We start from the raw sequence: 72,089 nt of genomic DNA on the forward strand, positions 1-72,089 counted from the left end.
TAGCCCGATGTCGTAGTTTGTAACTCTTAACGCTTAGGTTGCTTTGGGAAATGGGTTGGAGTTAAGGGTGAAACTGGCTTCACGTAGATCAATCGTTTTTCTATGGCGACGTTCGTTTACCTGTGGGTGCCAGCATAAATCGATTGGCTGTGCTTCATAAGACGTCACAGCTGAACGTGCTTCGCGCCTTTGGTGCTGTTTCTGCAACAGTAAACGTAATTGTGATTTAAATTCGCCATCAGGATCATTATACTGGTATAGCGGTGTACCGAAGTGAGCACATCGTGTGTCCATGTGTTCGTGTGCATATTGTCGGGAATGGTGTAATAGCGAATTGGTGCCCTGGTCCTCTTTAGTAAATAAATTAATATCTTATGATTGGAAGTTTGAATTGTCAGTGGCTGTATCCTCGAATGGGGTCAAAGAACTGTGAAATTATTGTCCTCTTGAGAACAATCGAAGTAGATTAAAACTTTAACTGTTTTTTTTAAATCGTAGTATGTGCGTATTTTTGATATATGGCTAGATGCGTCAACTTGCTAACAGCCGAAGGGATGGTGCCAATCCAGCTAGGGCCCATACTGCCTAGTATGGTGATCTAAAATTCAGATCAAATCTGTAGCCCGTTTTTATATTGCAGTTAAACTGTTTTAGATTTAAGTGCTACTTTTAGATGGATATCTGTGATTTACTAGTGGTTTTACTGTACGTCAACAGGGTTTTTGTTTCCAATTTATTTGATATACAATGTAATTATTAGTTGTTCTCGTCACGAGATGGCTCAGTTGTATGACCATGGAAAGCCTTGATATTTGCTTGTCGGTATACTGGACAGCGTTGATCTTCCATTCATTCATTTGTTTGCCAGATGAAAACTAGACAACAATGCATAGAATAACTAGACTATAACTGCGTGTCTTATTCACAGTTCTGCAAGCAACCGTAGGGATTCTCTGATTGTTGGACTGATTGTTTTCCCCAGAATGCCATCGTGTCCTCAGTTCCCTTCGCCTCGAGGTTTATTGGGGTCATCTTCTGGGGTTTCGTGTCTGACAAGATGTCCGAACGGAATATAAGCACAACGGTCAACAGGAAAACCGTCCAATCAGTTGGTAGGCCACTTCCGGTCTTGACGTTCAATATGTTAAAGAAAGTATAACGACTTTGAGTCTTGTACTGAGGTGGACATTGACCTTTATGATCCCCACTCTCACTGTCATGTACCGTGGAGTGTTTGGATCATATGCCTCCGGGGAACGCCCATCGGTGACTTTTCTTCTGTCTTCAGGATTTCTATCGTGTGCTTTGATCACCGTGGGCATTGGTTACATCGGCGAAGATAAGAAAATAGCAGGCGTGATCCTGTTTGTTGTCACTATGTTCTTCCAGTCTTGTACCTTTGCCGCATCCTCCATTGTCCCACTTGATATGGCACCCAGGTAGGTATTCAGTCGACAACCCTGCCAGTTTGTTCGCCTCTATTTCCTCTAATTACCACCGCGCCCACTCACACACGCGCGATCACAATGCTGTCTTGCGATGACCATGTTATAACAGGTAGAGTTTAATGCAGAAACTAATAAATTAATCATATGTCAAATATTACGTGAGAAGCAATTGACGCCATATCGCACGTTATGATGTCATGAAGTGCATACATCACGTAGCTTGTCCCCGACAACATCCTATGACATTAACGACAAGTCAGTTATACGCATCTGTTTCAAAATGTTTTATGACATTTGAAAACTACCTACATGTTACAAACTCATGTAGATATCTCATTTCAATTACAGATTGGCCAGCGTTATAACGGGTATGTTTGTCGGGGTGGGAGCCTTTGTGTCGATCTTTGCTCCCATAACTGTCTCCAGTATGACTCCTGATGTAAGTATCGTTATCTGAAACCACAAGCTCCCATCACCACGTTCCGGTCATGTCAGTATCATAAAATGCAACGTCCTTTGGTCCTTGTTACAATAGATGAGAAAACCTAAAATGCATTCTTTCTATTTATTAACGTAGATGAGGAAAGCCCCAAAACATTCTTAGTACTTATAGAACCAGATGAAAATCCCAAAATGAATCATCTGTCCTAATAGAAGTACATATGCATCATTTGTCTTATTCATGTTCATGAGAAAACCAAAAACATTGTCCAGCTGAAAGTAAAAAGAAACCCCAAATCATTCCTGGTCTGTTTGAAAGTAGAACAGAAACCCAAACAGCATCGTTTGTCTTCTTCAAGTTCATGAGAACATCCAAAATTCTGTCTTTGTCCTGGTGAAAGTAGATGAGAAAACCCAAAATCCTTCTTTGGTCTAACGAAAGTAGATGATGAAGCCAAAATGCATCATTTGTCCTTATAGAAGTAGTTTGAGAAACTCAAAATGCATCATTTGTCCTTATAGAAGTAGTTTGAGAAACTCAAAATGCATCATTTGTCCTTATAGAAGTAGTTTGAGAAACTCAAAATGCATCATTTGTCCTTATAGAAGTAGTTTGAGAAACTCAAAATGCATCATTTGGCCTATAGAAGTGGTTTGAGAAACTCAAAATGCATCATTTGTCCTTATAGAAGTAGTTTGAGAAACTCAAAATGCATCATTTGTCCTTATAGAAGTAGTTTGTGAAACTCAAAATGCATAATTTGTCTTCTTCAGGTTCACTGGAAACCCAAAATTCATTATTTCTCCTGGTAAAGTAGATGAGAAAACCCCAAATGCATTCTTTATGGGAAAACCCATAATGCATAAACGAAAATCGATCACATTGTGTGATCATGTTAACATGTAATACAATGGTTCAACTTGAAATCATGATCATTTTCATGATGTATGTTTTATTGCATACAGGGGACTCTGGAACAGTGGCGATCGGTGTTTTTCATGATAATTGGGTGCTACATTGTCGGAGTGATAGTATTTGACGTATTTGGAAGTGCTGAGCTGCAACCCTGGGGGAAAAGTCTTGCTGTTGACATAATAAAGCCACCAGAGGGCGTACCAGACAAAGGGAACCCGGATGGCACGACAAAGGAAAGCGTCGGTCAAGAAAACAAAAAAGGGCCGACGAGAATTCTCATTGAGCGACAAGTTAGCATCATTTCTACCCATTCTTTGAGAAGCATGCATTCCAACGCCTCTGCTATTCTTGCTCCTGCTGTTGTGAAGTCGTCGTATTTCCTGGAAGATAACAATGATGAAGACGATGACGCCTTTGTCAATGATGTTAAACACAAAATCACAGACATCAAGGACGGGAGTGTTAATTACGGGTTTACTGATTACGTCAACACTGAGGAGGAGACAACCCATCTTTAAGGTCCCCTTAATTATTGCTCGTTTTTTAGGTGATGTGGGTATGTTATGCCTGGGTGGTTGGGGGTGATCTTTACATGGCTGAGTCCCTAAATTAGAAGGATATAAGGAAGTGAGCCATTTCCATCATTAGAACAGATGAACGACAAACTCAGATTGAATGACGAATATGTTTAAACTTAGTTTTGATGGGACATAAGGATAAGCAAATATTGTTGGATGGATAAATATCAAACAAATATGATACATATATATATAAATACAGAATTAAATAATTTTCATTATTTACAAAACACAAATCAAGTTGTATTCCTCAGTCACCAAGATGATATGATACAATGTCCACATACTCCATGAATTCCAGACTGCCAGTGATCGGACTATCACAATCTGTTGTCAACAATATACACTTTCTATTTCTTCGCCGTTATGTTGATGGTCATGGGCTGGACTGGCCTCGCTTCAGTCTTTGACATAGGTCATTTTCACAAAGCCAACATTAATCATTTGGATGGCAGGATATGGTGTTCAGTTAGCAAGCAATGCTTAAAGATGGCTGTCCGTCCTTTGGCCATCAATAGCAATGTGGCTTCACTGTACCTTCCCCAGAGGCCCTCATCTACAAAGGCCGTTTCCATTTCCTGCTGCTCTCATCCTTCAGTAGTCTAACAAGTTGATACCTTGATTTAAGAGGGGTCTGTTAGATCTCTGGGCGAGTTGTCCGAAATAGGTGTCACCCTGTCACCAATTCCAGGATGCGTAGTCTTTCTCCTTGGAGACTGGACGTAGTGGAAGAAGCAGCCACGGTTTTGAACTCCATCGTAGTCAATGGGCGCCAATTACCCGTAGTGACCTTTGTCACAGAGAAACATCTGTTATCGTGGATTTTAATCCTGTTTCATCCCCATATATATCCTGCCATCCAGCTGGGTAACTGTTCAAAGCGACATTATACCATTTCACTTACTCTATCATTACAGCACATATTGTAGCATAATCCATATGTTACTGCGTCAGGGTGAGCGTAGTAGGCAGTCACGGTTGCATACATAATGTTTGTCAGTTTAATCAATACAGAATGATCTTGTCCCGTGATGGCCTGACACTCTGTCGTTTGTGTCCTTGTCTAATGATGGCCTGACACTCTCTTCTTTGTGCCTCTTCTATACTCTGTCTCTTGCCCACTTATATACTGAAAAGCAAAAGAAACGCGAGAAAGAAAACAAATCGGAAAAAATGAAATTTCATAAAAGAAAGCGGTCATGTTTATGTCATCTATAATTATCCTTTCCTGTTTAGTATACTAGTCTGATGATCTAAACACTCTTGTTTGTGGACCATAGTCAGAATAATTGCCCCCTCTTTTCCACTTTTACTAGTCTGATGACCTAAACACCAGTAGTTTATACAGTTTAATGACGACTTCAACGTCTTGTCAGGTGTGCTCGGTAGATTAGTTATGAAATCATTGTATCCTCTGTGCATGTTTGCTTTGGTTCTTGTTGTAGTGGTACATATTGGACACATCGTATGTTTTACTATCAAAGGTATACATCGTCTATTTTTTCTAAGCAATATTACATTCATCCAAACAGTTGACATATAACAGAGTGAGTGAGTTTGGTTTTCCGTCGCTTTTAGCAATATTCCAGCAATATCACGTCGAGGAACACCAGATAAGGGGTTTCACACATTGTGCGCTTATTGGGGAATCGAACCCAAGCCTTTGGCGAATGCTTTAGCCACTAGGCTACCCAACTACTCGGTGAAACAATAAGTGACAGCAAGCACTGTGGTTGTCCTTTTACAAGGGGAGACGGCAGATAAATAATGTCATTGGTGCTTACTTCTGACTGAATGTATTTATACATGTAGATAAAAACTTCCGTAAATTTGTGCTTGTACGTTTCTGAGTAAATGTGTGTAGGGTGTACGGATGAACAATGGATGGAATTTTGTTTAATTTATATTTTACTGTCAAAATTTGTTTAATTTACATGAATATTTCGTAGGCTTCTAGAAATAGTTTCCACATGTATATTTGGACCTGATAGACGCAAAAGTCGGTTCGACGCAATAGAAAATGAGACACCAGGTCAACAAAATGGTGTTCAGTTTTAGCATTTCCTAATCAATAATACTGATTTTATATTTACATCTATGAATATGTCCCAACATATTTCAAATAAAAGATGAAAATGTTAGTTATGAATTTGTTATTCTTCGGATTTGCGATCTGCATTTCCGGTACAGAACTCCATGACCTTGTGCTTAGGAGCTGTGCTTAAGTCATTATTAGTGTCAACATCACCATGCCTTGATCATGCAGTGAGTTAATCCACGCTTGTAATTTAGCAAGAGTCAAGTATTTGATAATTTACCGGATTCTTGGTGATTTTGTCCTATAGTGGTCATTTTGGTGTGGGAGTTTGTCCACAGAATAATTGTCCTGCGGGATTTTGTTTGGTTGGGATTTTGTCCGTTCCTTGATAATATGCAGATCGTAAATCACTCTTTGAGGCAGCAAGATATCTTTTTCTTTACAGTATTAGGGGTCTATTTTTCTGTGCTGACCCTCTTCCGCCCGGAGTTTTTTGTCTATTCTCTCCTCTGGAAGTCCCATTTTCAGCAGCCATGTTTCACCCCTGGCTGACAAGCTACAAAAGTTGTCCCGGTATGGGCACTTTATGACTCACGCCTCATAGTTAACCGTTTGACACATCGTGAATGAGTCGGAATTGGTTTAATCGACTCCTGTGTAGAGTAAACAAGAGAGCAGAATAACAAAGAATGTTGGTAATGATTATTTTATTCGCAATACATTTGCACAGTATTTCTAATGTTCAATAACACCAGCCAGCACATTACCACAAGCAGATCTATAAATACTGGAGCTGTGGCGATATATCGTAGTACCGATAACCGTGATACTTTATCGGATGATAAACATATCGCCATTCTTTTTCGTATCGTGATACGTATTGTTGACCTTACAATTGCTAATTTTCACTAGATATTGACGAGTATGTCCAAATTTCCACAGTTACTGGATGTAAAAATTCTACAATTGTAAAGAACCTATCTAGCAATGTCCATCAAATGGTATCGTTTCAAGATATCGTGACACGTATTGTATCGTGATTTTCTGTAACGTCACACCTCTTATAAATACTCTTTCTAAATAAAACATCCATCTACTCAGAAATTATTATTCCAACCTTTATATTTTTTCCCATTGAAACTAATTGCCCCAGTAGCAAATTAGGTACCACCTTACTAACGAAACTTAATTGATCTTAACTGGTCACACTAGTTGTCCCAATTTTGGCAGTGAGATATAATACCCGCAAGGTCCAGTGCACAACAGACTGCAAAAATGGGAAATCACCGAATTTTCAAACTTACGAAAACGTTTTCTTTTCTCGTTTCCGAAGCGCCGCCTCTGCAAGTTGAAAACCAGTGGAAGGACACAAGCCCTGTCCTAGCACACCCACAAAAAACAAAACAATACCTTTCAATACCCCTCCCCCCCCAACACACACACACACACGCACACGCACACACGAACACACATACATACATACATACATACATACATACATACATACATGCATGCATGCATGCATGCATGCATACATACATACATACATACATACATACATACATACACACATATACATACATACATGCATGCATGCATGCATACATACATACATACATACATACATACATACATACATACATACATACATACATACATACATACATACATACATACATATACATACATACATACATGCATGCATGCATGCATACATACATACACACACACATACACACACACATACATACATACATACATACATACATACATACATACATACATACATACATACATACATACATACATACATACAACGAACACGTCGACGAGGTCATCATCACAAAAAAATGATCGCGCTGACACACCTGCAGTGTGTGTTATTGTGAAAATATCTTCAAATAAAATACACCGTTATACATTTTCCGTGCTGAGGTCAATAAAAGTGTCTGGGAAGTAGAGTCCGTCACGGGTAGTGTTATTATGAGAGAGAAAAACCCCAGAATGTTTTCAGGCCTAATTAACGAGGCAAGTTCGTGCTAAATCCATGGTCACACAAAATACTGTACATTACATGTTTGGTAAGTATCTCAGCAAAGGCTCCCTTTATAGTTCCAATAGTTCAAAGAAAAACGGACTTTCTTGTTCCCATAGATTTTTTCGAACCTCATTGTTTCAAAGACGCCAATACGTCAAGTTTGCACAGTAATGTGTTTCATCACGAATGAGAAGATGGTTTATAACAGGAGGTGCTATCGTTCACCTCACCATACCAGAGAAGATGAAGTGTCTCGTCGTGTTTGCTGTCGTGCTGACGTCGGCATTTGTCCACGGACAGGAGGTGAATGAGGATGGTAAATAGGTTATTTATTTCATATTATGATATGTAATGTTTTGATTGTCGATGCATTGTGACAAATGCTATGGAGTGAGTGAGTGAGTGAGTGAGTATGCTTTTACGCCATTTGTAAGCAATATTCCATCAACATCACGTCGGGGGTCACCTGAAATGGGCCTCACCCTGTACAAATGTTGGAGATCGAACCCGGATGTTCGGCGTGACGGTGGAACGCCCTAAACACGAAGCTACACCGCCACCCCGACAAAACTTAGGGGATTGCATGTTATTCTAATTTCTCAGTAACGCCATTGGCAAATTAAAACGAAAACCGTCAGCAGTTGGGATCAACAGCTTTTCATATATTGCATTTTCAACAGTTTTAAACTGACACGCATCCTTTAATTCCACATCTGTGATATTCTAATTGTTTTTATTGTCCTTTTTCCACCGATTCGTATATTCTGATTTCATGTGTCCTGAATAGAGCCGTGACGATTTATCTTAGTATCGATAATCGTGAAACATTATCGGACGATAAACATATCGATATTTTTTCTTATCGTGATACTTGTCGTTGACCTTAACATTGTTAATTTTTAAAAGAATAAAGAAAGAAAATATCTAAAGACAGCATGTCGTGACGTCCATCGAATAGAATCGTATCGTTTCAAGATATCGCGATACGTATCGTATCGTGAATTTTCTGTATCGTCACACATCTAGTCATGAATGTATTACTTGTTTTAGTAACAATATGGCTGAAATACTGCCAATGTGACAACAAATCCTAACTCACTCATTCACTTTCTAATACGGAAGAGCAGTTCGTACATTTTAACACTAATATATGGGTCATTTTATCGGTAAGTGTTCAGATAATTATTATTATTATTTCAAATAATTGTATCAGTGTATTTACGATTCGTTGGTCAGTGCTGTGTGTCTTTGAAACCATGCAAAGTAGTTTGCTCTTTATATCCGCTTAATCATTACTCGACTAATTTCACACCCAGTTCCTTCTAATCGGGGACACCAATGAAGGCCAGTCGCCATAATCGAGGCAATTGACGCAGAGTTGTGTCCCTTGAGCTCTGTAGCGGCCTACGATGGGGGTCGAATCCCAGTTACGTGTCTAGGTGTGTCAACACAATTCCTGTGTGTGCGGTTTTCACCAAAATGACAAATGTTTAAGACTTGCATTATTCCGGGGTTTCGCCCCACATACAGCTGACATAGTGGAATGGAAGTACAGTGCTTAAAGGTCACATGTAACGTAACGACACAACTTTGCAGATTCTGAAAGCTTTCGGTTTGTACTTACCGAAACACATCATCAAAAATGCGAATTCAACCTATTAAATAGAAAGAAACCGCGAGGAAAAATAGCCCCAGAAATCGGAGTTCAAAAGATTCACTAATGTTCCCCCAGAGTTGGGGGGTGGGGGTGGGGTGGGTTGTGTGGTGGGGGTGGGGGTGGGGTCGGAAGTGGTTTCAAGAGCTGCGCTCATGGACAGTGAATAGGTTCGCGGAGCTTGAAACATTATGTCTGTCCAGAGTATGAGGTCTTGAGCAGAAGACTACATTTGGTTGTATACACAACTAAATAATCTACTCGTTACATAGAAAAAAACCCCAGAACAAACATGTTGATTGTGATAAGCAGACTGTCGCAGAGGAAACTTAATGTCTGGTTTATTGACACTTATGTGTTTGCGTGTCTGTCTGCTAATGACAATATGCAACGCACAACTGCAATCACTGAACACATGCTACACCACTTGGGCTTATACGCCATAAACAAGGACTGAGCGTATCGGCAAATGAATCAAAGGCCAATGAAAAAGCTGCGGTACATTGAGTGCACACCCACCGGCTCTGACTGGGTCCGGTATCGTGGCTGCTTCGTTTCGAGGGAAGTAAACCCAAGTACTAAATATTGCACTTTTGATTTGAGATTATACACTTATAGTTTGTTTATTTGTTGTTTTTTCTTTATCAGCAGTTATGCATTTTTATATATCATGAAAAGGTGATAATTGTGTTTTAATTATGTTTGATTTTTTTTGTTGCATGTGACCTTTAATACAGCGTTAACCACATCTAATCTAAGAGATGATACGGTCCGATCCACAAAGCGCTGGTAGCGATACGACATTGTTAATCTATGGCAAACTGAAGACTTTCGACAGGCCGTGACGTCAATAACTCCTCGGAACCCTGGTTTGCATGTTTCAGCACAACTGTTTCCGGAGTCAGAAGACGATGATCTTGAACTGAAGAATCTGGAGGAAAGAGTTTCGGCCCTCGAGGACAACAGTGAGTGAAATTCGCCTGTGTTGAATGTTACGCACTGCTGCGAGTAAACACTCCAGAGGAGTCCCCGGTTGAGAATATAGTGAGTGAGTATGGAGTAAGTGAGGAATCGAACCCGGGTCTTCTGCGCGACGAGCGGACACTTTAACCACTCGGCTACCGCACGACCACGGTTGAGAATACCTTTCAGAACGGTATTCCAATATAGCACAGGGGTAAATATATAACACCACTGACGTAACCATGGCACACTGTTACAAACTTGGAACATTGTTTCACAGTGAACAGTACTGTCTGACAAGCTCCTGTTATGTATACAGTGTTGTTCCAGTCAAAATTCGGGTTAGAATTGCTTGTCGTAAGAGGCAACTAATGAGATCGGATGGTCAGGCTTGCTGACATACTTGAACACATGTCATCGTATCCCGTTTACGTAGATCGATGCTCATGCTGTTGATCACTCGATTATTTACAGGTCGCCGCCATATAGCTGAAATATTGCTGAGTAAAACTAAACTCACTCATTCACTTCTACATTATAGTGAGTGAGTATTGTTTTGCGCCATAGGTATCCACCCCTGTGTAGCACTGTGAGAAATGGACTTCATTGCAACCATCACGGAAGTTAGAACTACAATATTAACTGTGGTGATCTACCTTCAGTTTCTGGGGATCTATAGCCTTTGTGGAAATATCAAGTACTGTCCAAATAGTGTTATTAGTTTTTACTTCGAACTGTGATTGTCTAGTTGTTGTACTGTCCTTTGACGACATGTTGTATGATGTTTACAGATTCTTTAAAAACGTCAGAAATATACGTCATAATAACAATGCCGACGTGACGTTAAATATTAACTCACTCACTCACTCGCTCACAAATCTTGAGGATGCTACGTGTTCTCACAGAGAATTTAAGAACGAGAATTAAAAACAATACAGTAGCTTCCATTTCCTACATTTGTGTATAGAATTATCCATTTCAGGTTATAACTATTGGAATTTAATCAGAGAATATTGACGAAATGAGTATGGTGTTACTGTGCTTCCAGCAAATATCGCTGTCACAACATTGATTACACAATAGTGTCGTTTCCTGCTCACTGGCTTCCGTCGTATTGCGCAACTTAGTACAATAACCAGTCCTGAATTTTGAGACCAACCCATTCAGCTGGATATATATTAATCAGTATTATTTGATACATCTAATCTCGTGCATATTGTAACACCACGGTCCTTCTGATCCATGCAGACACGACATGTAGCGTGCTCTGTTGTGTGTGTGTGTGTAGATAGATACTCATAACTGGTATTGCGTACTACAGTCACAGAGAAGGAGATGCTGAGCGTGGAGATTCCATCCTTGGCGATGGAGGTCGAGAAGATGAACAAGGAGCTGAAAAGAATGGATGCTTACATTGACAAACTTTACAAGTACACCAAAGGAATCAAGAAGGAAATACATACAGGTGATGAATTACATTTTACCTTTGATATTTGACTGAGTATGATTTAACGCCGCTCTTAGCAGTATTCAAGCAATGTCACAGAAACACCAGAAATGGATGTCTCAGATTGTTCCCATGTAGGGAATCGATCCCGGGTGGTCTGACTGACGACATAATACTTTGACCACTTAGCTGCCGCACTGCTCCTTGTGGCACGTAGAATGGTTGAGAGTGAGTGTGGGTTTACGCAGCTTTTAGCAATATTCCAGCAATATCACGAAGAGGGACACCAGAAATCGGCTTCACACACTGTTCACGAGTAGGGAATCGAACCCGAGTCTTCGGCATGACAAGATAGTGCTTTAACCACTAGACCACCCCACTGCCCGTGATACTTAAAAGAGACATGAAGCGTTAAAGACTGTTTTGACAACGGATGCCAGGAACAACCTAATATTTGCGTCTATCATATGAAGCCGTGAAGATACGGGTTAGAACTGATCGTGAGTAAGCTACGCTTTTCGTAAGAGGCAACTAACAGGATGGGGTGGTCCGGCTCGCCGACATGGTTCACATATTTCATCGCATCCCAATTCCGCAGATCGATGCTCATGCAGCTCATCACGGGATTGTCTGGTCCAGAAATGTTTCAGACCGCCACAATACAAATAGAACAGTGCTGTGAATGGCGTATAACTAAACTCACTCACTCAGTCTCTCATAGAATGGCTGCGTTAGCAATGTAATAAGCCAATCCGACATCACGAAATTATTCACCTGTGTTCAATGGCTGCGATGATACAAAATAGAGGTGTATTTTCGATGGCAAGATTTTTGCTTTTTTCACTTTTGCCTTTGCAATATTTCGATGACAGTTAATGACTTGGTTACCGCATCCAAATTGGGTACACGTTTTTTCTCGGCTACGTTTGCGGCAGGATCGGTCATCGGGGGTCTCGCTCTCTGATTTGTTTGATGCCATGAACAGGCCCCGATTACGTTCCCTTAGCGTTCTAAACAAGTCATTTGGCTTTATTTCAGACAAGATAGACATATTATTGTTCAATTCAGTCAGTTTCCAAAGCTACTTTCCAGCAGCTTTTGTATAAAAAAAATATCAGATGAGGAGAGATTATTTCTACTATGTATTCCCTTATGCTGAACATAATAAGTAAGAATAAAATATATGAATTTCTAATCTAGCATACACAGTGAATACACGGTGTGTTTTAGAAAAGCTGTCAAATGGAATATATGTTATATGTGGGATAATACGTTCTCATTGGCAGCAGCGGTGGCTGAGGGTCACTGGGTGCTGGCGATTAGGAACCTGAATCTGAGGGTTTGGGTTCGAATCCCGGATGGTACTCAACCTAACAGTAGTACTAGGATCCCCATCTTACTGAGAAAGCGTAATCCAAAAATCACCAAGTTATACTACATTGATGATACGATATTGACACGCTCTTGAAGATCTTCAGCAACCCATGCTTGTCATAAAAGGCGACTATGTCGTAAGAGGCGACTAATGGGATCGGATGGTCAACCTAGCTGACTTGGTTAACACGTGTCATCGGTTCTCATTCGCGCAGATCATTGCTCATGCTGTTGATCACTGGATTGTCTGGCCCACACGTTACTACATTTGCAGTGCGAGTATATAACTGTCACGATACAGAAACAGTTAACTCATAATCTCTATTTTTCGTTGTTGTTTTTTTTATCAAATGTTTGTATTGATTTCAGGCAACGAAGGCTTCTCAAAATCTTTGAAAGAGAATGAGGAGCGACTTGCCAAGCTTCCTGACCGGATCGAAGATCTGAAGAAAGACCTAGAAAAAAAGCGTAAATATGACCTTCTTTATCAACAAAGTCTAACTAAATACACTGTTAACGGCTTGGTTTCATATACACTCTTTGAAGGGTATTTAGTGGTGATTCACATAAGTTAGAGAAGTTATGGATCTTAAATTTCTTTATTATGAGGAACACGTCGTTTCAAAGTGTATGCGTATCAGGGAAAATGTTTGTAAGTTTATTGTAAGAGGCGACTAACGGGATCGAGTGGTCAGGATCGCTAGTTTAGTTGACACGTCCTCGTGTCCCAATTGTGTAGATCGACCTTCGTAATGTTGATCAAGGGATTGTCTTGTCCAGACACGATTATTTACAGATTGCCGCCATATGGCTGGAATTTTGCTGAGCGGACGTTAACAACAGGTGAACAAACAACTTAATGCAGCAACTGTTCCGACTGATTTCAGAGGACAAGTACTCGCCGGATGAGACAGAGAAATACCTCCGTAGCTTATGGAGCAACTGGAAGGATGGAAAATTCGGAGAATACGTAGAGCAGCCCAAAAATGAGAACCAGGTGTCATCTCCGACGAAACATGGTAAACAGTCCTCTCCTGTTTCCTTGGGGATAAAAACCCGAAACACAGTTCGATCTTAAAGCTGGTCTGATCTGACTGATTTTATCCCTCAGACCGTCCTCATTGTTTTATGCTGTTTTGCCGATACATCTTTTATGTGTTCTTTAGTACTCGTATGGTCTATGGAGAGGGTCCAGTAATTAAGATGTGCTTTTTTCCAGACTGCCATATATATCTTCAACTCATTCAAAGTAATAACACCCTATCCTGTGTAATACCTCTTGCCACATGATCTTAGAAAATAGAACTCTCATTTTGGATAGGAAATGTAAGCGTTCACAAATCTTGTGACCGCACCACCATCTTTCTCACCGCCCTTTCGCACAACACTTGAGATGCAAGTGTAAAACGAAGTGGTCCTCATACATGTGCATGGGGATTCATTCTTGACTTACAAATTTTTATTGTAGACCATTAATTGTGACAATCATCTTGCATTACACGGTTGTCAGTGATTGTTTCTAGCCTGTTTTTTTTCATATGGCAGTGCATGTAATGATGCTCTCTATCAGCATATGAACATCAGCTGACTCCGAGATATGTCCCAAGCTTTTCAATCGTGAATGAATGAATTTCACGTTTTTTAAAGAACATATTATACCTGAAAGAAAACTGCAGAAAATCAATCAAATACCACACAGTAAGCAGATTGTGTAGTTACAAAAATGGACACTTGCAAAAATAATTACAGACTAAAAGTGTAAAGGTAGAAGTGGTTTCAGCATTTGTGAAAACACTTTCACATTAGTCATCACTAGCTGACGCATCGCAATGCGATATGCAGATTCGCCTCCCATGGTCACGAGGTCAACCTCTTATCGTGGATTCGAATCACGTGCACCATAAGTATGATTCTAGATATAACAGCGCCCAGTATTTGCGGGTGGAACTGATTTAAATACTAGACTAGTAGTACACGCCTGACATCAACTTCTGTGAATGACATTTTAGAAGTTGGGAAGTTCAAAACTGACAAACTTTCTGGGTACCAACTTCTTTGTCACGGTGTGACGTTTCGATACAAATTCTTGTATCGTTGCCAAGCTGGAATGTAACCTACAGTCAGACTGTGTAATTAGTCATTTCGTGAAGTTTTGGTTAGTCAGGTCATAAAATGACTGAAATCTCTCATTTCATGCAATGACTGAAATTTGGCCCTGTGAGTTTCACTGTCTGACCTAAATGGTTGTTCGTTGGTGATACTTCATGTATGGCAAAACAAAATATACATTTTTTATTTCATATACAAATAATAAGATTACAATCATTATTTAGCTTATATACAGATGGGCAGGTCGTGGCACAAACAATTATTACTTGTTACAACAGTTTAAGCTATTATGGCAACGACTGTTATATCTCAGCTTTGCCCTAAGCACTTGCGCTTATTTGTCCTGAACAGCCACATTTGTCAAAACCCCGCCTACCACATATGGGTGACATGGAAACTACTTCTCGCAAGGAAACACGTGTGTCTTTGTTAATGTCTGTGGTTGTCAAAGACGCTCAGGGCAAATGTCAAACTGATTATAAATCTAATACTCATAGGCCCACAGAGTCTGCGATCGAGGCAACAAGCATGTCGCCATTGGTCCTTTCGACTGAACCCCGGCTCTAGGTATATCTAGGCTTACCGTGAACTATAGTCAAAGTTGTCATGTATGAAGCATCACCAACGAACCATTTCAGTCAGATATTGCAACTCCCAGGGCCGAATTCCAGTCATTTTATGAAGTGACTAGAGATTTCAGTCATGGTGTGTGTGTGTGTGTGTGTGTGTGTGTGTGTGTGTGTTATTGCCTACACACCTCAATGCCCACCTTATTGTGTTAATTGTCTCGTATATATATCCATGTATGTAAATTACAGCATATCACGTTCATTTACAAATTTATAACATTATAACAGTTTTTTTTAAAAAAAAAAAAGCCCAGTGAGTGGCTTTAGTTTACTTCTTATGAATATTCTCGCAATACCATGGCGGGTGACTATGGGGTTGGAACACATCCGTGCTCACAAAGTGACCACGTAAAAGTTACTATGAGTTTTAGTTGGTGACCTGAAGATGCAGAATACAAATTCAGAATTATATTTCAGCTTGGAAAGGATTTCACCATCACAAGAACCATCGTGACACTGGACATGGTCTTCGCGGTCATCATGGTGGCAACGATGGCGTATCCGCCTGGAAACAGAAGTGGTTAGCAAAGAAGAAACAACAATGGCAGCAGAGGCACCAAGGTGAGACTATTTTTACTCCCGATCATTCATCTTGAGTCTGTTCAGGCAGCAGAAGCTCCTAGGTGAGAATGACATTTCTCAGGGATATCGATCATTCATCTTGAGTCTGTTGGGGCAGCAGAAGCTCCTAGGTGAGAATGACATTTCTCAGGGATATCGATCATTCATCTTGGCTCTGTCCAGGCAGCAGAGCTCCTGGTGAGAATGACATTACTCAGGGATATCGATCATTCATCTTGAGTCTGTTCAGGCAGCAGAGCTCCTGGTGAGAATGACATTTCTCAGGGATATCGATCATTCATCTTGAGTCTGTTCAGGCAGCAGAGCTCCTAGGTGAGAATGACATTTCTCAGGGATATCGATCATTCATCTTGGCTCTGTCCAGGCAGCAGAGCTCCTGGTGAGAATGACATTACTCAGGGATATCGATCATTCATCTTGAGTCTGTTCAGGCAGCAGAAGCTCCTAGGTGAGAATGACATTACTCAGGGATATCGATCATTCATCTTGAGTCTGTTCAGGCAGCAGAAGCTCCTAGGTGAGAGTATTACAAGCGATCATTCAGACTGGTTCCTTTCAGGCAGCAGAAGCACCAAGGTGAGAATATTACACGCGATCATACTCACTGAATATTTTAGTTTATTAATTAGTTATATTGAATCAGAAGGGTTTGTTGTTGGTTTGAATCTGATTCGGCATGATTGTGGATTGGCTTCTAGGTGCTTTACCATTTCAAACGTTGCAAAAGATTGACAATGAGGCACAAAACACCCACCTTGGAACTCATTTTCCTTTTCATCCCGGACCCAGAATGTGACCTGTAAATGTTCATGATGAGGTGCAAGACAGTAATATTTTATCCCTGCAACATGATCCTAATTATTTCTCTGTGCCACATTCTCAGCCATGAGTTGTAGACTTTGTTGGCTCAAAGCCCTACGTAACAATATTCCAAGTAAACCAAGGTCTGCAGTGAGCGAACATGTACGGGTTTACGACACTTTGGCCAATGGGCAATTTTCCAGCAATATCATTGCGGGGATACAAACAATATAGGTAGGCATTACACATTGTATTTATTTTGGGAATCGAACCCAGGTCTTCACGACTGAACGCTTTAACCACTCAGCTACCCCACTCCGGATGGAGCAGAAATGCCTGTGAGAGATAGCATGAACATTGTCCCATGCCGTTATATATTCTTCAATGTTATTTAGGAGTTGGCGTGGAAACACAGGACAAATGTTATGGAGAACAACTTCTTTATTTATGTACCACCCGACGAAGGGTCAAGGAATAGCCCAGAAACCTCGTGGTAACAAATAAAGAAGTTGTTATCCATAAAGCATTGTATTGGAATGCATTCGATATGCACTAACCACACTCTCCCATCAGTGTGGAGTAACAATGAGCATTTTATGGTTTGGAAGTTTTCTGAAAGGGAAATAACTCTCGTTAAACTCTACTTTTGAACAGAAAAACATGAGGCAGAAGATATGGTGGTAGGAGAAAGCGAACCAACAACCGATGAGAGGACTGACAGTGCAGGTATGTAAAAAGGACAAATGCTTTTGTACCCTATATATTTGATCAGTAACGACCAGTATTCATTTTCATACGCCACGAAAACGATTTGCCTCGGAATGAACGTATTTTCAGTCTGGCGCCTTAAAACATTGCCAGTGTCATTCGACCTGTAACCAATTCAGTGAGTATGGTATACCAATCACTATAGTCAAAACAATAAACAAATTCAATATAGTTAATAAATGCAATACACCAATGCATTCAATATAGTCAAGGCATTCAAACCTGCCTGCCTGACCTGGCTGAGACATGTCATCGTATCCCAGGATGTTGATCACTGGATTGTCTGGTCCAGATTCGATTGCTTTCAGATCGCCGTCATACAGCTGACATATTGCTGAATGAGGCGTGAGGCAGCAGCGGCAGTAACAACAACAACAACAACAACAACAACAAATGAAACAAAATAAAATGAAACAACCACGAAACTGTTACCTACTTTTCATTTCAGATGAAGAACATACCGACCTGGTATTCCGTTAGCTGTCCAAAACAGACCAATGCAACGGTAGGTTACCTCAACAATAGCTTAAAGATTAATTCAAAATCACTTCCTGAAAATATATACCGTACCTACCGTAAAACATATTGCTTGTAAAAGACAAAAGAAAAAGAACACAAAGAAACAAACAATTCTGAACGGATCGTGAATGACACCAGATGCGAATGAGTGAGCGAGTCGGGTTTTATTGCTTTTGCAATATTACAGCAATATCACGACACCAGAAATGGACTTCACACATAGGGAATCGAATCCTGGCCTTCTGCATGACGAGCGAACGTTGTAACCGCAAGGCTACCTCGCCGCCTCGCCGTTAGAGTTGAACAGAACATGGTTACTCATTTTGGGAACATTACGGCCTGTTGTATCTCTAACGTTTGCCATATACTTACGAATGTCGTAGCTACGAATGCTTTGTGGATCGTGAACCAGGACCATGTTTCCCACAGCTGTCGCTGCAGTACGACTGTCGTAAGTCTGTGTTACAGGGCGTAGATCTTCGAAGCTCTTATAGCACTAAGATGCCACTCATTAACATTAACTTACATCTTAGCGCTAAGAGAGCTTCGAAAATCAAGACACAGTATAGGAGATACGACAGTCGCAGCTGCACGATGACTTTGTGAAACAAGGCCTAGATTTTCGAAGCTCTCTTAGCGCTAAGACAGTCGTAAGTTTATGTTAATGTATGCCACTTACGATTATCTTAGTGCTAAGAGAGCCTCAGAAATCTTGACCCAGGGCCCTGTGTATTAACTGCCGGAAGTTCGATCGGTGCTTCCCTTTGTATTTTTCTCCTGTCGGGATGTTGTGAGCACTATGAATCCGAATACCTCTAAATATATAATGAATCAAGTTTACACACTGCCTCGCCCTGTATTGTTTTGTCTCTGTTTCAGCACGTTGCATCAGTTGTGTCCCAGACTACATATAAATAAATAACGAAGCAAGTCTCGTTGTTGTATTCTTGGTATTCCTGCTCCTTTGTAGAGGAATCGTGATCACCTGGTTATGTAGACGCGTAGAGCCGTACTTCCACTTTGTGTGCAGGGATACCGATTTTCCAAATCACAAAAGGTGTGCTCAGACATTGCACTAAACAGGGGCATAACAATACAAGTAGAGTTACAAGTCTTACTATTGTGCCAACGGGGACGGTTGGGTAGCCTAGTGGTTAAAGCGTTCGCTTGTCACGCCGAAGACCCGGGTTCGATTCCCCACATGGGTACAATGTGTGAAGCCCATTTTCTGGTGTCCCCCGCCGTGATATTGCTGGAATATTGCTAAAAGTGGCGTAAAACGAAACTCACTCACTCACGATTTTGCCAACATTTTAATATTAGTTTTTTTGTTGCTTTTTAACGCTGCTACTCAGCACTTCTCCACGTATTTGGCGGCTGTCTGTGAGTACTTGAGACTGGACAATCCCGTGATCAACATCATGAACATCGATTTTGGAGTACGATGACATGTGTCAACCAGGTCAGCGAGTCTGACCATCCTATCCTGTAAGTCACCGTTTATGATGGGCTGGTGACAGCCGATTCTAACCCGGATCTGAACGGGTATCATCCTTTAAGAGTCAGAACATAACAATCTCGATGTCACAGATTTGGTCTTGCAAAAGGTTCAAGTGGAGGACAATAACAAAATATGATATGCACATCGAAACAAATACATATTAGAACCAAATAATTCTTATTTCAAAGTTTAGTTTAGTGAGTTTAGTTTTACGTCGCACTCAGCAATATTCCAGCTATATGGCGGCTGTCTGTACATAATCAAGTCTAGCCCAGACGATCCAGTGATCAACAGCATGAGCATCGATCTGCACAACTGGGAACCGATGACATGTGTCAACCAAGTCAGCAAGCCGAACACCCGATCCCGTTAGTCGCCATTTATGGCAAGCATGGGTTCCTGAAGGCATATTTTACCCCGGACATTCACGGGTCATATGTAATGGGGAAAATAACACGCACAGTACCGTCGATTTGTTTCAGACGTGAACATTTCGTACACTTACATAAGCGTTTACAGTGAGATAATGCAAAGCTCACATCGAAAGACCCCATGCATATTTCACAAATGACGGTTGACCAAAACGCTGACCAATAACCAAACTCAAACAGCATCACATCAAACATGAATGAGTCATCATTCTGCACTTGAAGAAGGTATCGATTCAACTCAATCATTATGGGTAAGTTTTTTTTATTGAAGTTCCAAACAATAATACAAATATATACCACTGAAAAAAAAACAGGGAATATTCCATTTTGCGAGTATACTTCTGGCTAAAGCCAATGCAAATGAAAACAGTACACATTCCTACATGTGCAACATTTCAAAACACATGGAATGAATTGTCACATGTTCGCCCTTTTTCTCTTCATTATTCTCCTTAGTTTCATCATTTGCATTTCAGCAATCTTGTAAGTCGAATAATCCCTACGTATTGAAATAGTATATGGTAAGCATTAAAAACGGTAGAAACGTACGTGTCATCAATGTACAAACAACGCCATGATGAACGACATCACTATACAGTTAACTTGTCTTCAGTGTACAAACAATGCCATGATGAACGACATCACTATACAGTTAACTTGTCTTCAATGTACAAACAATGCCATGATGAACGACATCACTACACAGTTAACTTGTCTTCAGTGTACAAACAATGCCATGATGAACGACATCACTACACAGTTAACTTGTCTTCAGTGTACAAACAATGCCATGATGAACGACATCACTATACAGTTAACTTGTCTTCAATGTACAAACAATGCCATGATGAACGACATCACTACACAGTTAACTTGTCTTCAGTGTACAAACAATGCCATGATGAACGACATCACTACACAGTTAACTTGTCTTCAGTGTACAAACAATGCCATGATGAACGACATCACTATACAAACAATGCCATGATGAACGACATCACTATACAGTTAACTTGTCTTCAGTGTACAAACAATGCCATGATGAACGACATCACTATACTACGAGCTCATTAAAGATCGTCATCAACGATAACCCCCCGCTTATGTATACATCACTGATAGGTGTTGTTGTCGTGTTGTAGTTATCGTGTCCGGCTTCCCAGTCCCTATTGTACATCTCCTCTAACTTGTATATATGCTCCCCTATCCATATGCTGTCCATCACTTCCTTGATAACGGTGTTAGAACCTGCACCGAAACGTCGTTCTCACAGCAAAAAGACGTAGTTCATCCATATATCGTCACCCATTCGTCACAGTGCACAGATATATACAAAGATACATTTACGATTTATCAATTACAAACATCATTCAGAACCGTTGTATACCGATATTATCTTATTGTTATCTCCACTCTTATAAGCCAGTGTGATTTAATAGGTGGGCTGAACAACGTAATGCTTAGTCACTAACCCTTTGGTACCACCAATAACATAATTCGGACGGAACATCAAGTTTCTGTTACAGTCCCTTTGATTTCAGTTTAGCCCGAAAATTTGCTCACTAACACAAAATCTAATATTTGCAACAAAACCAAATTTTGCCGTCCCATTAAATCGACGAATGGACTCTGGTGATTTGTATCATAATTTTGAACACCCGAATAAACAGTTGTTTGACAAACGGTCTTTATGTACCCTTTCGCAATTTCTTGCCAGAGAGGGTAATTGCTGGTAGGACAGCCAGGTAATCAACAAGCGTGTATTATGCACATGGCTGCGGTGTCCTTTGTGAAGACGTACATCATAAAATGTAAGCTGCATTTGCCAAAAATATCTACGATCACACAGCATGGTGATTTAGAAAAGAGGACCAAAATATGTGGTGTGTATGTTTGAATCAGCATGTGCTTGTTACATTGGTACGTAACTCCTGAGAACAAATTATCCCTCTTAACCCATCTGCCCATCCTAACACATTTTCACCATTTTGAATCTTTGTCATTCTTTACTAGTGCTTAGCCAGAATCGCAATGCAATTCCTTGGGGCTAAATGAAAAATATTAATCTTATAATTCCAAAGGAGTAATGACACGTGTAAGAGACAAAGCTTTAAATAGTGTGCGTCATGTATACTACATTGAATTTAGTTTTACATTTTAATTCCCAGAATATCTAACAGAGGACGTACAAATTATTGTATCTTATGTATTACAATGTTCTGTACGATCGTCAGATTCGCACGCCATTACTGGTGCAACCTTGACCTTCTCCATCCTGGTTAGCTCCTTAGAATCTGAGTTCCTGGAAGCATACGAGTAGAATGTGACAAAGTTGTCTACCAACAGTGGCACTGTCAGAGCCAAGGTCATTATACCCATACACGCACACAACACGCCGACAAGTCTGCCCTCGTGGTTAGAAGGTACCACGTCACCATAACCCACGGTTGTCATGGTGACCATAGCCCACCAGGCAGCAAAGGGTAGATCTTTCATTTTGTCAGCGTTGACTGTGTAGGCAAGAGTACCGCACACAATGGTATTGATGAAAATCAGTAGGATCATGAACCCAAACTCTTTGTAGGAAGTGAGCACGGTGTATTTCAACACCTTAGCCCCTGTGATGTGTTTCGCAAGTCTGAAGAGTCTTAAGACTCTGAGTATCTGGAACGCCCCGAGATAATCCATGGAGTTTTCCTTGAACTGTTCTATTCTTCTTAAATGATGAAATATAAAGTCAGTGCAAGCAATTACAACAGCCAGAATGTCCACCCAGTTCATGATGGACATGAAGAAACGGATGATATTTGGACACGTGAGCAGTCTCAAGAGGAGTTCCAGCAGAAAGAAAAATGTGAGTGATACCCCTATGATGTCGAACACCTCATTATCTAAAAGCACACCCGAGGGAAGAGTATAGTTTTGGATGAGTTGAGTGGTAGTTTTATTGTGTTTTACAAGGATATCCTTGATTTCACCAGGGTTGGAACTCGTCAAGACTCGAATCTGGTCTTTGTGGTCTTCGAACTGATCGCCGTAGTATTCCTTCCATAAATCAAATGTCATTGTTGTCTTGAAGCAATCCATTGACTGCAAAAATACCACCAACACCGACAGGATCACCATTAGCGACGACATGACGAAATATACCTGAAAATATCAAAATGACCTTTATGTATTAAAATTTGAGGTTATATACCATCCATAATGTCTTCCTTTATCGGTTTGCCTCGAAAACATTCGAGAGGGCGACTGGATTAGACCATTGTTTAGCCATACTCCTGGAATATCAGGTGGGTGGACACCGTGAACAGGCTTCGCATGTTGTACTTATCTGGGAAATCGAACACGGGTCTTCAGCTTGACCAGTGGAGACTTTAGCCATGAGGGTGTCTCACAACCCTCCTGAGTAAGGCACGTCACGTTAGGAGAGCTCGTTACGCCGAGGACCTGGGTTCGATTTCCCCCATAGGTACAATGTGGGAAGCTCCTTTCTGGTGTCTCTCGCCGTGGTATTGCAGCCAAAGGCGGCGTAAAGCCAAACTCACTCATTCAATTTAGGAGAACAGTCACAAGATGCCATAGCTCGAGTTCTATTGGGACAAAGCAAACCGTTAAAAGAATATTACACACTCGTTGCCGTCAATATGTGATTTTCTTTAAGAATGTAACGATGAAATGTCGAATATTGAAAAATAACATAATGAGACAACTCAGCACCTTGACAGTGGATGTCCACCGTTGGAACAGAATATCTTATGAAAAAATGACGGCGTTTCTGGGTCTATAAATTACCGTCGTGCCTGTAGCTCTGACCGCAAGGACTATCGACTATGAACAGAGTCAGGGCGTCATGGAAAATGACAATGACATAATCCTTTGGAAAGAATTCATGTACAGCCTAAAACAAATTCCTGTCTACAAACTTGGTCTTATTTTTTATGAAACCAGTGAGTCTATTCATACATGATTTTCTGTGTTTGGCAGGAAAAAACATAAAGTATGCAAACGATACTTTTGTCGTCATGACATGTCGTCATGACATGTCGTCACGCACACGCCTTCTAACAATGTGAGTAATGCAAAAGCAGAAGTGTCAGGTGGATGAAGGGTCAAGGAGTAGCCCAGAAACGTTGTGTAAACAATAAAGAAGAAGTTGACATCCATAACATTTTGTCTTATATTAGAATACCGACTTCCAAATGCCTCTCAAGAACCTCAGAAGTATTGAGGAGTCTCTATTTCTCAGAAATGTTCTAAGTGGCTTCAACAAGGCATTCGCTGTCTGGGCTACTTACAGAAATGACAAGGGCCCTCAGCTGATGATGAAATTAACCAGCCTGAATATGCCAGGATAATCCGAACACGTCTTGGTGCAATCTATTTTAATGTATAAATATGATCATAGTAACTAATGCTACCGATATACCATTAACCAAATTTGTGCGCGATATGTGTACAATAAGCTTAGATCTTTCCGTCTATTGTTTTGTCTAAGTGGTAGCATCATAATAGTCATGTCATATTCACAGCGTTATGAAAATGTCTTACTCGAGCAGGAATTGAGGAAAACGGTTGATCCAAGATGCTCCAGATGCGTTGTTTCCCTTTTGTTACACAGGATCCGAATACCTGGCAACAGCTGCTTGCATTGAAAGTGTCATGATCATCCTTCATTGACGCTTCGAAAGATTCCAAGTCCTTTTGAAGCTTGTTGAATTTGGTTAGGTTTCTTTTACAACAAGGTTCAAGATGATTTGCCGTGAGACCCCAAAATGCCAGTTCTTCCTTTTGAGTATAAAAAAGTAGACAATCAGCTTTCTGCATTTGTGCATGTGATTTTTAACTCTGAAAGTACAGCCTGTGTTGAACATGTAACAACCTACATGTGTCCAATGTGACAAAAGCCTACCTGACCACAGACGAACATAACCCTCTCACTTCTCTGTACAGCCCAAAGACACATATATGCTAGGATATGCAGGTGAAGTTTATGACAGTATCTTAGAATAGATCTAAACATACATAAACACACTTCACTGATCTGTACAACCCAAAGACGTAGAGACGATGGTACATTTAGTGACCGCTTTGATAGTACCTTAGAGCAGGTCTAAACACACACCTAAATACTCTCCACTTATCTGTACAACCCAAAGGCATAGAGATGCTGGTACATTTAGTGACCGCTTTGATAGTACATTAGAACAGATCTAAACACACACGTAAACACATTTATCTGTCCAAGCTGGTACAAAGACACAGAGGCGCTAGTAAATTTGATGATCGATTTGATAGTACCTTAGAACAGGTTTAAACACACACGTAAACACACTTCACTTATCTGTATAGCCCAAAGACACAGAGAAGTTGGTACATTTATGCACAAACGCGTCATGTACCCTACAGTCCCGACATACATAGAAACTGATACTTTCCGGTACTTGACTTCGTGGTAACCGAGGACACATTTGAACACACACGTGCACACACCTTCACTCAGACGTACACAGCCTTTCACCTACCTGCACAGCCCCAAGACACATAGAAGCTGGTAGATGCAGGTGGCCGGTTTGGTGGTATCCAAGGACGGATTTAAACACAGCTGTAGGTCTCTGGAAGAAAACCTCCTTCTGTGTCGATGACGTCAGACGTCCTAGAGTAGAATCAGGGAACCTGGACAAGACATCTCGTCCGATCTCGAACCTACGTCCGCTCACGTTTACGGTGATAATGCCCGCCATGTTTTGATGAGCCACGGAGTCCTTTTCTACTTGGGTTGATGGTTTCGAATACCTGGACGCCGCTACAGAAACTCAATTATATAGATGGAACCTCCAGCCAAGACTCGTTCCATGAGTGTATCAGTTTCTACTGACGATCGATCGTGACTCAACAGAAATATCAAATAATCAAACCAATTTACAATTGTTCCAATGCAATGTCATTTCGTCTTTTGGAGATGTCACACACAAACACTACCATTTATCAGCATCAGATTAGGTACAGACAAATGTGGATAGGTCTTGTGGGTCCGTCCCGCCGCCATCCGTGACTGTTGTCTTCTGTTTATACTTATACAACTGCTTGCGTTTGTTCTGTGTGGTTTAATTATTGATGGGTTTGAGAAACTTCAGTATCATACGATTCAGTCCTTGTGTATCAACTTTCTCTATGACCACTTCACCAGGTACCATGACGAGTAGTATAGGGAATGACAGTTCTAAAACACTTTCAAGAAATGTCTCTACAAAGCCTTATTTACTAAATAAGGCTTTGGTTGGGCCCTTAGCTCTTGCTACTATTACCCCTACTACAAAAAAGTTGGCGGTAATTACTATGCCTACTTTGTATTGGTTGGAGGTAACACTGTGCCGTACGGTACGATCAATAATTCTTCTCTTACAAAACCCCTACCCGGCCCACCCCTCAAGTAGTACAAGTTAGGTTCGTCGGCTTTCATATCCACTTTATCTATGTTGTAAGTTTTGACTGACCATATAGGATCGGTGGCCCCTACTACTTAACGTCTGTGCCTATGTCATGTTTATATCGATGAAACAGTTTAACGTGAACCGCCTACGATCTCTTTGGTGTTCATAATAAAGGCTTGCTGAGCTTTTTGTATCCCCTGTTCTATGTACTTTTTTTTCTCGTCCTCGCTGATAGCAGACTTATGAGACTTGGATCGAATATCTTGTTTCATTCCGTTATATTTTTTGAGTTCAGAGAGGATTGAACGAAACTCCTCTTCTGAGATCTTACTATCAGAGAGTGCCGTGGAAATACGCTCACTCACTGTGTTCAGCTTTGCTTCGGCCAGAACCCTGATCTCGTCGTGTTTCAATGCCTTACGATTAAGTCTGCGTGATACTAACTTAAGCGCCAATCCTGCCAACCCTGCCACCCCTGCCGTTATTTCAATACCTAGCACGATAGGTGCAGCCACGATGGTAGCCAACAACCCAACACCTGCCGCCCCTAGTCCCATGCTGGTTGCCATAAGGGTAGTGTCAGCCCCGTCCACGATATTGAAAGCTCTATTGTACTTTTTACATAGTGCTTTCCGCGTGTCACGGTCTTGTTCTAGTTGACGTTTCACATCACATAACTGCCTCAAGCGGAACCCATCTACGGTTTCCAGCGTCTTCGCTACTTCCTCTACGACTGGGTACAGACCCATCCTATAATGTATATTTTGAAAGATATTTTAATTGGGTTTCAGTTAAAAATCTATCAATGAATTTGAAGTCTACAAGTTCTAGACTACTAGTCATGGCAATAGGTGAGAGGCTAATAGAATTTCCTGTTGTAATAGAAACCCCACTGAGGTTTATTAAGTGGTTTATAGGACCCGTGGTATCCTGTTGTATAACAATACGACAATATTGGTTTATATAAGACCAGCGTATTGACACCCCGGGTAAAATTTGGTGTACTATTGGGGGGGTTCCATGGAATAAAGACGTAAAGAAGACTTCTATGATGAGGGTGAAAGGGGAGGATATTCTATCAAGATTACTGCTAAATGTTAATTTATTGTGTGGATAAGCACTTAACCCCTTTTTTTCGTAACCAGTAGATGGCATGTGTACTAATGTATTCTCCGGAATGAAATCCCCGGCCAAGATACCGTTGTTCTTAATCTTAGAGACAACCCCATTATTTAATGTGATATAAGGTGAGGTGAATGTTAAGTTGATCAGCCATTTGGGTTCTTTTAAATCTGGTAACGGCACCCGTCTGTACACGTTGTCTTTGAAGTGTAGGATATATAATTCATCTTCCTCACCAGGCTGATCGAATCCCTCTGTATCTCCCAGGTCGTTAAGCGTAGTGTTGGGTCGATGACTGGTCATTATTATACTATTACGATATAATTTCCAACTGGTTTTTTGATAATAGTTCAGGGGTTAACTTCATACCAATAAAGTGTATGTTGTTAGGCAGGAAGATCTTGGTTAGTGATATCTTGTTTTCCACGATCACGTTGACACCCTGCAGACTGGTGTTTGAGCCGACACCCAACTGCACGTAAACGTTGCAAACTTGATACTGGTGTCGTTTCCCCCACCCTAGTTTGATCCCCTTCACGATCTCGACGTCATCCCCCGATGGTTCCCCTAGGTAGACTTTGATGATCAGTGTTGAGTTTGCTGGTAGACTCTCTAGCATTTTGTCCACGCCTTCGAATTCAGACACCAACTGTAATGTCACGTTTTGTATGTTCGGTTTACTCGATAGCATGTGGGCTGCTATATTGTTGATTGGGCTGATGGCTACACTACGTCTCTGAGTTGGGACGTAAGCCACGAGCAGGAGTCCATTGTTCACGACTTTGTTTAGGTGATTGTCTTTGTTATCCGTGAACACGTAGGGGGAGCAGAGCCTAATATTGAGAAACCAGTCGTTATCGGGTAACAACACCCACTTGTCATCTTCGGTGAAGACGAGCATATATGGCTTGTTTCGGGCGACGGTAGTGCTCTCAACATCGTCTAAGTCGAACAGTTTACCCCCGAACGATGGGTATATTACCCAGTTGTCATCACCGGTGTTGACAAGGGTGTACTTAGTGTTGACTGTTGCTCTTGTGGTATCTACTATATCACCTAGGGTTCCACCGGAGGGGACTTCAACGCGTTTGTAAATGTTGTTTTTCAGTTGCAAGGCGTACGATTTACCATCTACTCCGGGAGCGTCGAAACCGCGTGTGTCTCCGAGGTCGGAGATCCCGATATTGACGCATTTTTTCACTCCGGGTCCTTGTGCGCTGGTCATTTTATATGAAGCGTTAAGCTGAGGTATCCTATATTTACAGGATTATGATTTATATCTAACACCGATATTGTCAGCTCAGGTATGTTGCCCTGGGTTAATCTCTTATACTGCCGTGGTGAAAACGACTCGGTTCTACCGTCGTTGTATTTCTCAGTTTTCACCGGCACTGCTCTCAGTATAGTGGAAGGGTGACCTCCTTGAATGTTGTACGTTGTGCTCACCTGATCGAGATGAATGTACAGCTCTCGGTACGGTACTAGGTCGGGTAACTTCGTGCCTGTGACGGTTGTTGTTGGTTTTATCTCGTCAGGAGACATACCGAGTATCCTCGCTAATGGTCGGCCGAGCCTCAAGGGGTTTCTTCCGTTGTTCATTAACACCACTGTACCGTTTGAGTCGTTCATCTTGAGTTCGGCTCCCAGGGGTTTGAAGACCTCGTCGTTTAGAGAGCACACGCTGTAGTAGCCGTCAGTTATCTGACTGCGAGTTCCACTGACGAACAGCTTATTGTTGCTGGCGTTGATGTTAGTCCATTGCGGTAGGTAAGTGATATCGCAGAGTGCGACTTCGAGTTGACCTGACGTGTTATCGATCGCGTGCGTCAGCTGAACGGCCTCACCGCTCGTTATTCCTGGAAGTGTTATGTACATATTATAATATATAAATTATATATTATAATATGGATTTAGCACACTTGAAAATCGTGGTGAATGCAGATGGTACGGGGTTTAAAACAACCTTTATTAATATCTTTGAAAACTATATCGTGTCCGTTAATAACGCGCAGGCGGTGGTAAACTGGAATCAAAACCCAATGCAGTTTTGGCAGAACCAACTCAACTTTGCTGTGTGGTGTGCGACGACAGGGTCGGGTGTGACACCAGACTACGGTATAGACGAACTGAGTAAGGCGGTTATTTTGTTTCATATTTATTATCAAACGAGACGAATATTGAAGGAAATAAGTGCTCCTCTTCCCCAAGATAAAGCGTGGAGTATGACGAATAACCCCTATGATAAACGCGCTTATGAACGTGTTTGTGGGGAGTTTGAGATTCCAACGAATAAAGACTTTCGCCTTCCTGGTGTGAACCATGGTCTCGGTATAGTTCTCGTGTACTTCTACAGGTCCGGAACATATTATGCCGGTTCTAAAGATGGTTCATACAACCCAAACCGTCATACATTTACAGGCCCGACAACAAATGAAAAGATCCATGTCAGCTGTATAAAGCAAACCAATCCTGATGCAGCCACAGCCTGGACTAAAATGATTTCAAAAACATCGAAAGAATTCACTCATGCTGGTACAATACGCTTGAACGACTCGATTCGAACGTACGTGTGGGCGTTGTTGGGTGCGCAGTCGATGACGCGTTCCAACATCCTCGGTAAGGGAACTGCTTACGACGCTCAGAAACAGTTCGTTTCCAACGTTGAGGATGCTATAAATTCTCCAGTTGATCTCCCGCGGGCCATCGACCGTTACCAAAACGTGTTAGAATACGCCAGATCGAAAGTCAATTACGTGTTTGGTGTGGGGCTGTACATGGCTCCGAGTGATATGCAACTGAGAGTAAAAAAAGTGGTGGGTTATAACAACAAAATAGTCATAGCCACGGCGGATCAAAAGTTGGGTATCAACCCCGATATTAACACCCCCTATATCCCACACATCCCACCACGTGAAACGGGTATAGTGGCGCCACCCCCGGAGCCTAAAATTCAACCAACACCACAGGAGGTGACCCCTCATATTCAGGCCTCCTATCAGCAGCATATTGATAGTAAAACGGCCCTAGTGGTTGGTGGGGTAACTTTGGGACTTATTTGGTTAAAGATTTCTTAGCCGCTACGTACACCAGACCCGCCACGGCGACGATGGCTGCCCACATGTTTTGACTGAGCCACATGGCAGTTTTAGCCAGAGCGCCCAACAACCACGAGACGATGCTACCCAGGATGCCGGGAAGGGCTTCGGCGGCTTTACCAACCAGTTTAGCTAAGCCTTCCCCGAGTTTTTTTATCCAGTCTTTAATACCACCACCTGTGGGAGTTCCCCCGCCGGCAGGCCCCACAGGGGTTCCTCCCACCAGTGACACCACCAGGGTTGATATGATGAAACCCAATGCAGTCAGAATACTGGCGATGGTGATCCCTTGCTCCCGGAACAATATCCGAATCCTGTTGACTAAAGTTGTATCCTCATTCAGTATTCTATCGATTGTTTCCCGAATACGACTGATCTGGGATCGAAGCTGTTCACGATTCGAGGAAGCGGATTCCAATCGTGTACATCTCTCGTCTTCTAAATCGCGTAGTCGTTCATTGATACGACGCTTCATATCATCGTTTTCAGTTTCGTTGAGTTTGGTTTTTTCCCTAGCGATGTGCTCGTCGATTTCGTTCAGTTTCCCCATGTTGTTCACGAGTTCTCCACGCACGCGTTTCACGGCTTCGTCTAAGCCGCGCAGTTCCCTTACCGGAAAGTCAAACCCCGGTAACGGTTTGTCCCAGTAGGTACTCAACAGTTTTTCTATGCTGTCCGAGGCTTCTGTAGCACGCTGTGGTGTCATTTCATCTCTAGTGGTGAGGTGGGATCTGGTAGCTTGCAGATCTTCAACAACGGCCTTAGGTATTGCACCAACGTAATCATGCATGTTTAGATGTTCACGGATAAATTCGACACCATGGCGTCTGGCTAGAGTTGACAAGGCCAGTGGTTTTTTATTGCGCTTGTTAACGAGGTCAACCTCTGGGTTAGACTTAAGGCGTAGAACACCCTTTGTATCAATAAAAAAATTATCAAGGTATCGGCCCTGTGGATCAACGTAGTATTTATCACTTCTTAAACTTTCGTAATAATCATCTACCGTTGTTGCCAAAAGTTCTTGGTTCAATGGTGAACTAGTAAATGAGGTCTCCTGCTCATCAGATGCCTGGGCACTAGCGCCCGGCATCTCCGTCATATCTATGTCTTCATCCATTAGTATTTAAATATATTTTATTTATATATAACAATGTACGGCAGAAAATTAGATCCTTTCAGAAGATTGAGAGAGCCATTAGGAGCCAGAGCCGTGCGACAGTCGGTGACCATCACCAACAATCCCAGCAAGATAGACCAGAATCAAACTCTGCTGGTTAGATTTCCAAACCTTGGTGAGAATGACCTCATTGTACCAGGCACTGTTCGACTGGCGTTCAATATCACGTTGACCTCCGACAACGACAAACGCGAGCTAGTGCGGAACGTGGGGCGAGCCATCATCATGAAAACGACCGTCAAGATCAGCGGTAACGAGGTGCTGAGCATCGACGACAGCGACGTGTTTCACTGCTACAGGGATCTCTGGAAAAGCGAGGGAGAACGAGTCAATGATGTGTACCAGGGTATCAGCAAATCAACCCGGGCGCGCATAGGGTATGTCTTCACGCAAGACCAGCAAGACAAGCTATCGGACGGTGAAAAGGCCATCGCTCGAGCATACGGGAATCGATTCTGCGTGCCGCTCGACTTCGAGTTGCTCACGGGACACGCGCCGTTTTACCAGGCCGCGCTGGGTGATAGGCTCGAATACGAGCTCACGTTTAACGACTATAGCAAAGTAGTGCGTACGCCGAACGGTGATGAGGCCAGTTATGCCATAGACAACATCTCTCTGGAGTTCCACATGGTCACTAGCCCGGAGCTGGCCAGGCAGGTTCGAAACCAGTACTCTGGGAAGATGGCTATCCTGTACGATCGCGTACTGAGGCATAGATCAGTCGTGCGAGATAAGAGCGACACTGTGTGGAATATCAACCTGAACGTGCCGGCGCGATCGATGAAAGGTATCCTGGTCGTCCCAGTGGAGTATTACGATCCATTCCGGAGGGACAGCGAGAAGTTTTTCAACCCCGAGATTGAAAAGGTGGAAGTGACCATCGAGGGCGTGCCCAACCAGCTGTTCAGTCATGGTATGAGACCACACCAGCAGTGGGATGAGATAAAAAAGCTACCAGTGGGGGATTACATAACAAAGGACCTGGACCTCGGCTCCGTGCAGATCGGTGAATACCTGACCACCAAGTACGCCCTATGGTTGGACATGCGATCCACGGATGATGATAAACTGCACGGTAGCGGGCGCAGTATAGATAACGGCAGCGAAGGGATAACCATCCAGATTACTAAGAAAGCTCAACCCGCTGGTAAGTTGAAATTATATCTGTACGTTATTATGGACGCGCAACTTAATATAGACAATGGGAGATTCGTGCAAGCCATCTACTAGTGGGGGACACCCCCACACCCCCCAGGGGTACCCACAACTACCCACTGACCCACACTGCGCCATAGTGTGCGGGCAGACTGGCTGTGGGAAGACCGTTTTCGTGTTGGATATGTTGGAGGGTTACTACAAGGGTGTGTTCGATAACATCGTTATCATGTGCCCTACTCTGAGCATGAATAAAACGTACGCGCGACCTTGGGTGATGACGGACCCGGACGTACACAAAATCGACCCTGGAACACGTCTGCAGGACTGGTTGAAAGCTCTTCACGAGAAATTTAAAGGAGAACCGACGCTGTTCATACTGGACGACTGCAGCGCTAATCGCGAGATAACAAAAAAGAGAGACATGCTATCGTACCTGGCCTTCTCCGGCCGGCATGCAAATCACAGCGTCTGGGTGCTAACGCAGAAGTTCAACTCGGTGTTGAAAGACCTCAGGGAGCAGACGCGATGGGTGGCCTTATTTCACTGCAAGGACAGGGATTCGTTCGAGGAGTGTTTGAGAGAGAACGATGTGATGAGCAAATTAGAACGGGAACGGGTGAAGAAACAGCTCGCTGAAACTAAACACGCTAAGCTCGTGCTAAAAACCGACCAACCCGTGGCTTATATAGTATGCTAAGCAAAGCTAAGCTAAAGCTAAGCAAAGCTAAGCTAAAGCTAAGCAAAGCTAAGCTAAAGCTAAGCTAAAGCTAAGCAAAGCTAAGCTAAAGCTAAGCAAAGCTAAGCATATAGCTATGATATTCGAAGTGTTTGTCGTGTGCAACTTAACCTTCATTTCTCTGTTTTGTCTGCATCGGGTATTATATAGTTAAAACTAAATCTTACTTGTTATATTATAAGATGGAGTGTGAGGAATTGCTCGAACAGTTGGTACCTGGGGGTACGGCAGGCCCCACTGGGGGTGTGGGGGATTCCCCCAAGCGAGAGAAACTGGTGGCGTTGGCTGTTGGTGGCAAAGCCAAGCATTACTTTGGAGACTACACTCCGGATAAAATTCACAAAATGTCAGCCGAAGAAATAGATAAGCTGTACACTAGATACGAGTCCCGGCTCGGAGCAGAAATGACAAAGACAATAGGATCGGCTATGACCCAGATATACACCGGTATTGTATCACACTTCCTTCCCATTCCACCAGAGCGCCGACTTTACCTGTGGGAGGACCTCGAGAAAGACCCTTTTATCGAACACGCCGTGAGTTCTATCAGCTGCGGGCTGTACCACAAATCTGGTATGTTGTTGGCTCCAGTGACGGCGGCGATTATCACGGCAAAACATTGTCAATTTGAGAGAAAGAATAATAATGATAGTATAGATGGATGCTGCTCCCGAGGTGACGGAAGTGACACAGGAACCAGTGAGGGAAACCAGTGACGGTGGAGACCCCTTCACAAACAGTAACCAGACAGAAGAATCCTAAGAGAGTAGCTGCCGGTAAAAAACAGTGGTGTAACCAACATAAAGTGACCAACCCCCGACTGTTGTTGGCTGTAGGTGTAACTGCTGCCTTGGCTATCTCGTGGTTATACGTGGGGGTACCCTCCCACAGTGAGCCACCACCCAACAGTGAGCCCCCCACCCCCACTATTGACCCGCATATCATGTTATAATTTTAATATTTTATATCATATACATAATGTCTGAGGGGAAAACGTTCGTCAACGACGCATACCACGCCACAGTGGTCGCCAGTCTAGCCGTAGGGTACGCTCGGTTGACTAAAATGGTGCTTAAACAACCAACTATCAAGCTAGATTTCAACCTGCAGGATATGGGTATGCTTATAATGAACCTTGGTATGGCGATGGCTACAAAAGACATCCTAGTAAAACAAGGAATAATACCTGATAATATAATGAAATAAATATAGGGATGGCCACGATAGCTATGATGGTCGGTGGGGCGTTAGTGAATGCCCTGGCATTTTCCGGGAGTAATTTCCTCTTCTCGAAACTACGAGATGATCACGCGGCTGAAATACAGGAAGAAAGGAAGCGGCACGATCTCGCTACTGAGAAATTACAAAGAGCACAGGCCGAGTACGCTAAAAAACGCCTCCAGAGGATCGATTTTATTAATGAACAACTCCAGCGTGAAAACCATGCCGTTCAAACATTCAACGATGTTGATGAAGCAATGAAAGAATACTACCTACTAACTGGTAAACAATTGGAACCGCTCAATAAACCCACACTCGCTCAGTACTACACACCATCCAAGGGACAAATGAATCGTGAACTGGGCTTCATAGTGTTGGGTATAGCAGCTACTGCGTTGGTTGCGAAGCAATTAAATTAAAATACCTATATAAGTAAACATGAGACCCGCTCCATACCGATGCGAATACATACTTATGGGGAAGACCGAGGCCTGTGGTAGGAAATGCAGGAATCAGGGGTTCTGTTGTTTCCATATGGGAAGTCCTAACTACACGTGTTCTGTGTGTGGTATCGGGGTTAAAGGACACTACTGTCTATGTAAAGCTCACGGAGCGAACGTAGTCAGACATCAACTCATCTACGAGAATAAAAAAGGCTACATAAAAGAACGTAGGCGACTGCTCAAGATAGACTCCAGTGCGTGAAAGGGTTACCTCCCTTTACTGTGAAGCAATTAGACATTGGTTCTCTTAGGTGTAAACACTATGTCTACTGTACGCGAGCTGAAGAGGGTCGCAAAACAGAGAGGTGTGATCGGGTATTCTCGAATGCGGAAGTCAGCATTGTTGAGATTACTAGGTTTAGAAGACCCTCCTACAGTAAAACAATTAAAAGCTCAAGCAAAACAGCTTGGATACACGGGTTATTCAAACCTGGGGAGAGCCGGGTTAACCGCATTATTATCACATGCCCCCGTAGCACGTCCCACTGTAAAACAACTGAAAGCCGAGGCACACGATTTGGGTTTAGGCGGGTATTCCCGTATGAGAAAACCACAGCTTGTAGAATTATTACGACAGAATAGAGCTATTGACCTACAGTTCGTGCGCACTGAGCGCGCTGTAGGCAACTATTTGAGAGGTTGGCGCATGCACGTTGATAGAAACATAGACATTACAGATATCAAGCCTCTGATAGCTGATAAGGTCAACCAGGAACTAAATAATCTAGGAAGTATCAAGTTTCAGATCACAGTGAAAATGTCGCTCGATAAGCAGGTTGGGAGTACCACTGAGTATGTTCAGCCTTACTTCCGAGGTCAACAAGAGGTCGCCACACATACAGAGACCATTGATACATCAATCGATACCAGTTTTCAGCAGATACGAGAATACCTAGAACGCTACACACACTTGGGGTCCGGGTGGGCTGTAGATAAAATCGATAATGTCTATCTAGACATAGCTAACTACGTGCCGTTCAGAGGCGGGTCATACCTAGCCTTGCCTCCCTACTATAGGAACAAACATGCTATAGTAAACGTTAAGAATAGAGGAAACGATTGCCTGAGGTTAGCTATCAGGTCAGCCTTATTTCCAGCTGACACTAATCCGAACAGGCCTTCTAATTATCCCCAAGACGATGGGCTCAACTGGGATGGTATAGATGAACCCACCCCCATATCCCAGATCACTAAAGTAGAAAAACAGAATAATCTGGCTATAAATGTCTTTGGGCACGAAGGTAACACAACAATAGTACACAGGGTCAGCCCGGTGAAGGATCGCCAAGTTATCAATATATTCATGATCCAACGATAAAACATCTCAGCCGGTTGTTGCACGACCAGTCGAAACACGATGGGGAAAAACACTTTTGTGTACGATGCCTACACGGTTTCAGTCGAGCCGATTTATTAGAATCCCACCGGGAGGATTGCCAAGGTGTGGGGCAGACGACCATACGAGTCGACATGCCTAAGGAAGGTGACAATATCCTAAAATTCAGTAACCACAAGAATCAAATGTCTGTGCCTTATATTATATACGCCGACTTCGAAGCCTTAGTTGTGGGTGGGGATTCCACCAGTGATACCGCCGTCGAGGCTCCCTTCACCCACAAAACACAAGAGCATAAAGCCTGTTCATTTGGATACATTGTCGTCCGTTGTGACGGGGAAACGAAAGCTCCGGTAGTATATAGGGGCCCTGACGCGGCTGAAAGGTTTCTAAAGTGTTTGCAGGAGGAAGAAAAAATTATTAGGAATGCATTGTATAAAATCGCTCCCATGCGTCTGACCCGAGTCGACAGGCTAGCTCACGCTAGTAGCACTCACTGTCACGTGTGTGACTCACCACTTAACGGTGATTCGGTGAGAGATCACTGCCACATAACTGGTAAGTATAGAGGCGCCGCTCACAACGCGTGCAACCTCAAGCTTAAAATCAACCCTAAGACAATAAACATCCCCGTTGTATTTCACAACTTGAGAGGGTACGACTCACACTTGATCATGCAGGCCATCGCGAAAATCGATGGTAATATAACGTGCATCCCCAACAACATGGAGAGATACATCTCCTTCAGCTTAAACGGACTTAGGTTCATTGACTCGTTTCAGTTCCTCCTGTCGTCACTCGACAGTCTGGTCAAGGCCAACAATACCTTCCCTATCACCGATCGATACACAGACGCCGAGACTAGACCCCTGCTTATGAGGAAGGGTGTGTACCCCTATGAGTACATGGATAGTTGGGCCAAGTTCACCGAGACCAGACTACCCCCTATTGACTGCTTTTATAGCAAGCTGAATGAGGCGTCCGTCTCACGAGATGATTACTCGCACGCGACTAACGTATGGAATAAATTGGGTTGTAAGAACCTGGGTGATTATCACGACCTGTACTTGAGGACAGATGTACTGCTGTTAGCCGACGTGTTTGAAACGTTTAGGCGGACGTGTTTAAAGCAGTATAAACTCGATCCCGCATGGTATTACACCAGCCCAGGTCTGTCGTGGGACGCCTTGCTTAAAAAGACCGGAGTTAATTTGGAATTGCTCACAGATTACGACATGCACCTATTCATTGAGAAAGGCTTGCGAGGTGGGATTTCCATGGTATCCAAACGATACGCGAAAGCAAATAATCAATACGTGAAAGGTTACGATCCTAACAAACCAACCAATCACATTCTCTACCTCGACGCAAACAACCTGTACGGCTGGGCCATGAGTCAGTATCTACCTACAGGGGGATTCGAATGGGTACCCCACGTTGATGTTATGGGGGTTGCACCAGATTCGAACAAAGGGTATATCTTCGAGGTTGATTTAGAGTATACCAAGGAATTACACACATCACACAACAGCTACCCCCTGGCCCCCGAACGTATGAGGGTTAACCCAGACTGGATGTCTGAGTACCAACATAACTTGTCAGGTGGTCGTGTGACAGACGTTGAAAAACTCGTTCCTAACTTAATGAATAAGACCAAGTACATCGTTCACTATCGCAACCTACAGCTGTACCTGTCGTTGGGTATGAGGCTGACCAAAATACACAGGGTGCTCATGTTCGACCAGAGCCCATGGATGGAGCCCTACATCAGAATGAACACAGATCTACGAAAAAAAGCCACCAGTGATTTTGAGAAAAATCTCTACAAGCTCATGAACAACTCGGTGTTTGGTAAGACTATGGAGAACCTGAGGAAACGCGTGACCGTGAAGCTGGTTCGGTCGAGTGAGGAAGACAAGCTCAGGAGATTGATAGCCAGTCCGGCATTCAACTGTAGTAAGATATTCACAGACAACCTGGTTGCCCTACACATGAAGAAAAGCCACATAAAATTCAACCGGCCTGTTTACGTGGGGATGAGCATCCTCGATTTATCCAAACACCTGATGTACGACTTTTACTACAACGAGCTCAAGAAACAGTACGGCGACAGGTGTGAAGTGCTGTACACTGACACGGATTCCCTGCTGTTAGAAATTCGAACCGAGGACGTGTACGAGGACATGAAAAAACACCTCGATTTATACGACACCAGCGACTACCCTAAGACCCATGCCCTACACAGTACGGTAAATAAAAAGGTCCTAGGTAAGATGAAGGACGAGTGTGCTGGCACGCCCATAGCCGAGTACATAGGTTTGAGACCTAAGATGTACTCCATACTGAAAGCCGACAATAGTGAGATCCGGAAGGCTAAGGGGGTTAAGAAGTATGTGGTGAAACAACACATCAAACACGCCAGATTCAAGGAAGCCCTGTTCAAGACCCGTACCTTTAGGCATAAAATGAACACACTTAGAAGTGATGGACATAAGATATACGGACTGACTATAAACAAGACGTCCCTGTCGCCTATGGACACGAAACGTTGGATAGCTATTGATGGGATAAACACATACGCGTATGGACATGAAAAAATTTGAGGCTATTTACTACAGCCCGCGTGGGTACTGGAAAGGAGCTAGCGCAGTAGATAAGCTAGCTAAAATAGCTAAAATAGCTAGTACCCCCGGAGGAAGCCAAAGCCTGGCTTGAAAAACAAGCCCTGTGGCAGATCTATTTGCCGGCACCACGCTACGTGCCTAGAAGGAGGTTCGGTATTAACATACCTAATAGCGTTCACCAGGCAGACCTACTGTTCCTACCCCACGACAAGAGGTACAAGTATGCCTTAACCGTAGTGGACGTAGCCAGTCGTTACAAGGAAGCCGAACCCTTGACCACGAAAGATTCGGCCCAGGTAGCCAGAGGATTCGAACGCATATACAAACGCAGCCCGCTGACGTGGCCAACAGAGCTGCAAGTTGACCCCGGACGGGAGTTCATGGGTGCCGTGTCACAACTGCTAGCCAAACACGATACAAAGGTCAGACGTGGCACGGCCGGAGCCCATCGCAGCCAAGCCATAGTTGAGAGATTTAATAGGACTTTGGCTGAGCGCTTGTTCGGCCATCAGTATGCTAGGGAGATGGCCACCCCTGGAAAACGATCGACTGAATGGGTCACGAGGTTACCCAAGGTGGTGTCGGCAATCAACCATGAAGTCACCCGTCTCACCGGTAAGAAACCGGCAGACGCTATCAAACTAAAATCAATAGTTGCAGAGTCGGCCGCTCCATTGCGTGGGAAGGAGAAACAGATACCAGATAGGGTCCTAGTGAGGTATCTATACCAGCCGGGGGAACACGAGGGTGATAGCCTTAAGCGGGCCACCGATCCTATATGGTCAGTCAAAACTTACAACATAGATAAAGTGGATATGAAAGCCGACGAACCTAACTTGTACTACTTGAGGGATGGGCCGGGTAGGGGGTTTGTAAGAGAAGAATTATTGATCGTACCGTACGGCACAGTGTTACCTCCTACCAACACAAAGTAGGCATAGTAATTACCGCCAACTTTTTTGTAGTAGGGGTAATAGTAGCAAGAGCTAAGGGCCCAACCAAAGCCTTATTTAGTAAATAAGGCTTTGTAGAGACATTTCTTGAAAGTGTTTTAGAACTGTCATTGTATATACTACTTGACGACATGCCTCAGTGGGTTCAAATTCAAAGACGATGTTCAAAATGTATTAATAATCACTCATGCTGGCTTTACAACAAAGGAATTCATTCCCAGATCGATAATGTTTTTGCACTCATATAGCAGAATATCGATCACATTCGGTTTAAGCATCTGATGAGAATGTGACATAGCGGAGATGTGATGTTGTTATTTACGACCCAGGTGTCTGTTACTTAAATGATTTATTGATGAAGCCCGTGCATAGTATTACGGACAATACCAAATTTTCGCCTCGTTAACACACTAATGTAATGTGCGATTTTTTGCCATTTGCGTGAGTGAGTGAGTGAGTGAGTGAGCCACAGTTAATACTCATGCTCCGTTGTAACCTTGATTCGTCATAGCGATTCGACTACGATATTTAATAAGCCGAGAGAGACATCAAAGAAGTTGGTTACATCGTTTTGATAGACTTAGAATTAGGCCTTCAACAACCCGTGCTTGCCATGAAAGGCGACTTTGCTTGTGGTCAGAGGCGACTAACGGGATCGGGTGGACAGGCTCGCTGACTTGGTTGAGACATGTCATCGGTTCCTAGTTGCGTAGATCGATGCTCACTGGATTGTCTGGTCCAGACTCGATTATTTACAGACCTCCGCAATATAGTTGGAATACTGCTGAGTGCGACGTAAACCTAAATTCAGTCACTCATTTTGACACTTTTTGGATTCAGTTGCTTCACTAGAATTCGTGCTGCGTGACGGCTCTCGACAGTGTTGAATTTGGACCAGACGATCCCATGATTGCCTTTTTGTTCAATGGAAGAAGCCTTTAGGTTACACACTTGTTTTGAATACCTACGTCGCCTGATGCTCGACAAATTCGAAATATACGCTTGACGGCACCCTCATGTCTTTGCAAGGATTAAAGATTTTTCAAAAATATAAAATTTGAGATGACCCCCGACTCGAAATGCTTCACAGCATAGTACATAATGTATTGTACTGTGAAGCATTTCGAGTCGGGGGTCATCTCAAAGTGATGTGCTATATCTAGTCTTGTGCTATATTAGGACAGAGTTCTGAAAGGTAACAAAAAGGTTTAACGTCATGGTCTTTTTTCTATATCCTCAACCGGAGTAGTCTGTTTGAAACGCATTTCTGGTGTCCCCCGACGTGATATTCTCGAAATACTGCTAAAACCAACAAAAACCGGAAATCCCTATTGCAGCTGGATTGAGCTATTTAAATAACCCTTACGTTGTGTTAAATGCACTATATCACACCATACAAGTGTTGTCTGTTTAGAAGATGTCCGTCTAGAAGTTTCAGTTATCGATTTCAGGGAAGTCTTAATGGATCATAAGTCTTCTGCTGCATCAGCTGTAAGTTAGAGTCGATTTGCGCTACTGTACGTAATATAAACCAAAATATTGTCGAAAATGTGTGACACTAAGCCGTTAAGTCTAAGGATCATGACCACGGCTCACTGAATGAGTTGACTTTGGTTTTACGCCGCTTTTAGCCATATTTCAGCAACAACACGGCGGGGGACACCAGAAATGGGCTTCACTTCCACGAGAAGTGATTCAAGACTTAAATATCAAATGATCTTATTTCAGCGTCATCTGAAGTTAGCGCAAAAAGAACTATTGGTATATCAGTTATTGATACTTAACGAATGCATGCATTTCTCTCCTTAAAAAAACACATCCTACCTTCGTCTGTATTGAAACGTCCACGGTATGCTTTAGTAAAGAGTCATCACTTTGATGTGGTATACCTGAATAATTAATGAACGACACAGACAATTACCGGATTTTCTGACAATACGCATATGTCAGTTGTCGCAGTGTCGACTGTCTACGAGGCAGAAACATGTCAACAGACGACTAGCAACCGTCGCTGCTCAATCAGCAACTATTAGTGATCGATGTCATAATTTTAATCAATAGTTCATGCTCGACTTTCAACCTTCAAATGTTTGACGTTTCAGGAGACGCGAGGACATTATCGAGGGGAATGTTTCATTCTTATTCTGTTCATAACTGATTATAGAAAGGAGACTGGCATTGAGTCTACCTGTGCCTAGTTCATTTCCATTATGAAATCACCTGGGACGAAACGCTTTCATCAACTTGGTATATGTCTATAGTACAATACAAACCCCATATTTCTGTTGCTACTGGAAAGGATTTCTCCGCAACTCCCCAGCTCAAATGGTATCGGTAAAATGTGAATTTATTCAAAAGTTATCACACTGCACGCTTATTATGAGTTCGGGATCGGTGGCCGAATAAGAACCCGAACGTACCTGCAGGTATTCAGTTACAGATAAACCTTTGTACGATCAGGATTACAACTGACCTTCAGTAACAAGTGTTTGTCTTATGAGACGGTCAGCGTGATCGGTTTGTCAGTCTCTTCATATCCCAGTTGAGAAGATCAGTGCTCAGTAAATAATGATATCAATCATCGGCTTGTGAGAATTGGTTGAAAGTATCACGAAGGTGTTCATACCTTAGAATGTTTATCATAATGTTGATCCGCGGTAGAATAGGTCCTAATCAACCCATATGCATCCTTGCACAAATGGCGACTATACTAGTCATAAGAGGCGACATACGGCATGGTCAGGCTCGCCTACTTAGTTCACACATGGCATCGGTTCCCAGTTGCGTAGATCGATAATCATGCTGTTGATCACTGGACTGTCTGGAAAGGACTCGATTATTTACACACCACCGCGATATAGCTCGAATATTGCTGGGCAGCGTAAAACTAAACTCACTAACTCACTTACTCATAACCCTACAGCTCGAAGCTAATTAAATGTGCGGTCTGGTCTAGACACGAGGCTTTAACAACAAAGAAACAACACACAGCAAGGATGGGTAAGCCGAGAGCCAATTTTAACGTGGATGTTGACAGGTAACTCTTATACTGACACAGACAATGGGACACTATCAGACTGGTGGAACAGACATTGTTACCTGATGAGACATTCGCACACATTCATACATCGTACAGTCACCAGATGCACGGGTGTTTTGTGTAGGGCAAGAAATGCATATACAATACACAAATTCTGAGAGGCTGTTGCTATCCATAGGGCAGGGTCGCATTTTGTCGTCAGTGGTTTAGAGGGATCTGATTCACATAATGTTTTTCGCTGATTTGTCATTTTATGACCAGTAGAGTTTGTTTCCATGAACGGTCGTGAGAGTATATTCTCAGGCTTTGACGTTTTAAGTGTTGTTATATTATAAAGGACTGTATCTACTGATGAGTATTGGTTTTGTTCGTGGTAAACATGACACTTCCTTCCATCAGAGGTTGTAGTTTCTCACAGAAAAATCTCCTTCCTTCATTAGTCTTCAAAAAACGTCCAAACTTCAGAGGATGAAAGAAGTAATCGTCGGGTGTAAACAATTCCTGGAACCTGTGCCTGTCTTCGCCAAAAATCAACTTTCCTGGAACGTATTCAATATTCTCTTGACTATCCAGTCCTTGAAGAATGGTGGGAATCCCCATTTCGACGATAACTCGGTGCTTCTTCAACAATGAGGTGAGATACACAAACATCTCTTTCAGCCTGTGGGGCACATAATAGAAGTCACATGTAGAACCAAACATCAGATCCAGGGATTTCCTGTTCCGAATATACATAGTGAAAAACTCATTAACCAGCTCAGCCCCTTCTGAGCCTCTTTGAGATATGTCCTTCATTTCGAGAAGCATCTTCTCATAATGGTTCCTCCCTTCCGCGTCCTTCCACCACCGCCAGGGGCTGATCAACACAGACCTGTTATATGGATTCAGTACACTGCTAAACCATACATTTCCTCGTGGAAGTTTATGAAGATTCCATATTTGTAGAAAAGTGTCATCGCCAATATGAAGATACCCTTTGACTCGGTAGTTAATCTTCACGGCATATGAAACACAGTCGTACAAGAAGTGCCATCCATCCAGTAGCCCTTCTAAATGGGATACTTCCTTACTGCTGGATCCACGAAAAGCGCCCATACTCGGGCCACAGAACAGTATATTGGGGAAGTATCTCCTATACACCGACTCTACGATCCAAGTAGTCCAATAAAGTTTCGGATAGTTTATCTCTACAATCAACAGCACATCAGTGAACAAGTACTTTGCTGGAGACCTGCTTCTTAGAGCTTCTCTAACCTCATCTGCTTCAGGGCAGATGGGCTTGTTGTCCCAGGGTAGCTTTGCTACCACCGACATTGAAGTCAGATTATATATCTTATGATTGTGTTGACTTGGTGAAAAGTACATCTTGGTACAGTTCAGACCTTTAGGAAGATGTTTCCCGTGACTAAATCCCATCCGTCGATTATCGTGGAAGAGATTCATTAAGCGTAAGTCATGTATCCATGTTTCCATGGCAGCCATGTTAGTTTTAGATATGGAATGTTTAACGACAATATACCGTAAAAGACTATCGAAACACCCAAGTAAGCCTTTAGAGGAATCACATTTCCACTTCTCTAACTCATTTGCCAACATATTGACAGTATCCGATACTAATTTGTCTTTATTTTCAACCTTTAACCTTGGATTACTATTTCCTATTGCCGTAACCCCCATACTGCCAATATAATCACCTGTCTCCCATAGCAGTCTCTGTGACAAATAGCCTCGTATCACACCATCCAATACTGAATCTCCTGAAGACGGAAGTAGCATTACCCAGAATGCTTCACGGGTAAAAAGAGTATTACCCGATGTGACTACAGAAAATCTACCAGGAGGGAGAAACACAGGGGGTGCCACTGCATCAAACTGAACATCCAGAGTCTTTCGTCTGCTGATTCTTAATACATTTTGTCTCTGGTCATGATAAAGAGGCGTTTCACCTGCAGTAATGCCTTGTTGTATTGGAGGTGTGGGGACGAAGCACAGATCAAACAGTTTTGATTGTGCCCCCTTGACAGACGTAGGAAATCCCATTGGATACAAATACGGTTGACCAAAATGTTTGAAGTGGTGAAAAGTGGTGTTGCCGGCGAAGACGAGGCCATGAGTGTGATCGCTGTAGATGAAGTTGTTCAGTGGAACAATGGGTTTGACGCCATATTCTAAATCGTATATAACCTCCGCTGATTTCGACATTGCATAGAGGTAGGCTATGTTCTTCAAGGGGTAGTCGTTTTTTCCGACGTGCGTCAAAGAGGCGAACGGTAATCTCTTGATATTTCCGGGATGAATGTAGGTGCACCTTGGTTTCCTGAAAAGAAAACCGGATGATAACAACCAAACATCAGGTATTAACGAGACACGGAAATTGCTCTCTTTTCATCAACAAAATAGTGAGTGAGTGGGTGAGTTTAAATTTACACCGCACTCCATATATTCCAGCCATCTGGACAGCGGTCTGTAAATATTCGTGAGTGGACCAGACAATATCAAGTGATCAACAGCACGAGCATCGATCTACCCAATCGGGATAAGATGACGTGTTTCATTCAGCCGAGTCTGGCCACACGATCGCGTTAGTCGCCTCTTACGAAAGGCATGCGTTACTGAAGATCAATAGTTCTAACCTGGATCTTCATGGGTCTTTTCACATCTGTTTAATTGTTAAGTAGGTTGATTAACATATGCTGACAATGCGAACACCAGACGCTAATTCAGGAAACAGGTATTAAGTAGTGGTTATGTTTATATAAGTAAGTATAGTGTGAGATCGGGACTCGGCTGTATCCCAAGACGATCTGTCTTCAGCAAAGTAGCTTCTGGGCCCCGTTTCACAAAGCTCTAATAAGCCTAAGATCTCGTAACTTTTCTCGTAGCATCCGTAGCTCCTGTGTTACAGTATACGACGCACAAAGGCTACGAGAAACCTTACGAGATCTTAGGCTTCGGAGAGCTTTGTGAAACAGGGCTCAGGTCAAGCTGGCTCATCTGGTTGATGATTATGATGTTAGTAGATTGCATATTCTCGCGTTAATCACTGGATTGTCTGGTGTAGAAAAATCGCCTGAATGTACGGTTCTTTTTTCACCATGTATTGATTGTATTTTGTTCCAAGGGGATTCGTGATTCGAACGAACATACTAAGCTTTTGCATTGTCCTGAGTATTGTCTTTTATTGTGTTATTGCACAGAATACGAATAACGGGACTGAAGAATATAAAATATGAACATAAGTTGAATATCATGACTGTATTCCTTAGGTAGATGCTCGCAGATCTAAAATACATGGTTTCTTATTCACACCAGGGGACGTTTCAGATGCAAGGGATTGACATCATGAAGCGAAGAGCTGATAGCAAACATCTCATTGCACACTACTTGAGATAATATTATCTGTATCATACTGCAACTGTCTGAAAACTTTCTACATCTTCAACAACAATTAATCAAATCTAACATGCAGCGTTACTTACCGACAACCATCCAGGTATTGTTGGGTGCCTGATACCACTATATTCCAGTCTGTGACGTCATCAAGGTATGACAGGTTGATCTCATGGCTGGAATCGACCGACAGAACAATCCATCGGCCACTGTTAAGGGGTATAGAAAGACAATAATTATGTGAAAGGAAGATTTTTGTAATCTCTGTTTCAGAGTTTCAGTATAATCGGACCCACAATACCTAGAGTACAAATACGTTAACCATATAAGTATATATATATAAACGCATCAATATGGCGATATGATTCAAGATGTGGAGGTGACTACTGTGTATTGTCGATAATCACGGATTTCTTTGGACGAGAACGGGTCACGTTGATGGAAGTAAGTAAAGTACGCTTATAATATTAATCCATTTGTGTTTGCGCGTGCGTGCGTGCGCGTGTGTGTATGTGTGTGCTAATGCATTTAGATTAGGGCGGCTTCATAGTCAACTATTTCGTTGGTAATGTCATTAACAAACAGTCGGTTATTCTTCGGCCGGGCATATGCCAAACACTTAATCTTTGTCTTTGAAATAATCTGACAATATTTACCCTTTGCTTGTGGAGCGGGTATACCGGCGGTTTACATGGGGCCGTGCCAAGTTGGTATCTCGAAAGAGTAGTTTGTAGTTCCAGCTGACCGTTATAGACAGGAGGGTAACACCCATCACAAGCACAGCGAAGAACAACCGCTCCTTACTCATAGTGAAAACGTCCTCGAACTAAAATACACAGTAATAAATAAACACAAACGTGAAGGACAGACATGCAGACAGACAGACAGATAGTTTATTCCTTTCATTGTTGCCCACTGTTGCCCCAACGTCCATTCTGCAAGCACAGGACAATGAAAACGTCACATGCGCACATAAAATGTAGCCACAAGCAAAGGGACACAACTCGATGACATCCAGCCGTTGTAAAATATTCATGTCGTACAGAACAAAGCAATTATCCCTATTGCTCAGAACAGAGCTTTTGTCCATAGTGTGCAGAACAAAGCGCTTATCCATATTGTACAGAACAGAGCTTTTCAAAGTAAATTTATAACATGTCTGATACTTTTGACAAAACACAACCATAGACTCGTCTGTACAAGCTATTTCTACCATCAGCTAAGTAATCAAATTCTTCCTTTTGTCCATTTGGTTGATAAATGGATCTATGAATTGGTTTCTTAGTTCTTCAGACATGTTTTAGGAGGTTAAACCAAAGACCCGGGTCCGATTCAAATGATACTAGTTCGATTCAAAGGATACTAGTTCGATTCAAAGGATACTAGCACCCGATTTCCATTTTACTTCAATCAAATCTTTTCCGAGTAACGTACAGTGGGACCACAACTTTTTATTGTTTTCTCGCTAGGGCTGTTTTTACTTCACATCCCTCATTCTCCTGATGAACATACCGGTAGGCTAGCCAACCAATAATTCTACTGCACGACAATGTCATTTCTTCGGAGCTCTGTTAGCAACACTTGACACATGTTCTGCAAACGTCAATGCAATCAAGTGTTCATACAGATACAGATTGCACAGCCTCTAGTCACGTGTTTTGAGCCGTGAAGGTCCGGGTGACATAAAAGGCGACTCTGCTTGTAGTAAGAGGCGACTAACGGGATCGGGTGGTCACTCACTTACTAATAACCTTATGGAACAGGAATAGCTGAGGACACAACGTCCGGGAAAATAAAAACAAAATAATCCGTGTCGTTGCTATCTGTAAAGTCGTACTGGGTACATACATTGTATCCATGAAGAGAATTAAACCCTGGTCTTCAGCGGGGCGAGCGGTTATGCATATGTTTAGGGTTAGGTTTAGGGTTAAGTTTACAGAGTTAGGTTTAGTGTGGGGGGAACGTAAGTCACACATATTACAAAGAGGCTGTAATTTCAAATTTTCATTTTTGTCAGTACATCTACTAGAATTGCAAACCCGAGAAATCGCCTTGAATAAAGGTTTTCTTTGCTGGGCATTTTAGAAACTGCATATATGAATAGAAGATTCTCAAATTAGAATCATGTTTTGTACCTACGTCTTCCAGCAGCAGGTTTTGGTATATACAGGCGTTGAGCTCAGTCTCGGTAAGTTTACTGACACAGCCTTGGTGAGGTTCAGTTAAGACGATAACAATTTGTGTCTCTTCCTTGCAGTACGTTAATTCATCCCGCCAACTGGCTCGCCTTTGTTGCAGTAATTACCCAAGCCCCCCTATCATGAGCTGTACGCTTGGTTCAGGCCCCGAACGAGTATACGTCAGAACGAATATGCCTTGTTATGAATATGTTGCTTTAGGGGATATTCCAGTTTTCAGACACAGTGGCGAGTACTAATTAGTGAGAACAATAACCAACTACAAAACGAATGATGTGTTGGTACGGGAAACAACATAAGATTAACCTTATATATATCCCAGTGGTTGACAGTTTGTCACGGTTTAGTGATAAACATTAATTAACACTTACGTCTCTGAATTATTGTAGCTCTGACACGACGGGTAGTACAGTGGAAGCTGTCAAAACCAGCACCTGCCCAATCCGGCACATTGTCTTAACCGGATTATTTCTTCAGTTCCAATGAGTGCCGGTTTAGAAAGGTTCCACTGTACGTAATCTTCTGTTCCTTTCGGCATGTCTGCATAGATAGAGGCAATCTCATTGCGACTTCATGACAAAAGTTTATCTCTTATAAGTGCTTGACTTTTTGTTTTAACACACACAAACACACCACCACCCACATGATACAGTTGGCGTATTGCACAAGCAAGGCTTGGTGAGTGAGTTCATTGGTTAGTGTTTAACGCCTCATTCAGCACTATTTCAGCTATACGATAGAGTTCTGTAGATAATCGATTATACAACCTAATTGTTAACGTCATCAGCATCTGTATACACCGTTGGGATATGATGGCATATGTCAATCGAGTCAGCGAGCCTGATCAGCCCAGGCGCCACTTACGACAACCGTGGATGAAGATCAGTTCTAACCCTGATCTTCTAGGCTAACACACGTCCCTTGTGATGAAACAAACACTGATTTTGGTTATTCCAAACAAAGCTTCGAAGTTGTTTTTTTTATTATTTAGAGGGCTTTGGAGCGATTGTAGTGTTACATGTGAGATCTCATTGCGGATGGACATTAAATCGACCGATTATTGTTAAATGCCGCACTCAGCAGTATTAAATAATCGAATCTGGACCAGAGAGTCCAGAGATCAATATCATGAGCACCGATCTACGCAACTGGGATAAGATGACGTGCGACAGTTGGACAACCAGATGCAGAAGACCAGTTCTAACCCGGATCCTAACTGACGGATCGTGTTAAATGACGTATAAAATGACGTGTAAAATATTACCATTGTGTATGCACCTATGTGTTTAGCGGCCAAGAGGATCTGAGTCCCACACTGCGATTCGAACCACGGACCTTCTGAGAAGAAATCGGATGCATCGTTCACATGATCAAAGAGATTAAACATTCGGCTCGCTGACAAGCGGAGCTGTCAGATGCCACAACGCACCGCTATAGAGCGAGTACGGTGTTCATAAGTGGGAAATGAAAAGAGCACTGAGTGTGACTCAGGTGGGCGTGACGCTCACAACACTCACACAACATTCAAACTACATGAATACTACTTACATCCCACACAGACCATTCTTTATAAAACACATCGGCGAAACAAATAGGACGACACTTTGTTTCTCGGTGTAAAGTTGCAACAATACTGGGATTTTATTTCAGTTACACTGCGGTTTATCCAAGGATACTGTTTCAAGAAACCCATTTAAACTTTACAATTACTGTTTAGGCATGCTGACTTGGCCTCGTCCCTATGTGACTGAAACCATGCATGGCAATACGACGTAAAACTTCAACTCAGCTCAACCCTAGGATATAATCAAATTGTCTGAGGATTTGTGTCAGAAAAATACTTTCTGAGTACTAATCTTCAACAACAAATTTGTTGTAGAGTTCTTTACAGCATTTGGTTTAAAGATATTTTTATTCAGATGAAACTGTTTAGGGATCGTTGAACAAGCTGCAGGTTTATGTGAACACCTCTCCATTACAGGAACAAAAGGTAACCGTATATAGTTACGACGTGTAAGCTGTTACAGGCAGTAGGTGGACCGTAGGAAAAATACATGTATCTCGACATCATATGCTGAAGGTAAACATTCACAAACCTGAAGAAAGAGCGTCAAATCTGCTTGATTTTGCTATGAATATTTGCAGATTGAGTTGCATGGACATTTTCGAATAATACCGAATCTAATGTACATCCTTTCTGGTGAAAGCACATGTCATTACGAGTTACAGTATAAAAGGGGCAAGTAAAGAAAAAATGAAAACAATCTTCATTTGCTAGACCACATGATCATAATGGACTTTCAGAAATGTATCTTTGATATTTGTTAGCATTGAAGTCACTGCAACCGAGTCGCAAGTGGGAATGAACGATTTGAGATTGAACACATGCGGGGAGGACTTATGGTCCTCAACTGCCTTTTAAAACTTGACAAGGACTCTAAATGAGGAAGATGTTGAGGTAAGTTGTTCCATAGTTAATAGTAACGAGTAAGACCGAGTTTTCGTAATTACTTGTTCTACAGCAAGTGTCTTGGATGTTGTTACGATTTCTCAGGTCATATTGGTTTAAATCCAATACACAAGGAGGGAATTTTTCTAATAGATCAGATCGCTCTTTAGTACAGTTGTCCCAGATGTAAATAATATGAATTCTATTTTGATGGACTAAGTGGAACTTTCCATTGTTTTGCCCACGACATTTTAGCCAGGTCGCTGTCTAGCTAGCGATTTGAAACTACTGGATCTTTGATAATGATACATAGAGAGGTGTCATCAGCAAATAAACGTATGTTACTATCTATAGTATCTGTGATATCATTTACAGATTATGAATAACAAGGGTCCAAGCATTGTCCAAATTTCTGATTTGGATTTTTATATTTATCTGTTTATGGTTTTAGATTCATAATTGTTTTTAGTCACAATATCTTAATGTAATGTAAAACGTTTTATGTAAAAGGTTCATTTTGAGAATAATGAATCGAATTGAAATTGACTAATGCTAACCGTTACGACAAGCTAAAATGTCGAGGGCTCACATAGTGAACGAGTAAACGCCCTTCTATAATTACACATTACTGCCTCACAGAGAATAGATGATATTGTACGTTTAATAACACACCTGCTATGGTCACGTTCATGTTATATCTACGTTTTAGTAAAATGCATGTGAACGTAAGGGCATAAACACAGTGAGTCCAAATTCATAATACTTAATGAAATACAAAATACGTTTTTTCCTGATTAAAATACTATAATTTCATGAAATACATGAATCCAGGAGCCTTTGACAGGGATGCTCAAATAAGCAAGGGGATTTTGTCCAGAGAGGCTTTTGGTCTTGGGTCTTTCATACCAAGGAGATTTTGTCCTAAGGGTTTTGGGGCCGGTATCCGAGACAGTACCCCATGCTGTATTTCCTCTTGATTATCACATTGTAGTATACAGTATACCCTCATTATGAAATAGTTAACACCCCGAAAATTACATTATGATCGTATATTTTTTATCATGTGTTCATGTTTTCATTGTACATTATACAGCTTATGCCTTGTTTATTCACCGCCAAAGCAAACCCTGTCGGACTTCGAGGAATAATGTGGAAATATGGATTTTTTCTTCATAAATCATACAAAATGATACAGAGCACATACACATATTCTAATAAATACAAAATGCCATTATGGCTTATAAGCTCATGAATATTATATTAATATATGATTAAACAGGTATAACAGAATTTTCGTTAAACGTGAACTTTCTGAATGGAAGGACGATACATGTAATCGGATTTCAAAAGGGAAATAAATTTCTCAATTTGGGGATTATTAAAAACATATAGGGACTATACTTTTTCTTACATCATCTAGAACTCTGGGTGGTAACGTAATATAACAAGGGGGTTACGAATTGTACATAGTTTATTTTCTCTGTCTATATTACATACCATCTGCCAATATCTATGGTTGCATGTTCGCTGTCTTGTCAGCCAGGCACGTTGTTTCAATGGGAGACTGATTGAATAACGTTCAAAGTTGGGACTTTTTCTTATATAAGGATTACTGTTAGCCATTTTGATGAATTTTGAAGGTAAGCATTCCATGATTGCTTAAACTGATCTATAAGTGTGCATTTATTTGTTTCAGCCAGGATTGGGAAGGAAAACTTTGGGACAGAGATGGGGAACATCAAACTTAATACCTAAACAAGCATACGCACGTTGACTTCATCGCTATCTTATATCTGTGAACACAGTCTGCCGGAGCGTGACCGAAGCTGGCCAGCCTTGAAATTTCTTTTCAAAACAAAAACCGTCAGGGAAATATCACTGTTTTCATCGATGAAACGAGGTCGAGGAAGGGTGGTTCGTGCTGATTAGCTATATACCTCACACACTATCACAGACGTTTCATTTATAAGAACCCACGGAAACTGGGCCAACGTGTACAGTGGTGGGCCTCGCTTTTTGGCTGACAGACACACATGTGTTCAATGCAAACAGTGTTTATGGGTCTTTCTGCTACGCCCTTAAGACGGGTCATCGGGTGATGAAGGAGTAAGCATTAACTCCGAAACGTTGTGTTAACATCCATAAAGAATCTTCATTATTAAGACGGGTATTTATTTAGTAACGGCGAAGAAGACAGTGTTTGGGGAGGGTGTGAATGGAACACACCTTTTCTGGTATTTTTTTTTGTTTGTTTTTAAGTAACTACATAATGACGGAAGCTACAACGATGTGATCACTGAGTAAAACCAAATTCATCATGTTGTCGGAATGTTAATTTGAATATGTGCATTTGACCGAATCGAGTGTAGGCTGCAAAGTGTGTCTCTCTCTCTGTACCATGGACAATCACACACACACACACACACACACATACTGAGAGAGAGAGAGGGAGGGGGGGCAAATGAATATTTTACTTACTACGATCCACGTTACCCACTATTCGTCCAACGAAATACGTAATAAGGTACAATCCGTAGTAATCACCACATCTTGAACCAGCAGTCACAAAAATGTAGGTCAACCTGTAATCTGTACAAGAAACGTTTACAGGTCCTCCTGGCCATAACCTGAACGACAGGTTTGCCCAAGTGTTTACACAGGTAACTCTGATTTCATAAACACCCGGATGACTGTAAGTGTTGTATTGAGTACACTGGCGTATCCGGAGGTGCACTTGTCCGGTCAGGTAATGTGGAGTAAACGGATTCAGTTTTGCGCTCGGGTTGCTGGCCCGTGAGCTCAGTTCAGATGTCAGTCAATTACTGTCACTTAAACACTGAGTGAACACATTTCAGGTGGTACTTTCCTAAAGTGAACGAATTCACTAGATGGAGTATAAATAGGAGATGGGTATGCTGATTGTCTGGACCAGACTCGATTATTTACAGACCGCCGCCATATAGCTGGAATATTGCTGAGTGCGGCGTAAAACTAAACTCACTCATTGCAGTTATGGCAAATGCACAAGTTCCTCGTTTCGTTCCTAACGGTCATGGAGGTAAATCTTTAGTTTACTTTGGGTACAAATTTTGTATTAAGTCTAGGAAAGGTGACAGAGTTCACTGGAAATGTTGTCAAAAGACTATGTCACTAGCTAATGGGTGGAGGGTGGCCATGGTCGCGAGACCTGGAACCACTTTGAGACTTTTGGACCTCGCACTACAAACCACGTGGAAGGCTATCGCAGGAACATAAGTCTTAAATTCAAATTGCAGAAACCAGCCCCAATCTGTTTAGGGTCCTGGATTTTTTAAAGCAGGAACAGGCCTCTTGTTATGGAGCATTGTTAATTAAATGCAGTATTAAAATGTTGATAAACTGTGTTATCGTTTTAACTTGTTAACCCATATAAAGATATAACTTCATAGATATTGCTCCTACTTGCCCGGTAACTTTCCAATACAGACTATAGACATCATCAAAGATAAACCGTTAATCCCCCATCCGGGATTATCTGTCGGCACATCAAACAAACCGGACAAGTGGGACTAACCCGTGTACTGCACCAGGGCGTCACACGGTTATTGATAGAAGAGCCACGCTTCATATGACCAGTGGCGTACCAACGTGGTTAGGTTGGTGGGCTGGCTTGTTGTTTAACAGTGATATTCCATCAATATGGCGGCAGTCTATAAAAATTAGTCTGTACAAGACAAGACGCTTTTTTAGTGTTGTTGGGAAATGAAACGGATGTTGTCAAGAGGTAAAGGGCGGGGAAGAACTGAAATTTTAATACGCTCAGAAAGGGACTCTCTGCATAAGCGAGTGAGTGAGTATTGGCTTATGCTTTTTAGCAAAATTCAAGCAATATCACGGCGGGGGACACCAGAACACAGGGTACCCTCGTGGGGAATAGAACCCGGGCCTTCGTCGTGACGAGCGAACGCATTAACCACTGGGCAACCACACTAGTAGCCCTCCACTCTGCGTAGGGGGGTAAAAACACTGGATAAGGGTTGTGCAGTAATGATGTTAAGTCAACTAATTTCTAATTTTCCCTGCAGTGGAAATACTACTCATACTTCACCTTATTTGATAGGAATAATCATAACTGCAATACTATCTATCATAATTGTAATACTATCTGATATAATATTTGGACTTGTTTTGTTTAACATGACTGATGTCGGTCAAGGGTTTATATGACATTCTAAATTTCATCTGTTGCCAACACTGCCATACTCCTTCTCCTTGAAGGGAAGATTCGTTTATGATAAATTTGAAAGAATGGCTCTGATAACAGCGAAGAAAAAATAGAATGTAGGTTGAACGGGAACACTCCACTGTCATTGGTTAACCAACCGAACAGACGACACAACAAGGGACGTAACTCCAATTTCTTAACGCCAATATAGATCGGACATTCAAAATGCATGGACAATCCTTATCAGCCCGGAAGAAAACGTCCGGGTGTGATCAGGGGATGATATAGCTTTTTGAGAAGGGCAGGGTAAGGGGGAGGTGTGTATACACTATTGAGTAAAAGGGAGGGCACACACTTCATTTTCACCCGAGTTTCAATGGACATTTTACAAAATTTTAGGTTGGGTTGGTGGGGAGAGGGGTAATTTTTGTGGTGATCAATTGTCAAAGGCCGAATATCCCATTTCCCTTCCTCTTTCCACGTCGCCTCCCAGGTCAAAGGGAGGTAACTGTGACGCGGGGTCACTTGAAACTACGAAAGATTAACACAACGGAATCAGAAGACACACCTGATAAAATTCAAAACCTTAACAGAACGCATTCTTACAAACCCCTCCCTTAAGTTCTATAAAATATCAAGCATGGCATTTGGTGTTTTTATGAAAAGAACAAGTGATAGAGACTACATTGCGTCATAGTTTAAACTGTAAAACACAAACAGATCAAAACGAAAGTAAAAACTGAAATGCTGTCTGAAGTGCTTTTCTGCCCACAATCACATCGAAGTGGTAGTTGCGTTCCACGTTTGTGATCATAAGGAATTGTGTTTCCTCTTCAGAAAACGTGTAATGACATCGTTTGCTGTTGCTATGATATTTCTCTTGCTCATAAACAGATGCATATTAGTGACGAACTGACATCGCTATCGTGATGCGTGACTAAGACCTGAAGATTCACGACGGTTCTGATGTGCATCACGTGTTCGTCATTAGGACCAGTATAAATGCAAGATTGCATGTTTCAGTATTCCATTAACTTTATGTGTTAACATTGTTTAAAGTTTAAACTTCATCTTAAACTCAAGTTTACTAAAACTTCAAATTCAAACATTTTAACTCGTTGGTCTAATGGTTATGGCTGTGGATTTGTAATCTTAAACTAACAGGTTCAAACCCCACTTGCACCAGCCAAAATGTTTGTAACTAATTTAGCTCATATTCATAATGTATTTAAATTAGCCTCGTTTCCAGCACTTGTTTATCAAATGACATCCCTCAGGTAGCACATGGTCTAAAAAAGCATGCACTACAGTTTGTGCCTGACCACCATGCGGGAAAGGTGCTCACCTCACTGTCTGCTAATTACAGCATGTTAGGGAACAAATGTAAGTTACTTTGAACTCATATCACTTCTACCTTTATTCCTATATTAGTTATAGTAATAATGAGTTATATATAATTACTGGTAAACAATTTTTGATAAGTTTAACGAAATGCTGTTCAAATGTGTATTCAACCAAAAGTCTTTGTACATTTTCAATACACAGTGTAAAGTCTGTTAATGCCTATGGTATATAAGTTTGAAGTGCATTGAGCAAAAAATATGGAATTGTTTTTGCTTACATCGTAGTTTTTTTTAACCTCATCAGATCTGAAAAGATTTCTGCGTGTCCCTGAAACGTCTATCCTGATGTATCTGATGTGTTATTCAAGCATCCATCTATCAGTCAACGTCAAGGATCTATTGTAACTGAATGTGTGTGTAATAAACTCTGATGCGAGTGTCGAACATTTTGTTCTTGCATCTACAACCAGTAAACACCACCGAATAGTGAGCGAGTTTAGTTTTACGCCGCTTTTAACAATTCCCCACGTGGGGATTCCAACCAGTGTTTTCAGCCTGACGAGCGAAGGCTTTAAACACTACGCTACATCATCGCCCCACCGCCGAATAGAGTAAAGGACGTGAACATCTGACATATAAATGTTATCAAATCCATGGCTGATTGTACGAATGTAATCAGGGTAGGTGTTTGAAATTCTGTCCAAGGAAACACTATAAAATGTCGCTGGCGACATGTGTCATGTATAAAATGAATCACAAGGCATGTTTTTGTTCACGCATATTTTCATATAATATTTATATATATTATATTATTCTATTTATATTTTAATAAAGATAAAGAAACAATCTTGTTCTGTTATTGAAATGATTTTATATAATCACTGTCGAGAAATACATTAAATGAAATTGTACGAATTAGTCATACATTGGCTAAAGATCATCAGGACACTGGGTCACTTTGCGTCTAACATTCCGGTATTTCACAGTTGTGGACGAGCCCGGGGTTTCAACACATGAAGCGCCAGTAAAATACGGATATCATTCCCAGACACGAGTGCATTCTCCACACCAAGCTCATTTTCATTTATGTCCACGGCCGTTTTATGGGCACATTAGTTTGTAAAATTCTCAGGGAGTTAAGAATGAAATTCTGTTTACTAGTACTGTGAGATTTCGCAGCAGATTGTCTAAAGCTTGTGCTTCATGACAACTAATGCACTTTACCGAACATCGAGCATTAGTTTCCAAGCTCAGTAAAATCATTGCCCTCCTCTCCTCAGCTGAGAGTGGCTATAAAGGGCCATTGTTTTGTTGCCGGACTCGGTATTCTTTATGTGATCATGATTGTCTGGCTTCCAAATGCAGATATATCATGGTATCATAGAGGGACAGTGCATTAAAAATCTTCTTTAGAGAGTACAGACAGTCATGCTCACAGACGCGAAGGATACAGTCAATGGTATCAAATATCTCATTTCATTAGCATACATGAGTGAGAGCAAGCAAGTGAGTGAGTGAGTTTAGCTTTACGCCGCGCTCAATAATAGTCCAGCTATATAGCGGCGGTTTGTAAATAGTCGAGTCTTGAATGGACAAACCAGTGATCAAGAGCATCAGCATTGTTCTGCATAATTAGGAACCGATGACATGTGTCAACCAAGTCAGCGAGACACGACTGCTTTCTATAGCTGAAACACCAATGGTCAGTGCAATTAGCTTGTTTCACTACCGATTAATACTGTAGTATGGCATAATTATATAAGCTAGACTATGAAGCTACACTACTCAAAAGTTAATGTTAACTGAATGTTATTTTAATCCGCATGAATGAAATTTGAAACGGAGTTTGTTTCACGAACAATATATTGATAACATAACAGTTTAGTTTCCTGTTGACTGGGTTCCGTCACGCTGCGCAACTTAGTGAAATAGCCAGTCCAGAATTTTTAGCCTAGTTTGTTTAACTGGATACATAAATATTAATCAGTATGGTTTGATACATCTAAGTATTTGTATATTGCAACACTACGCTCCTTCTAATCATTGCAAACACGTCGTACAGCGTGCACTGACAAATCGGAAACCTGGAAATTTAAACCTCAAAACGAGGCTCAGCAGCGAGCAACGTTTGGCGGTCTGGTACGGACATGATATTATATGTATCTCATTGTGCTTTACAAAACTGCACTCAAAAAAAGACACGATAGATGTAACAGTGAGCAAGATACATTATGAATCATTTAACGACCTCCTCAAACAGGGACAGTCTGTGACGTCTTATTTAAGGTCATGCTCCCTACACCTCGCCATACAATATAGACATTCTGTCTTATTCAAGTGTGAAATTAAAATCCATATGTACATACCATTTTCTAATGAAGCAGGAAATTGGAATTCAGAGTAAGCAGACTTCTTTGTTATGTCTATTTTCACGTTCACACAAAGAAAATTCGGATCGGCTGAAAAGCAGGTCATAGGTTAATATGATCCATGTTTCGACATGTGGTTTATCGCAGTAATCAACTCACTGAAGTTACAGTTGTCAGACTACCCAGTGATTGACATCATGAGCATAGCTCAAAAGGAGTACGTCTGACAACATGGGTTTAAATTTTCAAAACGTTCGTAGCTCTACGACCTTCTTAAGTCCATTCTTTACACATAAGCTACGATCAAAGTTACGAATTCGTAGGGCTATCAGTTCGAAAATCTAAGATCACATTACCATCCTCTATAAGAATGGACAGCAGAAAGAAACGAAACCATTTTTACTTGTCTTTTCACGGGACGCGACCAGTAGACTGGTCTTGTCGAACTAATGTTTGACGGCAAGAGCAAAGAAAAACAAAATCGGTGTACATCAACGCTCACTAATCGAGGTAGTACCGTCATTTAAGTCTTACGTTCTGTTCAAAACATATCTAAGAGGTCTTCCGGGCACCGAAATCGACCACCAGCAAATACATTTGTCAAATTATATAAGATTCCCGTCTCCGACCGCTCAAACGTGATTGGGCGATTGTGAAGATCTTGCAAAATAAACCTCAATTATGACATGCAATTAACATCAGTGAATCCTGTGGCTACCCTGACATTTACATTTTGTCCAATAACGAACCCTCAATAAATACTCCGCAAATATTAATTCAAACTGGAATGGAATTTCTGATATTGTGCTAGTTCATTCTACTCTCTGAGGATCCTTAATTGCGTTTCGATTTTGCGGGCGAATTTACAAGATTTCAGCACCCTGTGCTTTTGATGTTAAGTTCATTTTTTAGGAATTGACTACATGCTGTTTGTTTAGATTATTTTGGAACTTTTCGTTTTATACATTGATTCTGGGTTCTAATTTTGACATTTTGGCCATCATGTTTCGATTTGTACGATTTGTTGCTTAAGGTTAAATGCAGTGTGTGTGCGTGCATGTATGTATGTCTGTGTGGGTGTATAGTGCGTGTGTTCTCGTTGTCCTGCTTGATGCTTTGTGCTGCCGTTGGATATGCTCCCGCAACCTCTGTGGTAACGTATGGGCCAGACAAACAGTTCATTTCTGCTATAAGTCCTGTTTCTAAGATGCTTCGGTGAAAGATCATAATTGCCGACAGCACTTTATCATATGATACTAGTAATACGCTCTTTTTGCTTTGCGTGACAATGCCTTGGCGTCACTGCACCATTCTAGTCTGCCCACTCGTAATCGAACACTTTTGTATTACGTCACAATGAAACCGACGACACCGTGCATGTACAGGCACAGGCCCTTGTGTAATTGCGAGGATTAAATAATATTTTGAAACACTTCACACTACAATACTGTTACGGTTAAAATTTTGCCGTGACGAAAGGTGTGAGAAATCACCACAGAACCTGCAAAATATAACACTGACAAGTCTAAGATGTTCAATAATTTTGTATTCAGTTAAACAAAGGCAAACATATACAGATTCACAAGAGAGGTTTCATATACAATGGAAATGAGTCAGTTCTAAAATAATGGGTCACAAAATATATTGTCAAGGCCTAGACAAAGCCGGACACTTCGGTGTACCCCACCCGCCTGCGTTGACGATTGCTACGCTATCATCTCATGCAATCTATTAAAACTTCATCTAAAGATAATCATGGGTGATTGACCTATCGATCACCACTGATGACACCTACCAGTTCTTTATTGTTATTTCTACAAGTCGATTGAAATCCAATTTTGACCCTCAACTAAACGATCTTGACACAAATGGCGGACGATAGCAAGCTTCGACCAATGAGAGGGCTTGATTTCACCACACACCCTTCAATGCAGCCTTACGTCCTTGCTATTGTCCGTCAAGTTTCGTCGATTACGCTGTTATTTCACACTAACATGAAACGAAATGTGTGTTTTGTACGCCTCACTCAGAAATAGTCAAGCTATATCGCGGCGGTCTGTTCTACACCATCAGCATCGATCACCGCAACCTAGATACAATGACATGTGTCAACGAAGCCAGTGAGCCTGACCACTCGATGCCGTTAGTCGCCTTTTAACACAAACAGTTGTAGTTGAAGAGCAATATCATACACATCACTTCAACGGCATAAGCACCTCACCATAAACGTTAGCAAAAAGCTTTGAAGCGAAAGTCTAGTAAGTTGTACATGGTTCCCAAAACCCTCAGGTAGATTAGGTATTCGAACAAAAAAGGCAGTTTTCTCATCTGGAATAAAATGTAATGGAATTCTGCTCGAGGTATGGAATGGAACTTTGAAATATTCTTTCTGCTCAATTTCAAAGAAAAGGAAAGAGCAACATATAATTTTCTTGCCATTCAGGTTTGTTTCATCTGTTCAGAGATTCGTGATTATTTCTTTTTTAAGATGTCGTCAGCAACTGAACGAAGAGGGAATGAATAAGACATTACGTTGAAGGAGACTACAGGAATCCTCACGTTCTTCATCTGGAAAATCGTGTACTTCTGGAGACTCTTACGTCGCACATATTAAAAGAAATGCGAATGTGTGTTCCATTTAAATTAATAACCTCAGGATCAACTCACTGAAAGGGCCTATCTGCACGAATCACTGAAATAACACTGCCTCATTATCTGCTCTACAGAAGGAACGTGTTACAAAAGTACGAACAGAGTTGTGGTACTGGAAGGAAAATGGAACATGCTTTTCGAAATAAGTTTGTGTGTTTGTTCGGTGATCTCATTAACTTTCCAGCTGTATCGCTGCAATCTGCAAATGGAACACAGTATGAACCAGACGTAATTTGAATGCGAAGGTAAGTGGCGATCCAGTCTCTTGCAGTAACTACAGGATGACAAATTCTCTGCTCTGCAAACCATTGTGCCGACACAGCCTCAAACTTGTGGTGCAAATGTAAGCAATACAGGCTATATAAATATGGGATAAAAAAGAAAACAATACGTAAAGGGAGGCGAGGAAGTCATAACACAAACCATTACATATGGCTGATTCTATAAAAAAAATACAAGCTGAAGTGACTTATTGTGTTTCTAATACTATTAGAGAAAATTATTCTAAATGGAAGTTTTTGCCGACAGTTCTCTGTTCAAACTACCCTGAAATGTCTTCTCGCTCTGTGAGCAACATGTGCACCATCTCCAACTAGAACTTAGCAGTCTTTATATTATATATGATGCTGTATGTGAGTGAGTTTAGCTTTAATCCACGTTTAGTAATACTGCACCAATATCACGGCGGACACGTCAGAAATGGTCTTCACAAATTGTACCCACGTGGGGAGTCGAACCTAAGACTTAGGCATGATGAGCGAATGCTTTAACCACTAGGCCACCCCATCGCTCGATTCTTTAAGGGTTAGAAGATGGGAAAACACATTGGTACATATTCCAAGGAGGACGCCATACACCAGAAGGGTTGCATCTGACAGCTAGACGAAAGTCGAAGCCTTTTGCACAAATAAATGTAGGTATAACTGCAACCTCACTATGACGAGCTCCTTTGTGAATATCACCAGAACCTTCGCGACGGACTGAAGACATCAGCGCGAGGTAACAATGATCGTGGTCCTCTTGAATAGTTTGCTAAAGACTGCAGAATCTACTTGTCGAACATGACCATCATGACGACGGTGGTGTTTACGGGGCTGTTAACGTTGATGCGGCAAAGAGACGAAAAAAACACATTTTGTATCATGAGATGTGCTTGATGAGCATCAGGGGAGGCAATCAAGACATACACAAATTATGATTGACCCGAAAGGAACACAATCTATTTAAATGCTCAGCTTAAGGAGGAGGGCAAATTGGAAATCTTCGGAATCAGAGCAAAAGCTGGAAAAGATACACAAGGCAGAGACCACGAATGAAACCTGTAATGAAAAATGACAGGTTGGCCTCAAAATACATCGGAAGATATTCAGATATGCATTTTTATCCCCCCGCCGAACGTTTTGTGCGAAGCGGGGTATATAGTGTTAGGCTCTGTCTGTACGTCCGTGCGTGCGAATTGTAATATCTTAAGAACCGTTGATTACAGTATTTTTTACTAGAAACTGTCTCCATGAACTAATAAACATATCTAGATATGTTCATTTGCTAAATATATTTAGAAACGTAGTTAATAAATAGTCTGAGGCAAGATGTTCATGAATAATCTATACCCAAACACCTTTCAATCTATTAGACATTGTCATGCATTCGCACAACTAATTGTTTAACAAAATGAAAATGTCAGTTCATCGTTTTTTGGTTGTTTTTTTGTTTGTTTTGTTTTTGGGGTTTTTTTTTTTGTTTTTCTGGGGTTTTTCTTTTTTGTTTGTTTGGGTTGTTTTTGTTTTTTTGTTGCTGTTGTCCATTAACCTGTGCTGTGCTCCTTCCTTTTTTGCACACCTGGCTCTCCCTTTATCAGCACTCCTGTCTCATAACAAACAGTGAGCTCCTACGTGTCTTGCCACATGACCGGGGCTGATTAAATCTGTGAGTGAGTGAGTGAGTTACATTGAGTCACACCGGCAATATCACAGCCATATCGTGACAAAATCAAGTTACAGTTTCATAATAATTAAAAGTAAATTTTGAACATCTGTCAAAAGGGGACAATGAAACAACTCGATTATCACGCCGAAATTTCAAACTAGTAATTAAATCTAAAACAGCTTAACTGTTGAAGAGGATACAATATAAAAACAGACTGCAGATCATCAACAACTGACGGGAGAACACCAAACACGGGGCCATGGGGACTTACAGTGCCTTTACAAATTTGCTACTTGCATAATTTAGTTTTCAAAAATGATATCCAAACTCGCAACAATTATCCTATGTATAATTATGAATGCACGGTTTAACACCAAAGCATCGTAAACTCACCAAGATTAATAATTTGCTTGATGACTGTGTCGGGATCTACACTGAAACGTCTAATGTACTGGGTGGCGAGCACACCTTTAACCTCCAGACAACCCAGCAGTCTCTATACCTCTAGTACGAGATGGTGCTGACTTGCATGCGCACATAATTTTGAAATGCAGACTGTTTAGTGAAACCTCAGTTCGGTGTTAAACCGGTAGGTGTCGTCACCTTTAACTTGGATGCCATCAGCGGGAAGGACATCGATATTTACAAAACCAGTCATGCAAAATCTCTGACAACAACTGAAACACCAACTGTAAAATATAATTCTGAGTGAATACTATTAATCAGAGGCCTCCATTCTCAATGTGACTGAAGCGCACACAGAAGCTATCCATCCATATACTGTTTTATTGCCCATAAGAATAAAACTTGTTCGCCTACTGCGCCATGAGGGATTGAATGACTCCTGCTGTGTTTGGCGAGCAATAAATGATACAATAGTTACCTTTTCCATTGTAACAAGAGGGGATCTGAATGAAAATTAGCATTGCTAGGAACGCTACGTATCCGAAACAGAAGCAAACCCACTCAAGGTACACGTGAATCATTAATTAAGATATCTGCATAACAGATTAATTTGTTATTTTATGTGGCCCCTGTTCGTCTTCACAAAACTTAAAAATCCGAATCCATTTAACTCCCCCCTTTCATGTTAAACGCATGTATTTTTGTCACTAACGATGATGTAGGTGTTAGCGAAAGGCTGAGTGAATTTTGTCGCATGGCTGTCCATTGAGAATTGATACGATATTATGGTTTCAGTCATTCTGGTATAGGCACTGGTAAATAAAAGAAACAGCAATAGCTGAGGACAATATACTTTGCCTTGACTCTCTCTCTCTAACTCATTTGCATGAGCGGATCCAGGAATTTTGAACGTGGGATTCGAACTGCCCTCATTCCCATATTTGGCTCCGCCAACGGAAAAACATCTTCAGTGTGGTTATGGGCTTAAGTCCAATCTGAAAGGAGGGGTCGAACCACCCCCATCAACCCAACCCTTGGATCCGCCCCTGTTTTGAGACGGTTTAGTGATGAAGTGATTGCATGTATCAGTAAAGAAAAGGCTAACGGCCGAAAATACAGTTGTGTGTAAACAATGTCTGTAGCAAGGGACAATAAAGTCCTCTTACGTTGCGACGGCCACAGGCTCACCAAGCAAGTGGCGTAACAGTCAAGCACATTTAACCTGCTGTGAAAGTTTGTATTAGTTGAAGAAATCCAATCACGCGAGATGTTGTCGATAATGCCCTCGGGAAGCACCGTCTCCCATTGACCCAGTGCTGCCAGACTCCCAAGCCAGACATAATCGTTGTTCACGACAACCCCACTTCACTTTCCTCGAACACATGCATGGCTAATCAGCAGAACATGGCCATCCTTGAGCATATAGGATTTAAAAGGCATGGTCAGTCTTTGGTCGCATTGTCTGATGCCCTGTCACCCTTGGATATCAATTGTTGTTGTTTTATTCCTTACTAGGCAATCGTCCAGGAATATAACGGCGGTGTGTCAAGAGACTGGGCGGGAATAGTCTCCAGTGGTTGAAGTGAGGATTAACGTCCCATGATATCTGACACGAAATTCAAGTAGGTCACCTAAGGTGACCACTTGACCCATTAAGTCCTCAACAGCTTAGGTTGTTGGAGACCTCTCCTGTGACCCTCTGGGGTCTTACTAACTGATAGGAACATATCTGTATCACATTCTTGCTTCTGTTTTAGGAGCTCTCTGTGGATGCATACCACAATCAATTACAATACGTTCTTAATTGGGTCGGTAAGAATGCTTACCTTCATGATTACTATATATTTCAGGATTTTGTGGGAATATTTACTTTGTTGAACAACTACTGTGCATAATTCACTAATTCTGTTGTGGGGCGGTGAGGGCAGTCTGGTGGTCAAACCTTGTCAAACCGAAGATCCGGATTTGATTCTCCACGTGGTTGCAATCTGTGGAAGTCATTTATTGAGTCGTCCGCCTGGTGTTGCTGGATCTTACTAAAGCGATGTAACACATACTCGCTCGTTTACACATTTTTTATGCCTCACTCTGAGCCGTCATTAAGCCATTCGTGATGACCATTAAGCTGTATTATGCGATTTGTATCCATGCCATTTGTATCATGTGATTTTGAGACAACGGTACTAAGTTTCTCTCCTGTATGAGTATGCACTTATTTTCTTGAGTTCTTTGAACATAATTGTTACCAAATGATTTACAATACTCCAGTGCATGTTGTTTTTGTCTGTTCCAAATATGTAAATTACGCCGTGTGTGAGAATCCGTTAAGTGGTTTCAGTAATCTTTCAGATGTGCATGGCGTAGCCTTGGGCAGGTAGCAGATATATTACACAACCTATTATCTACTGTATTGGTCGATAATTGATGCAGTTAGCGACGTCGACAGCTCTACTTGTGTAACTAAGCCCAAACAAGAAGTATGGGAAACTGTGAGTGGTCTGTACACATTGCAACAAATGTGTCTATAAATGCAGTTTAGGAATAACGTGATGTAAAGAACGAAAACTTCTTTTCTACAAGAGGTGAACTGGTAATGAATTTATTTTGGGTTAAATACAGTAGAGCTTGCCTACTGCAGCGAAGGTGTTTTGCACGTGTGATTTGTGCATGAGCCTCGGGAAGAAGGTGACGTGGTGAGATTGAGCATGAATTGAGTCATTCGAAGTCTTCGCACAACACGGCGAACAGCTTTCTTCAATCGCGTGTATTAGAACCTGTGAATGTTATGAAAGTTTTAGTATTGAATCTTCAATCCGTATGGATAATACTGGATTACAAGCCGGATGTTTCATGCACGCAGTATTGCGATCTGTATTACCAGTGAGGTACTGAGGTTCGGATGTAAGGAGGAGAGGGCTGACCTGATGTGATCTTGCATAACATGGGGCGACCTGGAGATGGGACCTGACCCGAAATCGAGGTTGCAAGGAATTGGAGATATGTATTTTAGTTGTATATCTTCCATTTAATTACAAAGAAACAAATAAGAAGAAGAATAATGAAGCACGTGTTGCATGAAAATCTGTAGTATACTTTATATATTTCTAAGCGGTTTTTTTCTGGCGCTGAATTTGCTTATTTTTGCAGATACAGGTTGAAGGTGCAGACGAGGTGGTACTATAATACCCTGTCGGCTCTTTGTATACTGTGTTAATAAACCTGCTCGCCTGTGAGCTGCGGCAAGCATTACCCATGCGAAGTATTTTGTTGTACATAAATAATTTATGTTCGCTTGATCGAAGCGAATTACAACATAATGAGGTGTAACGTGACGATTATTGAACAGCATAGGAGGCTACCTTCACTAGACTTTAGTTACGTTGATTTTGAAGTCCACTAAAACAACATGTTGTACTTTAAAATTGATATCTCATTTAGATACAGTATACTAACTTAAAGCTGACCAGTTCTTGTTTTCCCTATATTTTAACGCCAGGCAGGGTGACAACAAGTAACATCTGTTACTGTCTTCTGATGTGACTGTCAATGGATCAATTCATCTTTCGCGGTCGGGAGACACGACTTATTCGTGTAATTTTGATGGCGATACCTCGGTGTACTCAAAAGATGAGTGAGTGAGTGAGTTTAGTTTTACGCCGCACTCAGCAATATTACAGCTATATGGCGGCGGTCTGTAAATAATCGAGTCTGGACCAGACAATCCAGTGATCAACAACATGAGCATCTATCTGCGCAATTGGGAACCGATGACATGTGTCAACCAAGTCAGCGAGCCTGACCACCCGATCCCGTTAGTCGCCTCTTACGACAAGCTGAGTCGCCTTTTATGGCAACTCAAAAGATGAAGAAGACCAGGTCGGAGCATATTGGAGTGATTCTTGGAAGGTATAAAATATGATGATGAAAACCTTCAGTGTACGCCAAGATTAAGTCTGGCATCTTTGCTATTTCGAGGACGAGTATGTTACATCGTTTTCTGGAATGTTCTTCACGGCGCGGTACACCAGAACACGCTTCGCATTGTTTGCACATATAAGGGATCAAATCCAAACCTTGGCAAATGCATTTTGACCACTGTTACTTTAACTGAGTAGAATGACAGTGAGTGAGTTTAGTTTTACGTTGCACTCGGCAATATTCCAGCTATATGGCGGCGGTCTGTAAATAATCGAGTCTGGGCCAGACAATCCAACAATCGACAGCATGAGCATCGATCTGCGCAATTGGGAACCGATGACATGTGTCAACCAAGGCAGCGAGCCGATCCCGTTAGTCCCCTCTTACAAGCATAGTCGCCTGTTTATGGCAAAAATGGGTTACTGAAGTTCTATTCTACCCCGGACCTTCATGGGTAGACTACATCGATAGAAGTGTTGTATATGATATTCATTACCTCAGTACTCAATCATATGAGCGATAGCAGGCTACAGTACGATATACGTTCTACATTTATATATCAGGCAAAAAACATGGCAACATAGACTAATGTATTTCTTGCACCACTGAGCGCTCTGATAGGATTGATTTGTTTTCATGGTGTTCTTCGAACTGTTTTTTGTAAAGGATCCATTTTTTTCAATTTACAGTTGTGAAATAAATTATAACGTCTTAGATGTTATCCCTACCGTGATGTGAAGTACAAACACGGATACGTCGGTGACCGAGGATCTCAATCTAGTCTTTCAAAACCAACAGCCGTCGATTTTGGCAAGCAACTCTGCATGGCGAATTGTGGCCTTTCCGACGACAGTCTCCTTTGTCCACAGTGTCATTAGGAGTGATCAAGCTAAACTGAACTGACTAACGCACTTAGTGAGTGATGCTCCAGGAAACCTGCGGTTTACCATAACGTCTTTCTTTAAGCCTATCAATTATGTGGGACACCCAGACCGTATGACCTGTTGTATAATGTCAGTGAAACTGTCAAAGACCAATGAGTCTACCACTTTGAAAGTCTTCCGTCGTAGATCTTGTACACTTGTCACGGGAGCTGGTCGTCTGATGCCTGTAAGTTCTGATGAATCCAGCCAAATTAAATTCTAATTGATTTTACAAACGCCACAGGCCAGTGACCTGCTGAATAAAATCGATTGTTATTTCTAACCTCCGGACTGAAAGAGCAGTCTGTACGAGTATATTTTCGTATGCGACATCTTGGATTAATACATGATGTCAGCTTTAAATGGAATATGGATGTACATTTTCGTCCAAAAGTGTTTTGATTTGCATCATTACGATGGACGTCCGATATAGTTTGCGTTCAAAAATTATTACTGAGTCAAACACACTGAACAATGCCTGACCAATCTATTCCACCCAGTTGCGCTTCATGATGCTCATGACGTTGTTCACTGGATTGTCTGGTTCAGACTCGATTATGTACTGCACGCCGCTATATAGCTGGAATATAGCGCGGCGTAAACTAAACTCCCTCACTATTCAGCTACTTCTCTATGATAAGACTGATCAAAGTTGATCCAATCATTTGGTTAAAAATAAATAAGTTTACGAGAAATTACAAATCAATCTGAAATCTCGTTTTTTTTATTTATTTCTAGTAAACTTGCTAATGCTGTCATAAAGGTTTATGGCAGACATATAGAGGACATTTTCATATGGTTTCCTACCATACTCCCGATACAATTTCTTCACAAAGCTGACGTCACTAATCAATCAATACAGTTTGTTCCAAACAGTGTCAACATTGTCACTTCCAAGGAGTTCGGGCAGCCTAATGGTCGAGGCGTTCACTCGTCACGTCAAAGCCCTGGGTTCGATTCTCCACATGGGTGCAGTGTATGAAGTTCATTTCTGGTGTTCCCCTATGTGATATTGCTGGAATATTATTTAAAAACGGCGTAAAACTCCATGACGTGATTTTCAATCAGTAACCTACGCTTATCAGAAGAGACTAATGGGGTCGAGTGCTCAGGCTCGCTGACACGTCATCGTATCCCAGCAGCAGAGGTGGCTGCTAAAGATGTTGATTTCCAAACTGTTTCCTAGAGACTTAATGATTTACAACTCGACGTCAAATAACTTCAATACTGCTAAATACTGCTTTAATCAAAAACAACAACACTGCAGTAATCATACATACCCAGCATATATGTACAGTGTCTCAGTATGACTGCAGCTGTTGTCATCGGAAACATGAGCTTCACCCCCTCCAAACTTTAAATCAAACACTCCTGTATTAAGCATGAAATACCAATGAATATTTTTAAAATGATGTTTCGATAAAAATAGATGTAGATTGAACCAATCCCTTGATCATATGTCAGATGAACAGATACGGGCGAAAAATCGATACTGGGTCTGAGATTAGTCGGTTTAGACTTTATACTTCGGTCTGAGATCAACCCAAATGTCAGATTTTCGTGTGATCGAAGAAACGAAAGACACGTTTACTGCAGATCAAGTGTCCTGCTGTCGTGTTTCCAGAACTGATACGTACATCTCCACATTTGTAATCATGTTTATAGACACGGCATGTCTATCATGGTTTTAAAGAGATTGAATTTAGCTCTTTTACGAGCAGTAAAGATCAAAGTAGAGGTAACATGCGCTTACGTCTCTGAGAGAAATAGGTTGTGATTCTCTGTAAGATTTAAAACACGCATTATTCATATCGAAAGGAATGTTAAAACGATTTTGTCTTGTCATAAATGTACATATATGTTTATGACAAAAAGTGCGCGTTTCTGCAGCTCTGATGTATGGCATGATTTGGAATCTTGAGGTAGATATCTCCGGATTTATATTATCAAAGTTCTTCTAATAAAACTATGAACCCGATGTAAAGTCGGTGACACTAGAGGCTATTTGAGGAAAGGGAACGAGTAGGATCTGACGTGTAAGGCCTTAGAGAGTGTCTGTGGTAGGACATCTTCCCACGGCCGTGCGGCTTTGTGTATCGTAGGGAACGGCTATTTCAATATCCCTCATTTGTTGGATTTTGTACATAAGTCCCGCATTTTAGAAAAAGAAAATCATAAGCCATCTTTCCCGATACAAGTGTCCAAACAATTGTTTGTTATTATGGTTTCTAAGAAAAATACATGTATCAGAAGCTCAAAGATTCCCGAGGTAGAGAAATGCTGGTTCCATCTCAGATATGGATATGGGGTAACATAGGTCCGAATGTGATGGATTTTCGGGCGGGCAATCTTGGGAGGAGGGAGTCTTGCTGCTAGAAAATGCAAACTAAAATGATAGCAAGCTCTGTACCAACCTTAAGCACAAGAGGAAGATTTCGACTGTACACTCCCTAGCCTTCCACTCGTCACAAGCAGCATATCATCATGTGGGTTTAGGCGTCTAAACGTCTCTTTCTTAGGTATCGTAAATCATATACATTACATTCCAATTTCACGGAAACTCACACTTTACTTACACCGGTGATTTATGATCAGGGTTAAATGAAATGCCAATTATAGTCGTTTTAAAATTAAACCTCATGCACTGAAGCAAATGCACTGAGCTGAACACTCCGC

General features: G+C 41.7%; 4 protein-coding genes across 6 annotated transcripts in view; 2 read left to right on the plus strand and 2 right to left on the minus strand.

Moving 5' to 3' along the window:
* Positions 1-3,323, plus strand: part of LOC137267935 (uncharacterized transporter slc-17.2-like) — an 11,142-nt gene extending 7,819 nt beyond the window's left edge. The window contains exons 8-11 of the mRNA XM_067802387.1: positions 983-1,112; positions 1,289-1,439; positions 1,797-1,887; positions 2,856-3,323. Coding sequence (XP_067658488.1) covers positions 983-1,112; positions 1,289-1,439; positions 1,797-1,887; positions 2,856-3,323 — 840 coding nt within the window. The remainder of the gene's footprint in view (positions 1-982; positions 1,113-1,288; positions 1,440-1,796; positions 1,888-2,855) is intronic.
* A 4,322-nt stretch (positions 3,324-7,645) lies between these two features.
* On the plus strand, positions 7,646-19,236 carry LOC137267756 (uncharacterized). Its single transcript, XM_067802204.1, has 9 exons — positions 7,646-7,775; positions 9,998-10,078; positions 11,398-11,541; positions 13,267-13,365; positions 13,785-13,916; positions 16,053-16,196; positions 17,673-17,744; positions 18,235-18,291; positions 19,185-19,236. The coding sequence occupies exons 1-8, from the start codon at positions 7,646-7,648 to the stop codon at positions 18,264-18,266; spliced, it is 834 nt and encodes a 277-aa protein (XP_067658305.1). The 3' UTR covers positions 18,267-18,291; positions 19,185-19,236.
* Positions 19,237-20,482: 1,246 nt separating this feature from the next.
* On the minus strand, positions 20,483-26,162 carry LOC137268368 (potassium voltage-gated channel protein egl-36-like). 2 transcript variants are annotated; one of them, XM_067802927.1, is made up of 3 exons: positions 25,763-26,162; positions 24,789-25,025; positions 20,483-23,387 (listed from the first exon to the last, which is right to left on the minus strand). In XM_067802927.1, exons 1-3 carry the CDS (start codon positions 25,979-25,981, stop codon positions 22,440-22,442), a joined length of 1,404 nt encoding a protein of 467 aa, XP_067659028.1. In that variant the 5' UTR covers positions 25,982-26,162; the 3' UTR covers positions 20,483-22,439. The 2 variants fall into 2 exon arrangements, with proteins under 2 accessions (XP_067659028.1, XP_067659029.1); XM_067802928.1 differs by lacking the exon at positions 24,789-25,025 and having other exon boundaries at positions 20,501-23,387.
* A 17,425-nt stretch (positions 26,163-43,587) lies between these two features.
* LOC137268063 (uncharacterized) lies at positions 43,588-54,391 on the minus strand. 2 transcript variants are annotated; one of them, XM_067802565.1, is made up of 5 exons: positions 54,152-54,356; positions 49,596-49,764; positions 47,683-47,852; positions 47,116-47,235; positions 43,589-45,953 (listed from the first exon to the last, which is right to left on the minus strand). In XM_067802565.1, exons 3-5 carry the CDS (start codon positions 47,832-47,834, stop codon positions 43,982-43,984), a joined length of 2,244 nt encoding a protein of 747 aa, XP_067658666.1. In that variant the 5' UTR covers positions 47,835-47,852; positions 49,596-49,764; positions 54,152-54,356; the 3' UTR covers positions 43,589-43,981. The 2 variants fall into 2 exon arrangements, with proteins under 2 accessions (XP_067658665.1, XP_067658666.1); XM_067802564.1 differs by lacking the exon at positions 49,596-49,764 and having other exon boundaries at positions 43,588-45,953; positions 54,152-54,391.
* Positions 54,392-72,089: the final 17,698 nt, after the last annotated feature.

This window comes from Haliotis asinina, chromosome 16 (genome assembly GCF_037392515.1).
Source record: "Haliotis asinina isolate JCU_RB_2024 chromosome 16, JCU_Hal_asi_v2, whole genome shotgun sequence".
Taxonomy (NCBI): Eukaryota; Metazoa; Mollusca; class Gastropoda; order Lepetellida; family Haliotidae; genus Haliotis; species Haliotis asinina.

Excerpts from the sequence above, each read along its gene's own strand:
- LOC137268368 (XM_067802927.1), bottom strand. The coding sequence starts at position 25,981 with ATGGCGGGCATTATCACCGTAAACGTGAGCGGACGTAGGTTCGAGATC. Across the intron at positions 25,026-25,762 it reads TGTGTCTTGGGGCTGTGCAG|GAAGAACTGGCATTTTGGGG; the intron begins GTAGGTGAAAGG and ends TATACTCAAAAG. Across the intron at positions 23,388-24,788 it reads TTTCCTCAATTCCTGCTCGA|GTATATTTCGTCATGTCGTC; the intron begins GTAAGACATTTT and ends TGATATTTTCAG.
- LOC137268063 (XM_067802564.1), bottom strand. The coding sequence starts at position 47,834 with ATGAGTAAGGAGCGGTTGTTCTTCGCTGTGCTTGTGATGGGTGTTACC. Across the intron at positions 47,236-47,682 it reads ACCCGCTCCACAAGCAAAGG|TGGCCGATGGATTGTTCTGT; the intron begins GTAAATATTGTC and ends ACCCCTTAACAG. Across the intron at positions 45,954-47,115 it reads CAATACCTGGATGGTTGTCG|GAAACCAAGGTGCACCTACA; the intron begins GTAAGTAACGCT and ends TTTTCTTTTCAG.
- LOC137267756 (XM_067802204.1), top strand. The coding sequence starts at position 7,646 with ATGAGAAGATGGTTTATAACAGGAGGTGCTATCGTTCACCTCACCATA. Across the intron at positions 13,366-13,784 it reads GAAAGACCTAGAAAAAAAGC|AGGACAAGTACTCGCCGGAT; the intron begins GTAAATATGACC and ends GACTGATTTCAG. Across the intron at positions 16,197-17,672 it reads ATGGCAGCAGAGGCACCAAG|AAAAACATGAGGCAGAAGAT; the intron begins GTGAGACTATTT and ends ACTTTTGAACAG.